The sequence below is a fragment of the Mytilus galloprovincialis genome, chromosome 6, assembly GCF_965363235.1.
Source record: "Mytilus galloprovincialis chromosome 6, xbMytGall1.hap1.1, whole genome shotgun sequence".
NCBI lineage: Eukaryota > Metazoa > Mollusca > Bivalvia > Mytilida > Mytilidae > Mytilus > Mytilus galloprovincialis.
The window spans coordinates 5,917,324-5,989,412 of NC_134843.1; the positions used below are offsets into that span (position 1 = coordinate 5,917,324).

The 72,089-nt window shown below is 31.5% G+C and overlaps 2 protein-coding genes across 2 annotated transcripts; one reads left to right on the forward strand and one right to left on the reverse strand.

Annotated features, from left to right (window-relative positions):
* Window positions 1-1,279: 1,279 nt before the first annotated feature.
* On the reverse strand, window positions 1,280-3,901 carry LOC143077962 (matrilin-3-like). Its single transcript, XM_076253009.1, has 4 exons — window positions 3,782-3,901; window positions 2,495-3,052; window positions 1,970-2,050; window positions 1,280-1,462 (listed from the first exon to the last, which is right to left on the reverse strand). Exons 1-4 carry the CDS (start codon window positions 3,858-3,860, stop codon window positions 1,353-1,355), a joined length of 828 nt encoding a protein of 275 aa, XP_076109124.1. The 5' UTR covers window positions 3,861-3,901; the 3' UTR covers window positions 1,280-1,352.
* A 1,788-nt stretch (window positions 3,902-5,689) lies between these two features.
* Window positions 5,690-17,338, forward strand: LOC143078800 (survival of motor neuron-related-splicing factor 30-like). The gene is made up of 7 exons (XM_076253779.1): window positions 5,690-5,804; window positions 8,561-8,626; window positions 9,837-9,982; window positions 12,454-12,541; window positions 14,691-14,758; window positions 15,852-15,978; window positions 16,802-17,338. The coding sequence occupies exons 1-7, from the start codon at window positions 5,751-5,753 to the stop codon at window positions 16,946-16,948; spliced, it is 696 nt and encodes a 231-aa protein (XP_076109894.1). The 5' UTR covers window positions 5,690-5,750; the 3' UTR covers window positions 16,949-17,338.
* Window positions 17,339-72,089: the final 54,751 nt, after the last annotated feature.

Here is a 72,089-nt window from a genome sequence, read left to right on the forward strand (position 1 = left end):
TATCGACTGATCCTTCCTTGTCGTTGTAACACCTTCCACATATCGACTGATCATTCCTAGTCGTTGTAACACCTTCCACATATCGACTGATCATTCCTAGTCGTTGTAACACCTTCCACATATCGACTGATCCTTCCTTGTCGTTGTAACACCTTCCACATATCGACTGATCATTCCTAGTCGTTGTAACACCTTCCACATATCGACTGATCATTCCTTGTCGTTGTAACACCTTCCACATATCGACTGATCATTCCTAGTCGTTGTAACACCTTCCACATATCGACTGATCATTCCTTGTCGTTGTAACACCTTCCACATATCGACTGATCATTCCTAGTCGTTGTAACACCTTACACATATCGACTGATCATTCATAGTCGTTGTAACACCTTCCACATATCGACTGATCATTCATAGTCGTTGTAACACCTTCCACAAGAGGATACTCAAAACATTCATCAACAAAGAACTGTACGCCAAGAGTGCGGGATACGCCCGTCAGGGAATCAGAAATTTATAAATCAAAAGGGAACTTATGTCAATACATAAACAATTCATCAAAGTTAAAGAAAATTGCTCAAAGCATTTTAGCTATAGTCAGAAAACTGGAAAAATGTCCAATCCACATTTTGTATATGAATAAAATCCCATAACTCGGAAACGTAAAATCTGAATTTAAAAAAAAAACGAAAGGGAACATCTACAATTCACCAATGCTTCATATGACGAACAGACGAACGGAAAGAAGTTCCATTTGAACATCGATTTACACTATGAGCATGATAGGTTAAAACGCGGAGATCCATGGATTAATCTTCACAACTTTGAAATATATTCACAGGTGACGTGATCTTTCAATCGAGAAAAGTAATAGATGCAATCGACCTAGGAGAGAAGGTGTGTGCTGGTGCCTTTGATGGTATTGTTTGTCCTGAAAAGGGTATCCCAGACTGTATAAACTTTGTAGTAAATTTCGCCTTCGCTGGGCCTAGTGGTGCTTGATTGTACATCCCTACGGCTGATATTATTGTTGGTATCTTTGCACTCATCTTCCTAAATAAAAGAAGACCGGGAAATATCAAGGTATATATATATTCCGTCATATTGCACCGCTTAGCTGCGTTAGAGGTAAGGGATATAAAGAATATGTTCAGCCTGTGAAAACTTTTATAAAAAATGTTTTACATTTATATCTTGCCAAAATTATGTTCGTTTAGTTTGTACATTATGTTTGTGAGAGAGAGCGAGAGAAAGAGAAAGAGAGATATGTCAAATCCCTTATAATATATTAATGTGAATTTTTTAACTCCATGACTTATTTTTCAGTAAAAGATATATGGTTATAAGACTTACATGGCCGCTAAAGCTTTTGCTACACCAACACCAATTCCACCAATAATGGCTGCTGTAGCTGCTACCCCAGATACTGCAGCAATGTAAACGGGTGTGTTATCTGAAACTAAAACGAGGGGGATTTTCTTATCTTACTTCTGATATTTTAATAACAAACAATATTTTTTTTTTAGTTTTGCTTTGTTAAAAATGGAAAATTTAATTGAGAATGGAAACGATGAATGTGTCATAGAATCAATAACCCGACCTAAAAGCTGAAACACTGAGCCTAAGGCCACCAACGACAAACAAGACTTACAAAACCAGAGGTTCCTGACCTGGACTGACCCAAAACTTAGTTCAATATCTGTTGTGAGATGTCAACCTCCCCTTAATAATGTGAGCCAGTCTGGAATAAACAAACACACAGAATTACGATCTGCAGGAACAATTTTATGATAGAAATGTGACTTAAACCAAAATAAAAGTTGAAAGTACGACAAATATGAAAGAAGCAAAACATATCCGGTGCATCAAGTTTAAGGACAACTATAACAGTGTTTGTTTTGAATATAAAGAAACTGCATGTTAACCAATATCAACATTGGATTGAGCATACAATATATATATATACCTGTCCCGCTTGTGTCTTCCTCAGTACTGCTGGTATTAAACACCCCACATTTATCTACTGCTGATTCTAGTACGTTACTGTCTACAAATCAAATGAATACGGTATTAAATAAAAAAAATAATTGCAATAGAATGCATGCCGCTTTTTCAATTTGAGACTCGACTCTGTTTCGTTCATACAGCATGGGAACATTTCGCTACGGCGTAGCAAACTTGGTTTTAATATCAATTGTGAATGTCCAAACGCAAGTTTTCAATTTTGGCCAAAGTTACTTACTAAAAAGTTTTGTTTGTTGCCTTAAAATGTTTTGCAAGAGTTGGTATATTTAGAAAAATACTGAAAGACGAGATAAGAAAAGATAACTAACTAACGAAGAAAATGAATCATGATCACAGTACCGACGTCGACGATGTTTAGATTTTATTTGTCCCTGGCAGTTTCATACCAGTATATATAATAGAAAATAAGTGTTGTTACACTATATGTTGAAAATTCCCGTTTTTGACTTATTCTAAAAATAAATACCTAGCTTTACCACCAATTCTGGTACAAGTAAACACAAATTTGAGAATGTTCCAACTGTATTAACATAGTAAGAGTCTGGATCTGAAGCAATAGATTCTAGTTCTGTCATCGATGAAGTAACAACTGAACCAATGCCAATGGCATACACTTCAATCCCAGCATTTTGTAGTATGCTGGCTTGTGTACTCGTTTCTGCCGTCTCGGTTGATATTCCATCTGTTAAAACAACTACAGCTTTTGGCACACCGCTTCGAGAACCATGACCTGACGTAAAGGATGAACTGTAACAAAATTCGAGAGCATCGTGTGTGTATGTTTGTCCTCCTGGTGATCTCGATTTAACTGCTTCAATGGCATCCAGGAGATCAGATTTTGATGTATAGTCATTCAAATCAAATTCTTCTGTAACTGTATTTGAAAATGTGATCACAGAAATTTGAAGTTCGTCAGTGGATGTTCCAATTGTCAACCATTTAGTAACATTGTAAAGAAAGTCAACAGCTTCGTAAAAATCTTCGTAATAGATGCTGCCGGATCTATCTAGGACAAACACAACATCTACAAAAAAAGTAAAATAATAAAAATAATAAACTCCGAGGAAAATTCAAAACGGAAAGTCCCTAATCAAATGGCAAAACCAAGCATTCTAAACAATATTGTTTTAAACTTTAAAGAAAATGGTACACAAACGCTGCTATATAACAAGTTCAAAACAAAGTAAACAAAACAAATACGCTTTATTTATGTGTGTATGTATTTGTTTCTTTTTATTGCTATTATGAATTGAGATGTGGAACATACGCCAATTAAAAGAGACAGAATGACAAACGAACGAATGGATGGAGAAGAGGGAGTATAAAATTAGGAACGTCGTAAGAAATAATGCTTTTAGTCACAGTAAACAAGGCGAATACTGAAATCGAGCCTTCGTAAACATTGTTTCTTGTTGGAGTGCCTCATTCAAATTATAAAAACGGGAAATCTTACAAAGCTCATGTGCCACTAGTATCATCCATTCTTAAAAGACCAAAAAGAAATTCAATTTTGGAAATGCGTTGATAAAGATATAAAAGACACAAATACGCATACAATTAAAACAACAAACGTAAAACACTAAAACATTTAGTCTACATATTTCATGTGTTTTTACCTCAGTTTTTTCCATCAAATTATTACGTGTTTTCGGGTTATATTTTGCCCTGGCTAAGTTAACAAGTTACTAGCATACAATTCTTTTGAAAACGCCTATTGTTTGAAAAAAATAATACACTAATTGATTTAAGTTACCTCTTGTGTCCGCTGTGGTTCTTTTAAAATGATATAATACAAGAAGTATGAAAATTTGACAAATAACATGTAATCTCATAACAGAAAATATAGAATTCACATTCCTCTACATTATAGTTATACCACACGGTACATTTAAAAAAAAAAACACCTGATAATATGCATATAAGCCGTTTTAAAATTTAATCCTTTGCGAATTGGTTAAGCGACTTATAAGGTTAAACAGGGGATGGGTTGTCATTAAACAATGTCACTAGACCAAAACTCAATCAGTCCAAAAGGGACAAGTAAAATTCATTGATCATAATTTCCGTTCGAACACTTTTACATCATTAAATTTCGTTCTTGTATAAACCCAGTCAATTTATTGATAGGAAATAAAAAAAAAAGAAATGTGCCGGATATGGGCGCTGCAGAATTTTAATTTTTTTCATATCAATTTCACTGAAAAGAAATCTGGTAACTTCATGAAGAAAAAAAATAAATACAGAGGCATCATGGTTTTAGAAGACATTTTTGTTTTACTTTGAATATTTTAAGATACCACTAATTACTTGTTCCTTGTATGAACTTGTATGGTATCTTGAAAAATTATTGCAATCAGCTTATAATAGATTAATAGAGGGTAGTAATGGGGGTACCTTCATGACGAATAACGGTAAAAAAAAAATCTCATCAAATGATGTTAACGGTAATTTATGGTGCATGACGATAAAATGTACTCTTTCTTCAAAGAACATTATTTTTTTTGAAAATACAATGCAGTTTTCAAAATTTAAGATTAAATATAAACATTTAAGACTGTTTCATCTCTTTGTATCAAGGATGTATAACAGAATTGTCAATAGAATATTGAATAAATGGATTTTAAACAGCCATTTTATAAAAGAACCATGAGAATTTTAACCTGGGAACTAACATATTTATGTTCCTGTTTTAACTCGCTGGTTTGTAATTAAAATGACAAAGAAACCCCCCAAAAACATGATAGTCACATGTATTGAAGATTTGGTGTCTGAAAGGCGGAAAATATAGCTATACTTCATCACGGTAAACCATCTAATCACATTTGTTCTCAACAACTATCAGTCTATAGTGATACGTATTTTTGACATTAAATAAAAATGGCTGAATAGGTTAATATAATTTATTGAGTTCATATGTCTTTAAAAGCAACTTTTGTCACGTTGTAGTGTTGTTGTTGTTCCAAATATAGAAACCGAAAAACACGCCACAATGCACGCGTGTGCAGTGGAAACCAACGTCGAAATGTGGTTGATACGAAAACATATGACACGACGATACTTATTGTATCTCAGTAAGAAAAAAATGCCTTAACGTTTTAGTATTCTAATATTTTTTGTACAATGATAAAGATTGATTAGTAAAAAATACTCAAATAAATGTAACGTTAGTCATATATCACTATGATTCTTTCATTTTTTTTAATTCTCATATGAAAGCCAGTGTCACTCTCTTTTTTCTTTGTACAATTGTCTGTTTTATTGTCTATTATCATAAAGTCCATTTATGACTGCTTGGCACAGTTGTGCATCATGTCTTAAACATTTATTGTTAATGTGAGCTAATAAATAGTGGGTATTGTCGATGAATAAATCTTTTGGACACTGAGAACTTTCAACTTTGTATATGCACATACATTTCATAGATATGTACATTTCTGTAATTTTATTACGTTTAGGACATCGACAGGCACTTGTCTCAGATTTTTTTTTCTATATACCTTAATTTTGTATCAGAGACATATTATACAATTATATTATTGTATTATATGTCTCTGGTTGTATTAAGGTATGTATAATAAAAAAATATTCTGAGACAAGTGTCTGCGTCACCATGGAAGATCATGGAAGATTAGCTACATAGTTAACTGGGTTTTTTTTTACACGGAATTTATTTTTCCGTACTGGTTCAAAAATTATAATGTTCATTTCCGGCATCTTGAACAATGGCCGACGATTTACAAACAAATTTGTCTACGTACAAACTGCAATTACAACAGGTAATTAGACTTTGAAATGCATAAAAAAACATAGATTTCTTACATATTTTATATGTGAATAAATTAAAACTAAGTGTTACCAATAAATGTACGATGTTGACTGGTAGGCCGAGGTCTCGGATATTTTTTTTCCATGATCACGTTTGAAAATTATTTTGTGTCCGGAATGATATTCTGATTTGGCCGTTCCAAGAGGAATCAGATTTTCATCGCAGATCGTATGCTTATTGATGTTTCTAAATTGCTTGTTGGCTGACAGTCTTGATCCTGTCTTATTTGTGTTTCTTACAGCTTTAAGGTTCATCATAACCTTTTGGCTAAAATGGCCGTATTTACACCCCAAATTTTACTCTGAGTACAGACTAACCTATACACCTGCAACAGTTTTAAGGGATGGCAGGAACTAGATATATAAATTTTAAATGCATTTTATGTTTCAGAAAATTATAAACTTTTCTAGATTTTGCTATCCATTTTTTTTCGTTCCTGCAGAAGGTGCAAAAATTAACTAAGTAGTGAAAACGATTGAGAAGCTCCCCTCATATAATCAATGTTGTGAGTAGTATTGATTTAAATGGACAATAGATGGACAATAGACACCTGTAAACAATGGGTGATTTAACAGGTTTAAACTGTGTAACTGAGTGGACCGTATCAAATGAAACTCGGGTGTTTGTTTATTTTGCTATCTTCTGCAGACTGGAAAAAAATGAACATCAAAATCCAGGTAAGTTTATAATTTTCTGAAACGTAGACTTCATATAACTTTTATATATCTAGTTCCTGCCATGCCTTAAAACTTTCCTGGATGTACCAGTTTGTCTGTACTCATAGTAATTTTGGAGGTGTAAACACGGCCATATTTTTCAATTCCTTATGATGAACCTTAAAAAGGGCAGGGTATTTTTTTTTCTCAGAAGCGCAATTGGCTACATTTTATGCGGTAGGTCTTTTCACCAACGAATACCACCACACACTGCTGAACACTACCAATATATTAAAATACCAACTTACACACCTAAATATATTGTATTCATAGTGATATTAGTGTTTCCTACAGCTTGTGAAACGGGCAGGGTAATTTTTGCTCAGAGGGGGATCCTAGTGCGATTGGCTACATTTTAAAACCTTTTGCGCAGAGGACTATTGACTCTTTTAGAGCCCTATTGTCATAGATATTAAGGCACGTTAATGGATAGGGATTAAATTGAATATACATGAACCTTCTTCTTCAGTCAGAGCTCAGACATAAACATGATAAACAAGTCTATTAGCTCTGTTTTTGACTTAAAGAAGTCAAAACATGTACATGTATTCTTTATAAAAATGTGTTTTCAATTTTAGACTTATCTAAGTCACAAAATGACAGACTTGTTTAGGTCTATTTATGTTGATGAAAAAACTTAACTTGACTTGGTGGCCAAACTACACCACCTTTGACAGTAAAAACCTGTCTGAGAGTTCACAAGGACTTGATCTATCTATATTTAATTATCTAATTGAACATCCTTACTAAACACAGATGTTTTACCTCATTAAGTGTGGATCCAGGTGGTTGCATTGTAAGGTTAATTCACATGATCCCCGATTTTTCAGACTCTCATTCATATTTTTCTTTAGAAGACAAGGCATTGGCTTTCAATGTTGTCATTAATATTTGATTTAGATGCATGACCTTTTTATAAGTATGCGTGGGTCTTGAAGTTGACCAATTTTGGTAACTTATCGACTTGTAGGAGTTGATATTTGCAACTTTTTGATTCTGGTCAATCATTTCTTGCTTAACAATATTTGACTTATTTAAGTCGTATTTTGTCTTGCATTAAAGGGAGACAAATCCTAAAACTTACAAATTTAGACATCTATAAGTCAAAAGCAGATTCAGACTTATTTATGTCTGAGCTCTGACTGTTCTTGTGTCCGTATAAGCATCCTTTATAAGGATCACCACCATAAGTTATGGCGTATAAAGGAAGCATTTGGAGCCTGTATCGGTACAGTTTAATGTGAGCATTTGCCTACCCAATTCCCCAGCCAGGCCGTGACGGGTCTTATTACCAGAAAGTTAACCGTCCCTAAACATAATAAAATATAACAAAATAAAACATACCAACTCACACACTCACCTGATTCGCTCAGTCCTCAAAGTATAAAAAGTGTATTTTTTCTATGTATCAAATATCCTTTTTAATATCTGTGTGTTTTAAATGGGAAAGGGTCACCTCGGATGCCCCACAAATGCCTTGGCAAAATACGTCTAAGGTAATAACGAGGATCTATCAAAACTGACACTACCAAATGCCCTGCTGTATCAAGGTAGAGGAAAGCCGAAAATCCTACTGAAAAGGATCTCGGAAAGAAACTACCGATCCATTAGGAGAACAGCAAGAACTCTCAGACTTCAAATGATAGGTCTTATAGTTTCCAATGGAAACTACTAATGGTCTAGTAATGGATCCCATATGGGCAGAGCACATGTCTCAAACATACCTGAAAATATCTGCAGAGGTTTTCCTCAACAAGAAAATAATGACCGAAATTGAAAGTATATAATGTATGGATGATAAAGTGCATCCAAGAAAGCAATTTAGAAGACTAATTTGGATGATGTTGATGGATTCTCTCTGCAAAAATTTCACGTCCGTTCTCATCGACACCCACCGGCTCACCCTTTCAATTACCATTGTGTCCTACTTATTGGTAAGAAATGATTTGTGTATTACATTGTATTAGGTTCAATCTGTTTTGTTTTCTAGGTTGAAGCATCATTAACTACAGATCCAGATAATGAAGATCTATTGAAGCTCAAGAATGATTTACAGGTGGGTTGTTATACTGACATCTATTGTATAGTAAGAAATGCCCTTTTTCATTGAATTTATACATTAGACATGTTAGATGAAATTAAAAAAAATATAATTTAATATATTTGAATACTTATCACTATTTATGTATTCTTAAATTTCAGCAATTAATTTGTATTAACATGAAAAATATTTTGATTGAAGAAAAACTAAATTCCTGTACATGCTGTATGAACAAAAATAATTGAAAAAATATCATAAAACATAATAGAAATGTAAAAGTTGAAAACGTCCAAGCATTACAACAACTGTCAGTGTTAATGTGTGTATAGATTTATATTTTCTAGACAAGACACAACAGCTCAGCTGTACAAATGTATTGCAAGAATAAGTTTGGATCGTAAGTAACAAAGACACGCACACCAAATAGATATACAGGCTGTTAAAGTGGTAAAAATTGATTCAGGATATCTTTTTTAGTCAGGTTCAGGATTATGAAAGAAAGCTTAATTGATTCTTTGAATTTTTTTTTTATCATCAACTGAAATAAGACAAAAAATTAAAGGGTAAAAAATAAATTTGTAAAATTTTAATTTATTATTACTATTAGCATACAAGCATTTTATAAACTAGATTCTGTGATTGTTATTAAACAGAAACTAATCTGGCACAAATGACTTAAAAAAAGGAAGCATGATAAGGCTATCACACATGTTCACAAATATATAAGCTAAAAAATACCCTCAGAGTGGACAATACCTATATAAAACATATTGGGAATCATTCATCAGAGATGATACATATTTGTATTTGACGACAAGTTTTAGAGATGTAATATCTGATTTGGTACATGCATGAAATGTTCTATGCACAAAAAACATACAGTATTTGTGGACGTATTGGGGACAAAAGTGTTATTTGCATATTAAAACTATGAATTTAGGATTGCTCTATATAGCTAATATTACATGTAATGTTCTATGCACAAAAAACACACAGTATTTGTGGACGTATTGGGAACAAAAGTGTTATTTGCATATTAAAACTATGAATTTATGATGGCTCTATATAGCTAATATTACATGTAATATAAAACTATGTGCAAGTTTTTTTCACAAATTTGTATTCATCCATATGTCCTAATATTGTGTGAAAAAAGCAAGTTATTTATCTTTATGAGTGTTATATTCCTTTTTACTCAAATACGCTGTATTTGTATCTTTAACAGGAAGTTATAGACCTGACTGTGGACTTGATTGGTACCAAACTACCTCCTGAGGCAACAGAAGTACTCAAATCTGACGCACCAGATGTATCGTCCTATAATTGGAAGTCAGGTGATCCATGTATGGCTATCTGGTCAGAAGACGGACAGTAAGTCACTCCATTACACAGTCATTTATAAACTCTGTGACAACAGGGTCTATATGTTCATTTTATATGTTTTAAGTGACCAACACCACACATTTCAGAGCCTCTTTTTCACAGAATCATTTAAGGGGTGTTAAGTTGTAAACATCAAGGCTGGTTGGAATATAAATGCAAGTAAAAAAATCGATCTGAAATGTTTTCAGCATATTGAAAGTAAATGGTGACTGAAAAAGACTGATGATTGCTGGCAATGGACTGAATTAGATAGATTATATGTCAACTCTTGCTTTTTATACGACCGCAAAATTTTTTTTAGTCGTATATTGGTATCATGTTGGCGCCGTCTTCTGCGTCGTCGTCATCCGAATACTTTTAGTTTTCGCACTCTAACTTTAGTAAAAGTGAATAGAAATCTATGAAATTTTTAACTTTTGGTCCCGTTTTCAAATTGGTCTACATTAAGGTCCAAAGGGTCCAAAATTAAACTTAGTTTGATTTTGACAAAAAATGAATCAGTTAGGTTCTTTGATATGCTGAATCTAAAAATGTACTTAGATTCTTGATTATTGGCCCAGTTTTCAAGTTGGTCCAAATCGGGGTCCAAAATTAAACTTTGTTTGATTTCATCAAAAATTGAATAAATGGGGTTCTTTGATATACCAAATCTAACTGTGTATGTAGATTCTTCATTTTTGGTCCTGTTTTCAAATTGGTCTACACTAAAGTCCAAAGGGTCCAAAATTAAACTTAGTCTGATTTTAACAAAAATTGAAATCTTGGGGTTCTTTGATATGCTGAATCCAAAAATGTACTTAGATTTTTTATTATGGGCCCAGTTTTCAAGTTGGTCCAAATCAGGATCTAAAATTATTATATTAAGTATTGTGCAATAGCAAGTCTTTTCAATTGCACAGTATTGCGCAATGGCAAGAAATATCTAATTGCACAATATTGTGAAATAGCAAATTTTTTTTTAATTAGAGTTATCTTTCTTTGTCCAGAATAGTAAGCAAGAAATATCTAATTGCAAAATATTGTGCAATAGCAAGATTTTTTTTAATTGGAGTTATCTTTCTTTGTCCAGAATCAACTTAAATCTTTGTTATATACAATATACAATGTATATTCACTTTTTACTACTAACTGATAAATTAAAATAATCTTTACCATTCAGTGATAACAAGCAGTTTTTTTACATCTTAATATTTTATGATGTATTTGAATGAGTAGTTATTGTTGCAAACTCCATTAGAAATTTTAATTGAGATTAGTTTTGGAATAAGGGAAAGGGGGATGTGATTAAAAAAATTGGGTTCAATTTTTCTCATTTGAAATTTCATAAATAAAAAAGAAAATTTCTTCAAACATTTTTTTGAGAGGATTAATATTCAACAGCATAGTGAATTGCTCTAAGAGAAAACAAAAATTTTAAGTTCATTAGAACACATTCATTCTGTGTCAGAAACCTATGCTGTGTCAGCTATTTAATCACAATCCAAATTTAGAGCTGAATCCAGCTTGAATGTTGTGTCCATACTTGCCCCAACCGTTCAGGGTTCAACCTCTGCGGTCGTATAAAGCTACGCCCTGCGGAGCATCTGGTTGATTATTGGCCCAGTTTTCAAGTTGGTTCAAATCAGGATCCAAAATTATTATAAGTATTGTGCAATAGCAAGAAATTTTCAATTTCACAGTATTCAGCAATAGCAAGAAATCTTCAATTGCACAGTATTGTGCAATAGCAAGAAATTTTCAATTGCACGTTTTGCGCAATAGCAAGAAATCTTCAATTGCACAGTATTGTGCAATAGCAAATATTTTCAATTGCACAGTATTGCGCAAAAGCAAGAAATATCTAATTGCACAATATTGTGCAATAGCAAGAAATTTTCAATTGGAGTTATCTTTCTTTGTACAGAATAGTAGTTGAATCAACATAAATCATTGTTTTATACAATATACAATGTATATTTACTTTTACTACCAACTGATAAATTAAAACAATTTTTACCATTCAGTGATAACAAGCACTTTATTTTACATTTTAATATTTTATGATGTATTTAAATGAGTAGTTATTGTTGCAAACTCCATTAAAAATTTTAATTGAGATCAGTTTTGGAAAAAGGAAAAGGGGGATGTGAAAAAAAGGGGGGGTTAAATTTTTCTCATTTCAGATTTCATAAATAAAAAGAAAATTTCTTCAAACATTTTTTTGAGAGGATTAATATTCAACAGCATAGTGAATTGCTCAAAGGCAAAAAAAGATATTTTAAGTTCATTAGACCACATTTATTCTGTGTCAGAAACCTATGCTGTGTCAACTATTTAATCACAATCCAAATTTAGAGCTGAATCCAGCTTGAATGTTGTGTCCATACTTGCCCCAAATGTTCAGGGTTCAACCTCTGCGGTCGTATAAAGCTGTGCCCTGCAGAGCATATGGTTATATATTCTAACCTTTATTGTTTCAGATACTATGGCAGTAAGATAGATGAGATTCTAGAGGATGGAACTTGCACTGTAACTTTTGATAGCTGGGGCAACACAGAAGTCACCAATGTACGGCAAATTATCTTCTTGCAAAATTCATATACCTTGTGTAAAAGAGGGCATCATTTAAAATTTGTTTGATTCCTCTCTCCTGTGCTTTTTTTCAGACGAGAGTAGGCTGTAAGAAAAAAATATATTTTTATGGTCCACAGAATTTAATTTTACCAGGTGACACAAGTTTGGAATGTTATACAAATCTAACCCTATTACTGGCAAAAGCTTCAGCGATATGTTAAGGGGGTACCCAACACCTTCACTAAAATAATTTGGCTCGTTTAATTTTCATAAAAGTTTGACAAAGTATTTACTTCGACCCTTTGACAAAAATATATAAAAATTTCAAAAAATTTAGACCAACCATTTTATCCAAAAAATTACGCTGGTTATATATAGCAGTTTGACAAACACTAATTTTGATCATTGATAAGCTTAATATTCCCTTCAACACATCATTTTAAAACGTTTAACTGATCTTACAGAGTTATCTCCCTAGGTACCACCTTAACAGACCAAAATTTGATGCTCACAACTGCAAAATTCATTTTATTTCAGTGGCAAATAGAAGAAAAAAACATGCAGTAAACTAAACAAAAAAATGATTAAAATTGTAATCAGGAACACAAATCCTATTGGAACTACCACACTAATAGCTTGTTATAAAGTGTGCATATTTGATTTAAAAAGATACAGACCGTGCAAGGCTGTATGGTAACCTATAGTTGTTAATTTCTGTGTCATTTTTGTCTCTTTTTGAGAGTTGTCTCATTGGCAATCATACCACATCTTCTTTTTTTTTTATATGTATAGCCAGTCAAAGTCATTAAAAACTTCCATCGTTGTAAAAAAGATAGATATACAAGTTTTAAAGTAGTAGGTATACAAAGTCCATAAAGTGAATCAGATTTAGGAAATAATAATTACTTTACACATAAGTAGAATTCATACATTATTACAACATATTATTTAAAGTCATAAGAAACGAGTGACCGGTGAAAAATAATGTTCTTCCAATTCTTTAACCAATGCATACAAACATCATAAACTCAGTCTTCTGTTCAAGAATTTTTCATTTTTTTCGCATAAATTTCGTATAATCGTCAATTTTTTTTCAATCGGTCAGTGTTGTTGCGAAAATATGGCAGGTAATTAAAGTTCGTGTTTTGAAGCCGAAATTTAACGATTGTCACCTGTTTGTCAACAATCACCAAAAAATCAACAAAAAAGCATGGAAATTGAGCATGTGTTTAACATGTAAATTCATATAATAGTTTATTTTAAGGACATCCATGCCTATTGCGATCACCAGATTTTTACAAGATGGGTCACGCTGAGGTCACTTTGCATACGGAAAATATGTCGGGGGGGGGGGGGGGGGGGGGGGGGGAATTGCTTCCTGGAAGGAAACAATTAAAATAAAGTAAACTTCTTCTAAATATGAATAAATTAAAGAATTTTCTTCAGAAAAAAGTTTTATGTACATAAGTTTTAAAATAAAAACTATCCATTGAGTTATAAAAAAACATATGCATTATTTTTTTAATTTGAGGTTTCTTATGACTTTAACACAGAAAACGCAGTGAGCTACAAACCAAGAATTTTATTTTTGGTGATAAATTCTTGTCTTGTTGAAGAATGTATCCAAAATAAAAAATAAACAGACAGTTCATCAATTGGTCAGATGTGCTGTAAAAATTTATGTAATTTATAATTACAGTATATAAATGTGATGTACAGTGTTCTAATAAAAACAATCACACACCTGCAAAAATGTCTTTCTGAATAATAAAAAAAACCACCTATCGAAAGCATAAAAATCAACACATTGTTTGGTATTAATGTGGCTAGGCTGCTGAGAGTCAGAATAATTAGTCTGAAAATGGTGATATCTCTACTTGCAGACTAGCACCTTGTGAGCTTACATGTGCAGAAATCTTTACTTATAAAATATTGGGTATGATGGGACAGGCACATACTTGCAGAATGTGGCAGATTAAACATATAAGTGAGATCCCAACCCTCCCCTAACCTGGGACAGTGTAATAGCTTGTCAGTATGTCAGTATAGTAAGAAGGGTAAATTTATCATTTGTATACCTCATTAACATGTTATAATGCTGGACATTAAGTAGCCATCAATCAATCCTTTATTTTGTTTACAGGTTACAATATTGAAGCCCATTGACCCTAATGCAGTACCAGGTTCATCTGATGACAAACACAAATCAAAGTAAGTTTATTACATTATTATAAATTAGGGAATTAACTTAATTCTGGCGCCACATATTGGCGTGTAGACTGGCGTGCACAATAACATACAGAGAAAATTGGCAAAGTTGGTATAAGTAAGTTGCATGCCAGAGGAACGCTAATCAATCGTTAAACACACATTGCTTAAGTTTGAAGTACATCGAAATACAAAGGTATAAATTTGGTGAGCGCTACAACTTTAGAATTTTCATCCAGCTCAAGCGTGCATCGAGCATATATCTGTACGCTACACGCACGTAATACATACACTTCAAGCGTGTTTAACGCGCTAGAAATAAGTTTGAGACACGTTTAGGGCACGTTTTATTTAACATCGTTTGACTTGAACTAAAACATATGTGGGTATGTTTGTACCAAACACCCCATAATAGAACGTCCAAGATAGGTCTGGGACTCGTCTCAAGTACGTTCAAAAAACTTTTTTCCTTCGTAGCGTGCATTCCATCTACGTTAGACATGCCAGGCATACTCCAACATACGTTTCTTGAACGACAACATACTTTTCTTGAATGACTGATAAACACTTGGGTACGCTTCTTGAATGCCCAATACATGCTTGAAACTCGTTGTTCACACGCTACAGATATGATTGACAGGTTGAATGCATCCAAAATTACTAGCCTATTGGCAGCGTACATAATTCTTCAACACTCCTGGTGTTGTCAGAGCTTTACACTGATGTGTGACGCCAGTATAAAGCAGGGAAAAGTAAGGGAAAAGGGGGGGGGGTGTTAGAAAAAAAGGTAATTTTTAAACGAAAAATATAGTTATGTTACTTGGCGAAAAAAATATTAAAGTGGCGAAAAATATATTGTTTTGGCGAAAGAGGTGGCGAAAAAAATTATTGACCCAGGGGAAACCCTGATAAAGTTAAACACATTTTGGTTGGACTATGTAGATGTTATTGTCTATTCATCAGTTTTGCCACTGGACATCTCAGGACAAATATTAATAGAAAATATATTTGGAATCTGGAAGGAAGATATATGTGCTGCAGTTCCATCCATTAAGTAGAGTAGCTATTGTAAAAGAATGTACAAATTTATTTTCAGACGAGATAAGATAGCAGAACAGAGAGAATACAAGAAAAAGAAAACACAGAAAAAAGCGCAGAGGTTAAAGGCTCAGGAAGAAGAAAGAGAAACAGAGAAAAACAAATGGCTAGATTTTAATGCCAAAGTAAGTCAGTTATTGCAGAAACATAATATGGACAGAAGGTAGTTTAAAGTTCGTCATGGTTGTACTTGAATTAAATGTTTGGATGGAGCAGAAATAACTATTTTAGAATTCTGAATAAAAAAAGGGTCAGCACCATCACTTGCTGATAAGCATTCCTGAATTATTGTAAAAACTATTCAAAATCACAAAATAATGCTGTAAAAATGGTTTCAGAAAAGATATTTCCATTTTGGGACGTTTTTAGCAAAACAGAGAGGAGATGAGGGGTGTTTAAAAATTAGAAGCTACTGTAAACCAACTTATTTTCGCGAGTAATTTATTTTTCGTGAGTTGACAAGTAATGGGAATATAAATTGTCTCGAATATGTTACATGTGGATCTTTCCTGATTAAACTTTATTAAGTTAATTAGAAAATCGCACAATTAAATTGTTGCGAAGATGACTATAAACGGGTTAATGCGAAATAAAGTATCCATGTAAACAAGTTGGTTTCCAGAAGAACCCTTACATTTGTAGATACATCAGGTGTCTGCCATTTTGCTCAAGGTTTCAATAACTAAAGCATGTCATCAAATTGTCCACAGAATTTAGCAGGCTTCCAAGTCCTTGGTGTTAGAATTTAAAGCACACATTTATAAATGATTATTAATATGATACCTATACATTTTGTAATAAATTACTGTAAATTCAAACTTTCTTCAATCCTTTTATTTTTGAGATTGTTGATCAATATACACAAAGAGATATATGCACATATATTTAGCTCATTAAATCCTTGATATTGCAAACATGTTTATAAGTTTTTTTTTGTATTTTTTCCAGACATTTTCCAAGACAAATAAAGGTAAAGTAAAGAAGAGTATATTTGCCACACCAGATCATGTAAATGGTAAAGTTGGTGTTGGTACGTGTGGACAAAGTGGTAAACCCATGACAAAGTATACACACCAGGAAAAATGGAAGAAATGAGCAATCTCAGAATATATATGACTCAATTTTAGCCTCACATTGTTATAATGCAGCGAAAAGATAATATTTTGAAATCATGCTAAGTTGTCAGATTAAAATTCTGATTAAGCCTGTTTTTATGTCAACAGAATAAGTATTGACTGAAAGATCATGTCATGAACACTTCATCATTTTCATCTGATAACATTTTCATTTTATAAGCCAATCATTTTCATTTTAATAGACCTAAGTTTTACAATTGCTAATTGAAATGAAGACAGTTTGATTCATTAGTTGATAATTTTCAGTGAATTTTTATACATTGAAAACAAATATGAACATTTGTTTGAATGGTTTTATTTCTTGTTTCATACAACACATTATTTTGTAAATAAATGTTTAAACATGTAATATTTTTGTTTTTGATGTTTTATAAGATACTTTATTGGTATTGTGTGTTTGTGTAAAACACAATTTTGTTCACTTCCAAAAACATTCAATTATTTTCACATGATTGTTTCTCTTTCTAAGGTACTGTCTCAGTGTTAGTGTGCTAGCTCTAATTTGGAAGGTTGTTACTTAGAACACTAGCCAGGTAAAAAAAAGATGTGAAAACATTTAGAAGTAAGAGCAAAGAGGTTTAAGAAGATGTGATCAAAGTGCCAAAAGAGACCTCCCTCCATCCTAGTCACTATTTGTAAAAAAAGTGAACCATAATAGATCAAAGTATAGCCTTCAACAAGGAGCCTTGGCTCACACCAAATAACAAGCTATAAAGGGCCCCGAAATTACTAGTGATTAACCATTCAAACAGGAAAACCAACAGTCTTATCTACAAAAAAAACAAAAAGCACTTATGAACCATACCAACAAACTACAACCTCTGAACAACAGGTTCCTGACTAAGGACAGGTGCAAACAAATCCAAGGAGTTTAAACATTTTAACAGGCTCAAGAGTCAGAACAGTGTAGGATGGTTGACATTTCTATCAGCACACTGTCTCTTTGTGAATGACATTATAATTCTATTAGAGCATGTTTGTCTAGTTCAAATCAGGGTTGATATTCACATCACATTACATGTTCTTGTTTTTATATGCATGTAATATTTGCCACTGAAAGGTAATTTCCCTACATCATCACAGTTATAATTCACTAGGTATAATTAAGAATGTTGCAAGGCAAGGGTTAATAGGCCTGATATATATCCCATAAGCAAAACTAAAGTGCCAATCATTATCCAAAACCCTAGAGGTATTTGATTGCTAGACCAATAAGCATCCTGGCCTTTTATAGTCATTTGTTATCTGTCAATGTATTCACATTCAATTATCTTCTCCAAATTGGCAAGCTCTGTCTGATTCACATACTGGGAGTTTAACATTTGGGTTGAAAACACTACCAAGCAACAAAGCCACCCTTAAATAAGGACCCAACAAGTAAACTTTTAACTGTCAATAAACATGCAATCCTCTCCCTTAACCTGTTGCAGTGATCCAACAACACAACACAAGAACACACTAAATAGAAAGAGGAATGGGTTATACTTATTAAATAGGTGCTAAACATTGTTAAATTATATTAAATTAAGTATAAGAGGAGAACAACGACACAACATTAAAATGTAACACACACAGGAACAGAGTAAGCATTTAACAAAATGCTATGAGAATAACAAATATAACATCAAAACCAAAACACACACAGAAACGAGCGTTAAAATAACAATGGCCATTTTCCTGACTTGGTACAGGACATTTTTAAAGAAAAAAATGGTGGGTTGAACCTGGTTTTGTGGCATGCCAAACCTCGCACTTTAATGGCAATGTTAAATTTAAACATCAAAATGACAACATAATATTACAGGACTACAATACAAAAAAATAGGAGAACGTTTTAGGCAAAGAAACACATGAATAATAGATAAAAAAAAAAAGGCATCAGGTTTAAAATTCAATACGCCAAAAACGCGCCTCGTCCACACAAGACTTACCAGTGACGCCAAGATATAAAAGTTCGAAAGTCAAAAAAAGTACAAAATTGTACAGCACTGAGGATCAAAAGTTGAAAAAGGTTGAGCCAAACACGGCAAGGGTTTTCTGCTTGTGATAAGAACATCCTTATTATTTAGAACAATTTATGCTATTGCAAACAGTAAATTTTATCAAATGAATATAAAAGATATACATGATAAAACTGAAGTCTTAACTAATTACAGAAAACAAAACCCGAATACATAATACAAAGACCAAAAAATACAGAAAATAGACACATCCGACTTAGTCCAGGCCTCAACGCTAAAAGTCATAAAAATGACGTCACATACGAAGTGGTGAAAAGGCACTAAAGTGACGTCACATTTCAATTTCTGAAAGAGCACAAAAATGACGTCACATTTGAAAAACTATATCTCAAAAATAAGATAGAATTAGAATTGATTTAAGATTATAATAGAACTAAAATATGTGTTACTAAGACTAACTGCCTCTAGGTCGCAAATTGACCTCTTATTAGACAAGACCAGGCAAAGATTGCTAAATAACTTTAATTCTTTAATTTGAACAGCGGTATACTACTGTTGCCCTTCATTAGCCAGCTATATAACCATATTAAATCCACTATTTTGTGCGTAACGTACGGAAATGGTTGTAGCAATTCTGTTTTATGACAGTTGGAGTTCGGTATTTTTGTTATTTTCTTTTTACACAAACCATTACCAGGAAGTATATATAACATTATAAAGAACAAAATTAATAGGTTATCTGTTAAAAGATGTAAGAAACCCTATGTAAAAACATTATTTATCTCCGTTCGTATCCGAAATATCAACACCACGACATATGCCCTTCCATTTTAACAGGATTTCAGTGTATAAGAATACAATGCAATTAAAGTAGCATTGTTAAATGGGCATTTTGTTTGGGTTTATTCCGACAACGTTAATTAAAGTTATTCTTGAAAAATATTGTCAGGAAATTAAATACCAAAAAGATTTAGATGCGGGTTGATTGAGGATATTTTAACTGTTTATTTTTATATGCATGTTTCATTGTGTTTTTACACATTGAATTGTTCAACGTCAAGTTTTATTTCTATTCTCTATGAATCTTATATTTTTTTATATTTGATATGTGAAATTTTTATTTCCATTTAACAGATTAATTTCTATATTTTGCAGTCAAAAGATTTTATTTTGATCATATGTATGATAAATATATAATGTAATAAATGTATTCTATGTCACTCTTTCTGATTCATTTGCCTCTTTTTTTTTTATTTATTGACATTTTTGTTTTTGTCTTGACTGGCACGTTTTGTCCGAGAAAGTTAATCAACAAAAAAACCCAAACTTTGAAAATACAGTCAACGAAAAATGAATTTGAGGGAATTACGTAGTGTAAGAACATTCGTGTTCGGAACTCTGTCACCTTAATATAAATTGGCGTTTGATTGAAAATAAGACTACTTTCTTAAAAGTGACAGCACTTTTGTGCTGACATGAATTATCATTGATATGGTTATATTTTTTAAATTAACTGTAACAATTACAAAATTTTGAATTTTTGAAATACTAAGGCTTTTCTACCTCAGGCATAGATAACCCTAGCTGTATTTGGCAAAACTTTTAGGAATTGTGGTCCTCAATGCTCTTCATCTTCGTACTTTATTTAGCCCTTTTAAACTTTTTTAGATTCGAGTGTCACTGATGAGTCTTTTGTAGACGAAACGTGCATCTGGCGTATATACAAAATTTAGTCCTGGTATCTATGATGAGTTTATTTTCTCCCATTTTTTATGTCTTGTATTCAATAGTATTTGATAAACTTAAGCTTTGACTTAAAAGTCGCTGGATGGTTAGTTTAGAATTATATTCGTACCAAAAACGCAGGATGCTATGTAAATAGTAACTAACATGCGAGGAAAATAATTTAAACATATCCCTTTTTAATGTAACATATAATTCATTGTTATCTTTGAAACTATTTAACCTGTATAAAATAAAAACATGTAACTTCATATAAAAACTTATCCTTGAAAGAAAGATGTTTAAATAATGAAATTCTCCTCTTTGTAATTATGTGCAGCCATCGTTATATATTTAGTATAGCTGATTATTCACTTTACAGCATTTGACACTGCATTCGCAATTTCTAGATGAAATTGTTTACACCGATTACTCAATAATTCCATGTCAATCTACATTTAGTAGTTTTTTTTTTTATTTAATATTTGTACTGTCCTCATTTAATTTTCTTCAAAGGCAATATAAAATGCGGTTTACATGTTGAATGCACTATAATATCATTTATTTTGAGGTTTATGCAACTTACTCATCGTTTGCTTGTTACTTTGAATTTCGAGATTTGGACATCAATTAACTACGGTTGCTTTTATTTACAATAATTTAGAAGATATTTTATTTAACATAATCAATATATTTTTTTTTATCATACAGGGATTTTTAACAAAGGTAACTGACTTTAAATAAATGGTTTATAAACTGGAATATTAACACGATAAACACCATCTTCGCTAGCCAAGGGTTATGATCCACTCATGTCCACCCTTGGCAGATTAAGCCAGCATTTGTAATAACAATGTTGCGCCATCTATCGGTAGATTAAAGTCACGCACATTCCGAATACTTTATTCTTGACCAATGGTAGCACTTGAAGTCGCAAAGCAAGCATTCTTAACATAAATCATGACTTAAAAATAAAAAAAGTATAACAAAATACAGAACTTCAATTTTTATTTTAAAAAGTGAGAGGCATAGAGACTGACTCAATCAAAATTTATCCAACAACGGAATGTGCAGAGAGCATCCATCAATGAAATTCAAAAATAAAAAAGCAATGAATGATGTTAAATTTGATATGGCTTGATGTGCTTCTTTGTTAAATATTAGTTTTGTTTTGATTGTGATTAGAACACAAATAAATCATGCATTGATGATGCATGATTTATTTGTGTTCTATTTACGATCGAATTATATATAATATATTGAATTTAAAGAGAATAAACAACTTCTTTTCAAGCTGATGAGATGGTTTCAATCAAATTTTAAGAAAAAAACCAACTATATCTTTCACAGATTTTAAGATAATTATTTCATAGATTTTAAAATAATTATTTCAATTTAACTGCAATACGTTTTTGTTTGTAAGATGAATAAAATTTCACTTAAAGTGTTAGAAAATGCTTCAACAAAAACATAGATAGTTATAAACGAAAGATTGCTAAGATTTGGTTAAGGATAAATTCCTTCCCGAATATTTATGTTGACATTTATAAAAATATCCCAGCTCATGCACGTGATCAGATGTTTTCCTCTCGATGTTCAATGTCCTAGGAATAATTCTGCTACAGTATTTCTTTATAACTATGATGTGTGCCCTGACAAGCATCTCATTAACAGTGTTGTATGATTAAAAATTCGAACGCAGATTTTAGTTTGCTTCTTGCTTGAACAATATATTGGATAGAAGCTAACATATCGGGAAGAATTTCAGTAACATTCAGGACGTGATGATTTGATCAGTTCATTTTGTTTATATTTTGAAGTTTTTTTAGTTTGCAAATGTTAGATGGTCATTGTGAACCTACTTATTTTAGCATGAATATTGGGTTTTCTTCGTTGCTTTGTAGCAGAACTTCAAAGTCTGTACGACACATAAAATATTCCGGCATTGATACATTAAAGAAATGCCATGTATTACATCATGTTGATTTACATGATAAGATATAAACTTTTTTCCAGATGTTTTGTTGCTGATTGAACGTTTTCTTCATGCTCTTAACTATCGTATACTAAGTTCCTTAATTTAACTTTTTAAATCTCAAATATCACCATATATACCAGGATTAAACTTGTATACAATTTACACCACCTGGCCAATGCCACTAACACCACTGGGTCAATGCCACCTCTGGTGGACGTTTCGAACCCGAGAAGATCACCAGCCCAGTAGTCATCAAGTTGGTGTTGACATGAATATCAATTATATGGTCATTTTTATAAATTTCCTGTTACAAAACGTTGTTTTCTGTTGAACAACTAAGATGTTCTTATCCCTAAAATAGATTACCTTAGTCGTATATGGCACAACTTTTTTGGAATTTTGGGTCCTCAATGCTCTTCAACTTTGTACTTGTTTGGCTTTTTATGTGTACTTAAATGAAATAATTTTGAATAAAGGCATCAGTGGTATATCGTTGTGAAATGGTCATAACTCGATATAGGGAAATAAATCTGGGTTACAAACCAAAACCGAGGGAAGCACATCAACTATACGAAGAAAACAATGCAATACCAGAAACACTGAACTGCTACAAAAAAACGCCATTTTCCTGACTTGTTAAGAAAAACATGAAGGTTTGAACTTTGTTGTATTGGTAGCCAAACTTACCGCTTATATGGCAATGTTAAACCCCCCCCCCCCCCAATTTGATAACATAGCGTAAAGGAATACAGTACAAATAAACGAAAAAACACAGTACAATAGATATTATAATAGTACGTTACAACATGTAAGCCATAGAATAACAACGAACACCTTCTATATACAGTATTCCCCAAAGGTGATAGGTGAAAAATTCTGTCCCTATTGATTGTACCCTTATGTTCCGGTGGCAGTCCAAGTTTCGTCGGCCATCATCCCGAGTGGCCTCTATTGTAGGACCTTCCTATTGTATTTATTGTCAACTTGTTCTCGTCCTGAATATTTACCATTGAACGTTTAGCAACCCACAATCAATCAATCTACATACAGTACACCAAAATAGATTTATATAAAACAGAAAGTCGTTGAGTTAAGATGTGGTAAGTATTATATACTATTGAATCTTGTCTTAATTAATTATTTATGTAAAATACCCACAAGAAGTCATTTTTGGGCTTCTTGGTCAATGTAATTTCAAATTTTAATATGAAAACTTGGAGTTGCAAACCTATGTTATATATTGAAATACGAAATCACCGTTATTTTATAGGGTAATATAGGGTGAATCAGAGAGGAAACCTTAACTATAGAATTTGTTTAAATTCAAAGAGATTATTTTCTAATTTACAAAATATTAATTACAAATGAGAACTACGGGTCTTCTTTTATCCATAAAACACAAATTGTCATATAAAAATTCAGTATAAATCACTGCCCTTAAGATTTTAATAAAAAAAAAAATAAAAAGGCTTAATGACACTAAATGTCTAAATTAATAAATCTTTAAATGTCATTTAATAAAAACAAACTAATTTGATAAAAAATTCTGATGCTCAGAAAAACTCACCTTATTTACCTAAATACATTGTAAAGGAAAAAAGTACATACAGTCAGTTTAAGAGAAATCGAGTTCCTACTTTGAAATATATACACGAACGGGCACGATTAGATGATGCTACATCTTACAAAATCTATCCAACTTATTTAACCCGCTCAAGCCGGTGCTATAAGCCATCTTAAACTTGCAATGAGATGATAGTTTTAAGCTTCGTGTTGAAGGCCTCAGTTTGACTTTAAGGCGAAGAACTGTCAATAAAGCGCTGTTCCTCTGCTTTTTGTGTGGTTTCTGTTTTGAGTGCATGAACTGATGTTTTTGTCATGGAAGTATACCCCATATTATTTGCTTTTTTATGCTTTTCTAATGATTTTATATTGAGCTTTGGTTTGTTTATGTGATAAGATGTTGTACATATATTTTGTGTCTTTTTTTATTATTTTATTAACAAGAAAATCCTTCGAGAGAGAACCCGTATTTCAATTTTACATTTTTTTTCAATTATTTGTTTTTATCATTTCACCAAATTTTTACGAAAAAATTGGTTCCATCTTTGATAATTCAACCTAACGTAAAGACATTGGTTTATTCGTTGAATTGGACGTTGTTTTTAATTGTTGTCTTTACACAAATAATGTTATAGTTTGTTATACGTACAATTCATACTCGAATGTGTTTTCTTCACTTTTTAACTACTGAAAGATATTATTTTTTCCCTTCAATTAAGAAGAAATAATATGTTTATATAGTGCTTGATAATCAATTGAGTAATTTTAATAAATATCGTAACTCTTTGGATAAATTTACCTTTTATTGTTTCGAGAGGTCGTTTAGAGTTTAAAATGAAGCGTGGGCATGAACTGATTTCATGGCTGCATTTTACACGTTGACCTCTAAATGCTTATTGTTATTGGCCATTTATTGTAAAATTAAGCTTGCTTTATCAAAGACTCATACTTCATATCACATTAAAATACAACAGAGAGAACAATAAAGATTACATATTTCATACCCCGTGGTTAAAGTAATTCTCCATGTTTACATGTTATGTAATTTTTTTTGCACGTTTGTTCTAAGAGTCATTTAAACCATTGTATCTTATATTTTGCTATTTTGTTATTTTGGAGGTATTTTCTTCTTTCTTTTGGTAATTGTTAGGGGCATTTTTATGGTTTTATTTTTGCAAAAGTTTTACTTGGAAGAAAAAAATAATAGTACATCGAGAAATCACATTAAAATTCGATTGTTCAATGACGTTCTTTACATCGATTGATACCGGATCAACAAACGTAATTAATTTATTAAAAGGAAGTCTCAATTAGAATATATCTTAATAACACGTCAATTTAAGATCGTTATCAAAGTTTTTATGAAAATTTAAAACGAATTCTAGCAAAAAACATGATGACACATATTTTTCTTAATTTGATTTTACTTAATTTTATGATTTTAAGATCATTGACCGGCAGTCTTTGGAATTTTGATAAAGCAGATAAGTACTTCTAACTTTAATTTGAAAAACACAATAATGAAAGTTTATCATTTCCTAGCTGTGCAAATATATATAAACAACACACTTCACGTAGTGGTTGGCAATCATGAAAGTAAAACCTATGTATCATGGGAAAGAAACAAGTACAAAATAATACACCTAAGCATGCATAACAGCAATGTGTTACTTTTGATGCATATAAAAAAAAGTCATTATGAATCTCGAATAAAAAAAGTTATACTTTATATATAAAAATTGAAAACAAAGCGTTTCATAATTTCTTGCGTCCGACGCGCTTTTCTGGATTTACATTCATCAGGAACGCTTATAACACATTAAAAATTATGCAGAAAGAATAATAAAGATTACAGATTTCATATCCAGTGGATAAATAAACTCATCATAGATACCAGGACTAAATTTTGTATATACGCCAGACACGTGTTTCGTCTACAAAAGACTCACCAGTGACGCTCGAATCCAAAAAAGTTAAAAAAAAAAAAAAAACAAAACAAAAAAAAAACAAAAAAACAAAAAAACAAAAAAAACAAAAAAAAAAACCAAACAAAACAAAAAAAAAACAAACAAACAAACAAAATAAAGTTGCAGAGCATTGAGCATAAAACTATTCTTATGTGTTTTGTTTTTTCTCAAATGGAAATTAAACAACTTTCTCCTGAACATTTTGTTGTTTTGTGAGTTTTTTTATTTTTACTGATTTATTTTGCAAACTGTTCAACAGGGTAATAAAAGCAGTATAAAAACATCTATCTTTAACACAATTTGACGATTTTAAATTCCTATGATATCACATACTAGATTCAATGACAATTACATATTTATAATAAGTATTTTTTTGTTTGTTTCTTTATCTTTATATAAAAGATATGATATAATTATCAATCATAGAAAGCATAATGAAATTTGAAGGTCACCACTCGGCCTCCATACACACAAAACTTGAAAATGTCAGCACAGTTCATAAATGTTTAAATTACAGTGTTGGTTATTATAACAGTACGTTGGTTTTGCATTAGGTCATATATCAGAAACTAATTACCCTGTCAAAGGACTAAACTAACAACAGGTATATAGACTCGTTATGCTGCTCAGTGTACAGTATTCTGCGTTTTGAATTATGAACTGTTGGTTGTCTTTTTATTGTTTGTGTGGATAGTGTTATATGTTCTTTTTCAAGTTATAGTACAAATGTATACGATTGTTTCATTGTTTCATACTATACTATATTGTTTTCATTTAAATGACACATAAATGCAACAGTAGTTTGCCGCTCTTCAAATAATTTAAGAAGTTATTTAAGATTAAGGAATGTATCTCCCTCATGCCAACTCTTAATCCTTGCCCAGCTATACGTTGTTGTCCTTTTTTGTTTATAGCTCTTCATCTTTTTAATACGCTTTGAATCTTCTCATATTTTGGCCTCGAGAATCACTGACGAGACCTTGATTGTCATAATGTGCATCTGGTGCAGCAAATTGGTACCGTTTATGATATTTAAAAGTCATAAATCGATTGAGAGAAAAAAATCCGTGTTACAAATTATAACCGAGGGAAACACATCATTTATAAGATGAAAAACAAAGGAAAAACTGAAACACTGAAGTGAAACAAAGAAACAAAAACGAACGCCAGCATACATAATAGAAACGGCCTATACATTAATAATGCCATATTCCTGGCTTGATACACTCAGAACAATTAAAGACAGAATATAATTTGTCTGTTACTTTATCGTTATTGGTTGCTTGATTGAAATTTTAAAAAATAGGAATTTTTAATTCCATCTTGCAAAGTTGGCCATTAAACGCAGTTGACTAATTTATTCGGGCTTTTTTAGGATTAGAAGTGTTTTCCTTTCCAAATATTTGGGTTTGAATGTTATTGATACAGATGATAACAAAAAAAAAAACATGTTAATAGCGACTGGAAATCATCTAATTCACATGGGTTTCCTTTTTTCAGCTTTTTGTATTTTTTTTTACATTTAGCCAAGCGTACAATTGTGTTACCTAAGAGCATGACATTCTATCAAAAACACAAATTGGCCTTAATATAGTTGTTAGTAGATGTTTTGTTCTTGCAATGACGCAGTTTTGGGTTGTGATGTTTGTTGTTACATAGAACAATATAAGTCGTGGTATCAGAGATTATTTTGTTACGAAAATCACCATTACAAATGTATTTCATATTATCAAAACCGTTGTTTTCACTCCTACAATCATAATATATCAGCTATTCATTCTAACTGTGACAAAGATAATGATGAATTATCTACTCAGTTATCACGCTATTGACTCGTGTCATTTTTATTTAAATATCGTTTTTCTAAGACCGGTAATATACGACTATACCTGCATTTTCTCTTCATTTTCCAATGTCAAAACGGTTATGGGTTTTCATCACAGTAAGACTCTATTGTTCATTGACGGTTGATCTCGAATCTATCTACGTAATTCATTCATAAAACTGAATTGTTAAATCGAACCTATCTTAAATGAACATCAATTGAAGATTGTTATTCAAGTTTTTATGAATAATAAAAAAAAGATGGAGAAAATAACAAGGCTATCAACTTGTTTTTCTTTATTTTTAGTTTGTGATCTCGGATGCTAATATTCAGACCCTTTTGTTATATAGGCTGATGAAGCTTTTATGTTTTGTTTTCTGATTTTTCCATGTTGCACGTAAATGATAATACTGACCGTGCGAGTACTGTTAAGCCAGTCAAGGTCGTTAAACACATTGATAAGACCTAACAAATATGTGTAGGGGTTCAGACATCATCAAATTCAACAGGTCTTGTTAAACTAAATGATATTGTTTGATCAAATATACCAGCCCAAATTACAATTATATTTTCCTTGAATGTGAAATTTTATCAACAAAACAAATTTGCCTTGATATATTTGTAAATGAATGTTTTGTTAGTTCAATGACTTTACATTTTTGAATGTTACGTTTGTGGTCATAGAACAATATAAGTCGGTGTAATTATTTAACTTAATTCTATCTTTTAGAGGTCGTTGTCGACGGTCTTTGGTATAATGATATATCTGTTGACAGTTTATTACGTGATGAAGCAAATTCACATGATTTAAAAAAAAACAACTTTACTTTCGTCATATTGTGCACGATTATTTCGTTTAATTATAACGCAAGTTGAATTTGCGTGGACTTTTGTTCAATTTTCGAAAGACTCCCACAGCTCTATTTTAAGAAGACTTTCTCCTCAATTATTTTCTCCTACATAGCGTATATCATAGTAATAAATCAGAGCAATAAATATTCATTGCATTTTTTATGCCAGATCTGTCTGTTAAAATCATATATTTTTTCTCACATTCAACAAATCATATCCCTGTATGCATGCGTTAATAATCTGATAATTAAATAGCGAATAACGTATCTTTACTTGGTACAGGTCATTAAGATCAGTTGTAATGCGAAGACAAGTAACACCTCTTTGTTCTGAGATAATAAGACAAGATTAATGTTTTCTTAATTTATTTCCTACTAGATTTGTGATAGATCTACTTGAAGATGTTTAAAGAATCACACACGTTGTGAAAAAAAATATTAAAGTAAGTTCTCATAAGTAAATATCAATGTTGCTAAACAAGTATTAAATTTTAAAAATGCAGACATTTTACATCTTCAAATTGTAGCTATCGAAACAGACCATGTTGAATAGTGTGATACATCATCTGTTGATACAATGTTACTAATAATTGTCCAGAGCCTTTGAAACAGAGATTTTTTAAATAGATTTCAAATATTGTCTTTATTAGATATTTGAAGCATTCAATATTCATAATCAATCTTTCTTTTTTCTTGCGTTGTGATTTGATAAGATTGAGATCGATTGTAATAAAGTAATATCACAAGTCATAACAATACCTTAGATGATAAGATTGAGATCGATTGTAATAAAGTAATATCACAAGTCATTAAAATACCTTAGATTGAGATCGATTGTAATAAAGTAATATCACAAGTCATAACAATACCTAAGATGATAATATTGAGATCGATTGTAATAAAGTAATATCACAAGTCATAACAATACCTTAGATGATAAGATTGAGATCGACTGTAATAAAGTAATATCACAAGTCATAACAATACCTTAGATGATAAGATTGAGATCGATTGTAATAAAGTAATATCACAAGTCATAACAATACCTTAGATGATAAAATTGAGATCGATTGTAATAAAGTAATATCACAAGTCATAACAATACCTTAGGTGATAAGATTAAGATCGATTGTAATAATTGTAATATCACAAGTCATAACAATACCTAAGATGATAAGATTGATATATATTGTAATAAAGTAATCTCACAAGTCATAACAATACCTTAGATGATAAGATTGAGATCGATTGTAATAAAGTAATATCACAAGTCATAACAATACCTTAGATGATAATATTGAGATCGATTGTAATAAAGTAATATCACAAGTCATTAAAATACCTTAGATTGAGATCGATTGTAATAAAGTAATATCACAAGTCATAACAATACCTAAGATGATAATATTGAGATCGATTGTAATAAAGTAATATCACAAGTCATAACAATACCTTAGATGATAAGATTGAGATCGACTGTAATAAAGTAATATCAAAAGTCATAACAATACCTTAGATGATAAGATTGAGATCGATTGTAATAAAGTAATATCACAAGTCATAACAATACCTTAGATGATAAGATTGAGATCGATTGAAATAAAGTAATATCACAAGTCATAACAATACCTTAGGTGATAAGATTAAGATCGATTGTAATAATTGTAATATCACAAGTCATAACAATACCTAAGATGATAAGATTGATATATATTGTAATAAAGTAATCTCACAAGTCATAACAATACCTAAGATGATAAGATTGAGATCGATTGTAATAAAGTAATATCACAAGTCATAACAATACCTTAGATGATAAGATTGAGATTGATTGTAATAAAGTAATATCACAAGTCATAACAATACATAAGATGATAAGATTAAGATCGATTGTAATAAAGTAATATCACAAGTCATAACAATACCTTAGATGATAAGATTGAGATCGATTGTAATAAAGTAATATCACAAGTCATAACAATACCTAAGATGATAAGATTGAGATCGATTGTAATAAAGTAATATCACAAGTCATAACAATACCTAAGATGATAAGATTGAGATCGATTGTAATAATTGTAATATCACAAGTCATAACAATACCTAAGATGATAAGATTGAGATCGATTGTAATAAAGTAATATCACAAGTCATAACAATACCTAAGATGATAAGATTGAGATCGATTGTAATAAAGTAATATCACAAGTCATAACAATACCTTAGATGATAAGATTGAGATCGATTTTAATAAAGTAATATCACAAGTCATAACAATACCTAAAATGATAAGATTGAGATCGATTGTAATAAAGTAATATCACAAGTCATAACAATACCTTAGATGATAAGATTGAGATCGATTGTAATAAAGTAATATCACAAGTCATAACAATACCTAAGATGATAAGATTGAGATCGATTGTAATAAAGTAATATCACAAGTAATAACAATACCTAAGATGAAAAAATAATCAGACACTTTTGTTATAATATCAGACTTAAAGAGTAAAGTATCAATGAAATAGTGTTAACACATCGTCTCTTCAGAAATGAACTGTGTTTAAAGTCTATTATTCTACATTTTGTAAAGAGATTAATTTTTTGAATTCTTGATATTCAATATTTCTGCACAAAATCCGCGTATAGAAAAAAATCAAATTAAATATGTTAAATCCATCTGTAGCAAAAAGTATTTCAAATTTAATAATTTAAATTTATGAACAAAAAAGAAGAGAAGCAAAAATGATTGTTGATCATATGTCATGTTCCTTGTGGTGACACTATTTTGTTCCTAAATATAAAACGTTTAATTAAAATCAATTGAGTAGCCTGTTACTCTGTTGTTGTTTGTTGTTGGATTCATTGGTCATACTTAATTTATTTCGTTTATTGTTTTGTTATAAATCAGTCCAGCGTTTTGTTTTGTTTTGGATTTTGTTTTTTTGTTGTGGTTTTTTTCTAAACTGTTTCGCATTTTGTTATATGTGAGACTTAAATAACTGAACATACGGTATGAATTTTGCCTATTGTTGAAGACCTTAAGAAGATTACATCGATCCTCCTCATTTTAATATATGTGGGTACTTGCTTAATAAGCAATCGTACCACAATTCCTTATTTCTATATATGTACTAAGTTGCGATTTTAAAACTTAAATTATTAATGAAAATATTGCAATTCATACTTTATTTCGTATACAAAATACAAAACGACTGCAAAACGTTATTTTACTTTTATTCATAGTCTACTGATAATAATGTTGTTCTTTCGCTCTTTGAAACTCAAATGTAACGGGAAATATTTCAGTGAAATAAAACTAATGTAAGTACATACAAAACTTTATTCAAATTGGTTTTTGCATTTAAAATTCATTATCCATAATTTCCATCGCCAGAATCCTAAAGCGATGAATTAAAAATCGCCTGTGTACACATTATTCCAATTATTTGAACTAACATGTATTAACACGAGCAACACGACATGTGCCACACATGGAGCAGGATCTTCTTACAATACATAGGAATTTGTGACCGTTCCCGGTCTTTGGTGGGGGTTCGTGTTACTTCGTCTTCGGTGTTCTATGTTGTGTTTGGTGTACTGCTGATCGTCTGTTCGTGTTTTCGATGGTTTTTTTTTGTATTCTTTAGCCATGGCTATGTCAATGAATCTTTCGACTAATGCCCTGATATCCCCGCCTCTCTAACTTATGTATAACATAATGCATACAGTACACGAATTTAATAACAATGATACGAAAAGTAAATATAAATATCGTAATAATAGTGTATACCATATACTAACATTGAAATGTAGAATTTTCCTGCACAATTATAGAAACACGAGCTAAACACACTGACCATCAAGAGTACCTTTTCTATCTCTTTCATAAGAAGAGTCACTTTTCTATTGTTCTAATGTCACTGGAAATCCCACTGAATCGAGCAACATCCTGTGCATATACACTTTGACAATTTTTAAACGGATTTTTGTGACAAAAATGTCGGTTATTGATTTGGGAATGTACGGCGGGCGGCCGGTCGGTCGGGCAGTCGGGCAGTCGGGCGGTCGGGCGGTCGGGCGGGCGGCAATCAAATGTTGTCCGTGCATTAACTCATGAATCCTTCAGCCAAAGCTTTTAAAATTTTAATATGTTGTTACTGACAACTATATGAAGGTCAAGTTCAATAATGGCGATTTTGACTTTTACCGTTCAGGAGTTATGGTTCTTGAAAGATTGAAAAATGGAGTTTTCAGTCGTGTCCGTGCATTTACGCAGGAACTGTTCTACCAAAGCTTCCCAAATTTTAATATGTTGTTACTGATGACAAAATGAAGGTCAAGTTAAATAATGACGATTTTGACTTTCACCATTCAGGAGTTATGGTTCTTGAAAGATTGAAAAATGGTGTTTCCCGTCGTGTCCGTGCATTTTCTCATGAACCATTTAACCAAAGCTTTTGAAATTTTAATATGTTGTTACTGATGATAAAATAGAGGTCAAGTTCAATAATGACGATTTTGACTTTCACCATTCAGGAGTTATGGTTCTTGAAAGATTGAAAAATGGTGTTTCCCGTCGTGTCCATGCATTTTCTCATGAACCATTCAACCAAAGCTTTTCAAATTTTAATATGTTGATACTGATGACAAAATGGAGGTCAAATTTGATATTGATGATTTTCAATTTCACCATTCACCAGTAATGGTTCTTGTGATATTGCCAGGACACAAATAAATGTTAATAAATCCAGTTTGCTGTCGTTGTGACAGCCTCTTGTTGATTATTGGCCCAGTTTTCACGTAGGTCCAAATTGGGGTCCAAAATTAAATTTTGTTTGATATCATCAAAAATTGAATAATTGGGGTTCTTTGATATGCCAAATCTAACTGTGTATGTAGATTCTTAATTTTTGGTCCCGTTTTCAAATTGGTCTACATTTAAGTCCAAAGGGTCCAAAATTAAACTAAGTTTAATTTTAACAAAAATTGAAATCTTGGGCTTCTTTGATATGCTGAATCTATGAATAATAAAAAAAGATTGAGAAAATAACAAGGCTATAAACTTCTTTTTTTTATTTTTAGTTTGTGATCTCGGATGCTAATATTCAGACCCTTTTGTTATATAGGCTGATAAAGCTTTTATGTTTTGTTTTCTGATTTTTCCATGTTGCACGTAAATGATAATACTGACCGTGCGAGTACTGTTAAGCCAGTCAAGGTCGTTAAACACATTGATAAGACCTAAGAAATATGTGTAGGGGTTCAGACATCATCAAATTCAACAGGTCTTGTTAAACTAAATGATATTATTTGATCAAATATACCAGCCCAAATTACAATTATATTTTCCTTGAATGTGAAATTTTATCAACAAAACAAATTTGCCTTGATATATTTGTAAATGAATGTTTTGTTAGCTCAATGACTTTACATTTTTGGATGTTACGTTTGTGGTCATAGAACAATATAAGTCGGTGTAATTATTTAACTTAATTCTATCTTTTAGAGGTCGTTGACCGACGGTCTTTGGTATAATGATATATCTGTTGACAGTTTCTTACTTGATGAAGCAAATTCACATGATTTAAAAAAAACCTTTACTTTCGTCATATTGTGCACGATTATTTCGTTTAATTATAACGCAAGTTGAATTTGCGTGGACTTTTTTTCAATTTTCGAAAGACTCCTACAGCTCTATTTTATGAAGACTTTCTCTTCAAATATTTTCTCCTACATATCTAAAATTCAGCGTATATCATAGTAATAAATCAGAGCAATAAATATTCATTGCATTTTTTTATGCCAGATCTGTCTGTTAAAATCATATATTTTTTCTCACATTCAACAAATCATATCCCTGTATGCATGCGTTAATAATCTGATAATTAAATAGCGAATAACGTATCTTTACTTGGTACAGGTCATTAAGATCAGTTGTAATGCGAAGACAAGTAACACCTCTTTGTTCTGAGATAATAAGACAAGATTAATGTTTTCTTAATTTATTTCTACTAGATTTGTGATAGATCTACTTGAAGATGTTTAAAGAATCACACACGTTGTGAAAAAAATATTAAAGTAAGTTCTCATAAGTAAATATCAATGTTGCTAAACAAGTATTAAATTTAAAAAATGCAGACATTTTACATCTTCAAATTGTAGCTATCGAAACAGACCATGTTGAATAGTGTGATACATCATCTGTTGATACAATGTTACTAATAATTGTCCAGAGCCTTTGAAACAGAGATTTTTTAAATAGATTTTAAATATTGTCTTTATTAGATATTTGAAGCATTCAATATTCATAATCAATCTTTCTTTTTTCTTGCGTTGTGATTTGATAAGATTGAGATCGATTGTAATAAAGTAATATCACAAGTCATAACAATACCTTAGATGATAAGATTGAGATCGATTGTAATAAAGTAATATCACAAGTCATAACAATACCTTAGATGAAAAAATAATCAGACACTTTTGTTATAATATCAGACTTAAAGAGTAAAGTATCAATGAAATAGTGTTAACACATCGTCTCTTCAGAAATGAACTGTGTTTAAAGTCTATTATTCTACATTTTGTAAAGAGATTAATTCTTTGAATTCTTGATATTCAATATTTCTGCACAAAATCTGCGTATAGAAAAAAATCAAATTAAATATGTTAAATCCATCTGTAGCAAAAAATATTTCAAATTTAATAATTTAAATTTATGAACAAAAAAGAAGAGAAGCAAAAATGATTGTTGATCATATGTCATGTTCCCTGTGGTGACACTATTTTGTTCCTAAATATAGAACGTTTAATTAATATCAATTGAGTAGCCTGTAACTCTGTTGTTGTTTGTTGTTGGATTCATTGGTCATACTTAATTTATTTCGTTTATTGTTTTGTTATAAATCAGTCCAGCGTTTTGTTTTGGATTTTGTTTTTTGTTGTGGTTTTTTTCTAAACTGTTTCGCATTTTGTTATATGTGAGACTTAAATAACTGAACATACGGTATGAATTTTGCCTATTGTTGAAGACCTTAAGAAGATTACATCGATCCTCCTCATTTTAATATATGTGGGTACTTGCTTAATAAGCAATCGTACCACAATTCCTTATTTCTATATATGTACTAAGTTGCGATTTTAAAACTTGAATTATAAATGAAAATATTGCAATTCATACTTTATTCCGTATACAAAATACAAAACGACTGCAAAACGTTATTTTACTTTTATTCATAGTCTACTGATAATAATGTTGTTCTTTCGCTCTTTGAAACTCAAATGTAACGGGAAATATTTCAGTGAAATAAAACTAATGTAAGTACATACAAAACTTTATTCATATTGGTTTTTGCATTTAAAGTTCATTATCCATAATTTCCATCGGCAGAATCCTAAAGCGATGAATTAAAAATCGCCTGAGTACACATTATTCCAATTATTTGAACTAACATGTATTTACACGAGCAACACGACATGTGCCACACATGGAGCAGGATCTTCTTACATAACATAGGAATTTGTGACCGTTTCCGGTCTTTGGTGGGGGTTCGTGTTACTTCGTCTTCGGTGTTCTATGTTGTGTTTGGTGTACTGCTGTTCGTCTGTTCGTGTTTTCGATGTTTTTTTTTGTATTCTTTAGCCATGGCTATGTCAATGAATCTTTCGACTAATGCCCTGATATCCCCGCCTCTCTAACTTGTGTATAACATAATGCATACAGTACACGAATGTAATAACAGTGATACGAAAAGTAAATATAAATATCGTAATAATAGTGTATACCATATACTAACATTGAAATGTAGAATTTTCCTGCACAATTATAGAAACACGAGCTAAACACACTGACCATCAAGAGTACCTTTTCTATCTCTTTCATAAGAAGAGTCACTTTTCTATTGTTCTAATGTCACTGGAAATCCCACTGAATCGAGCAACATCCTGTGCATATACACTTTGACAATTTTTAACCGGATTTTTGTGACAAAAATGTCGGTTATTGATTTGGGGATGTACGGCGGGCGGCCGGGCGGCCGGGCAGTCAGGCAGTCGGGCGGTCGGGCGGTCGGGCGGTCGGGCGGCCGGGCGTGCGGCAATCAAATGTTGTCCGTGCATTAACTCATGAACCGTTCAGCCAAAGCTTTTAAAATTTTAATATGTTGTTACTGACAACTAAATGAAGGTCAAGTTCAATAATGGCGATTTTGACTTTTACCGTTCAGGAGTTATGGTTCTTGAAAGATTGAAAAATGGAGTTTTCAGTCGTGTCCGTGCATTTACGCAGGAACTGTTCTACCAAAGCTTCCCAAATTTTCAAGTAGGTCCAAATTGGGGTCCAAAATTAAATTTTCTTTGATATGCCAAATCTAACTGTGTATGTAGATTCTTAATTTTTGGTCCCGTTTTCAAATTGGTCTACATTTAAGTCCAAAGAGTCCAAAATTAAACTAAGTTTGAATTTAACAAAAATTGAATTCTTGGGCTTCTTTGATATGCTGAATCTAACATGTACTTAGATTTTTGATTATGGGCCCAGTTTTCAAGATGGTCCAAATCAGGATCCAAAATTATTATATTAAGTATTGTGCAATAGCAAGAAATTTTCAATTGCGAATTGCACAGTATTCAGAAATAGCAAGAAATATTCAATTGCACAGTATTGCGCAATAGCAAGAAATCTTCAATTGCACAGTATTGTGCAATAGCAAGTATTTTCAATTGCACAGTATTGCCCATTAGCAAGAAATATCTAATTGCACGATATTGTGCAATAGCAAGAAATTTTCAATTGGAGTTATCTTTCTTTGTCCAGAATAGTAGTTGAATCAACTTAAATCATTGTTTTACACAATATACAATGTATATTCACTTTTACTACCAACTGATAAATTAAAACAATCTTTACCATTCAGTGATAACAGGCACCTTTTTTTTTACATCTTAATATTTTATGATGTATTTAAATGAGAAGTTATTGTTGCAAATCCATTAGAAATTTGAATTGAGATCAGTTTTGGAATAAGGGAAAGAGAGATGTGAAAATAAATTGTGTGTGTGTGTGTGTGGGGGGGGGGGGGGGGGTAGGGGGAGGTGTTTCAATTTTTCTCATTTCAGATTTCATAAATAAAAATATAAAAATAAAATTTCTTCAAACATTTTTTTGAGAAGATTAATATTCAACAGCATATAGTGAATTGCTAAAAGGCAAAAAAAAATTTAAGTTCATTAGACCACATTCATTCTGTGTCAGAAACCTATGCTGTGTCAACTATTTAATCACAATTCAAATTTAGAGCTGAATCCAGCTTGAATGTTGTGTCCATACTTGCCCCAACCGTTCAGGGTTCAACCTCTGCGGTCGTATAAAGCTGCGCCCTGCGGAGGATCTGGTTATTCTTTACTAACTTTGAGCATTACGGCTCATCAGTATAAACAAGTACATATACAGTATATACATATTGCATACCATCACAAACAATGTGCATAGTATACAAAAGGTGACGTTAGAAGATTCATCAATACAAAATATCTTTAATACAATAAACTGTTTCTTAATTTAAAGAGAAACGTATATAAGTTACAAAGCTGTTTGTGTTTTTACCTGACCATAATTCTATTAATTATTAATTAGATCAAGTATTTAAAATTTTCAAACAATGACAATCAACCACTTTTAACTTTATTGAAATTGTTATTTAAGACAGTAAAATTTTAATACCCAAGCTCAACTTTTGTTTGTTAAAGACAATGAAAGTAGTGATTACTACCTGTAAAAACAATAATGGATGTGTCAATTATGTCCCAACAGACAATAAAACTATACTTAATCATGTTTTCCTTATTTGTTCAGGTTTTTGTTAATTAGGCGGTTGGTTTAAATTTGTAGAAAAAAAAGTTTTATCTTTTACATAGAGAGAGGACACTTGTCTATAATAGCTATTTTATCAAATTACAAATGTTACACTGTACCTGTCTATAAATTCTTTTGATAAGATGAATAAATTAAGAATTTAAAAAAAATCACCAAAATTAACATTTTTGTGAGGATAAAAAAAAATTTGATATTGCAATATTCAATGTAATCATAAGTAATCTAAAGTTATCATGATTACTTTAAAGAAAAGTAATCGAATGTAATCGATTACATATGAAATAGGGTGTAATTGTAATGTAATCGATTACATTTTATTAGCAAAGTAATTGTAATTTAATCGATTACATTTGAAAGTAATCGATCCCATCCCTGATCATGACTTGTTTGACCGTTACATCATATTAGATACCACAGATATGTTACACTTATAGTAGCCACAATGATGTATTAGCCTTTCCCTCATGATACACATCACCAAATTTCACTCGCTATTAGTGGAACTGCTAAATTCCAAAGCACCTACGCTTTATAACCCTAGGCTTTTGTTGGGTTCGTTTAGCTTAAAGTCTTAAGTAATTACCTTACACATTTGTGTTGTCTGATTTTACCCGACTAGCATTTAAAGATTGTTCCTCGGTGCGTGGACCTATTTTTTTTAGCTCAAGGGGCCAAAGGGTCGCATGTGAGCTTATTTCATCACTTGGCATATCCTTCTTCATCCGCTGTCTGTCGTCTGTCGTAAACTTTTTCAAAAATCTTCTCTTCAGGCTCTGAAACTACTGGAAATACCCTCAAACTATAACTAAATGTTCCTTAGGGTATCTTGTTTATAAATTGTATAAGAAGTTTTGATCCACAGATAAACATGGCCGACATGGCTAAAAATATAACATAGGTATCAAATGCAGTTTTTTGCTTTAATCTCAGAAACTAAAGCATTTAGAGCTAATTTGACATCGGTTAAAATGTTCAAAAGGTCAAGATCTAAGACAAACTGAACAACCCATTTTTGGGTTGCTGCCACTTAATTAGTAGTTTTTAAGTAATTTGGCAGTTTTTGGTTATTTTCTTGAATATTATTGAAGCTAAAGATAAACTGTAAACAGCAACAATTTTCAGCAAAGAATGATCCACAAAAAAGTTTGATGACCAAAATTTTCAATTGACCCTTAAATGAGTTATTGCCCTTTATGGGGAATTTTGCACAAGTTGTTTATGTTTTTTAACATTAAAAATCTTCTCAAACGAATCTGGTATGCATTTTGTATTTTATTTCATTGTATGTCAAGAAACATAGACACTATCACTAAAATGGAACATATGGGTAAAATGCATTAATTTGCTTTTGAAGAAAATATGACAGATACAATGAACATTTAAATTGAATTTAAAGCCACTAATTGATATATATTGACAAGCAAACATAATCATTGATGAAAGATTTAAGCAAACAAATGCCAGGTGAGCGATTCAGACTATTGTGAGCCTCTTATAGCTTGTTTTAACTTCCTAATTTTATCTAAGAAAATTAAATTACATATCAATGACCAGGTCTTGAAATGATTTTGATTTTAGTGTAAATTACTCGAAAAACAAGAAAACGGAGTATCAAATATTTATTTTCTTTAAAACGGTTCATTCAAGAGCCAGATGTTCTATATTTCATAATAAGATTCCATTTGGCATTATTTTCCTAACATTTCTATTTTCTCGCATATCCCAGAAAAGTCGGTCTATAAAAGCATGACTGCGATGAAATATGTATTCTTTCTTATAGCTGTTTGCTTTTTACTGTGATATTAACATGTACTTTGCTTCTTCATCTCGCTGCATTGAGAGTACATGGTAAGGTTAATCACACAGTTAAGTCAAGGTGTTTTTTTCAAATGAATAGTATAAATACAAAACAGGGCACGAGGAGTTTGTCAAACAGACAACAACTCAACAAACAAAAAATAAAAGTACACATAGCTTTCTTAAACAAATTGTAAATAGAATTTCGACAATGATAAGACAAGAAATAAAATATGAACCGGTATTTTTTGTTACTATCAAAGTACCAACTTGGGACACCGGATTAATTACATCTCATCAAGATAATTAGGTAATTATATTCAACTGAGAATCCAATTTTTGATCAACACCGTTTAATGAATTACAGTTTCATTTGTTTCCTCATTATACTTTATTATACAGTTTAATTGCACTGTACATAATCGTTTTATTTAAGAATTAGTTCGATTCTAATGTGAAAAGACATCTTTCCAATCGATTTATAACGGTTTAATGTTGTAAATATACATCTAGATTTAAGCTTAGTTTTGAGAGATTGAGAGAGCAAAACCCTTACAAATCCAACTTTGATCTCAAACGTTGTTAAAAATTCAAAGTTGTGACAGCACACACATGTATCACATGTATCAATAACACAACGTTGACTTCTGTACTCGTATTTTAAACATTTATGCCTATTATGTCTGTTTGTTTTGTTCACACATCGTTGTCAATATAATGGAATTTTATGCGACTGTCATACAAGTACTATCTATAAAACCAGGTTTAATCCACCATTTTCCACATAAAAAAGGGCTGTTCCAAATAAAAAAGCAACAGTGGAATACGCAAAATTCATAAATCGATTGAGGACAAAACGAATCCGGGTTCCACACTTAAACTGAGGAAACACATCAAATGTAAGAGGAGAACAACGACACAACAGAAAAACAAAACTAAAATGAACACACCTAGAAACGAACTATAATATAACTATCGCCATTTTCCAGAATTAGTACAGGAAAAAAATGGTGGGTTGAACCTGGTTTTGTGGCTAGCCAAAACTCCCGATTGTATGGCAATATCAAATATGATATTAAAATGACAACATTGCAGGACAGGACTACAATACAAATAATTCAGAGAACATACTGGATAGAGAAACACACAAACAATAGCTATCAAAAAATATGACAGTTGCTGACCATTCGTTTGCTTTGTGTTTGAGCTTTTGATTTTGCCATCTGATCAGGGACTTTCCTTTTGAATTTTCCTCGGAGAATTTTTGTTATTTTAGTTGTTGCTATGTTTGAGTACACCATTCTAATCAAGACTGCAGCGCCAAGTTCGTATAATATATCATTTACACCTTCTTGAAGTAACACAAGAAGGTCGTGGTTTTGAATAATTAAAAAAAAAAAATTATAGTCCATCTCATTTTATACCACGTACTAGTAACTTTTCCATCTGTTCTAAACCATGACACTGGATGATTGAGTACATGTGACTTTATTAATGGCTGTCGATCATAAAGTAATCAGCAATCAATGTTCGAGTTCGGGATTTAGAATTATCAAGTAAATCTATAAAATAAAATTGACTACTAGCAGTTAACTGACATGCCAGCTCCAGACTTCAATTAAACTGATTGAAACTTATGTCTTCATCATATGAATATCAGACACAATCCTCTCCGTGAGGGGTTTAGTATCATACCATCATATATGAGAAGATCATAACCCGTGTCATGCCAACAACTGGTTTTTCAATAAATGAGTTTAGTTCCAATGCAAAGACCCTATAAGTGAATCAATATTAACGCCAATATATGCAGTCTTTAATGACCTGACAACAATATCGTAACTATATCCCTTCTTAATAAGTCTATTTAAAGGTTTTGTTAGCTTCTGAGGTGAATACTGACATTTTTGTGCTTTATAAAGAATATTTATATAAAATATTGGAATCCGATGTGAAATACCTGAACGTATAAGTCTGCATGTTGAGCTATATTTACGAATGATGTCCTTATACCGATGATAAAATTTAGTAAATGTTTTGACTAGTTTGTGATATAGAAATTTCTCTCGTAAAAATCTAAAACATTTTTACATACACGAGCGAATCGTACAAGTTGGGATATATAAACACCGTAAGATGGTGACAAGGGAACGTCACCATCTAAAAATGGATAATCAACGATAGGAAATGAAAAATCATCTCTTTTATCATAAATTTTAGTATTAAACATTCCGTTAATGATATAGATATCAAGATCGAGGAAAGGGTCATTGTTAGTATTAGCTTTATTTAAAGTAAGTTCAACAGGATAAATTTCTTTAGTATACATACTGAAGTCGTCATTATTGAGAGCCAAAATATCATCCAAATATCTAAAAGTATTATTAAATTTGTGTATCAGATGTTGTTTCGATGGGTCTTTGCTATGTATACCTAATGATGAAATTACTCATCATAATTACAGGAACTAAAATGTTGTACACTAGACCAGTGTTTATAGAAAAAGATTCATTAATGACGCTCGAATAAAAATGAAGTTAAAACGGCTAAATAATATTCGATGTTGAAGAACATTATAGGATTCTAAATTCCGAAAGATTTGATAATCTATTCCTGCGGTAGAAAATCCTTAGTATTTCGGATTGTTCATAGCAATGTAAATTTTAATTAACGTATGAGTTCGGATGTATTTTGTAAATTACTTTCACCCTGATTTCTTTTTGAATCCCACCAAAAAAATATTTCAACACAACAGTCGTCCTGGTATGTCATAAGAGGCCAATTGGCACCCAAAAGGTTATAAAGCTGGCTAAACCCCTCACTCGTATGACAGTTCCATAGAATTACATAATGCATCAAACGTAGCAAAATATATGTTACTAAGACCAACTGCCTCTAGGTCGCCAATTGACCTCTTATTAAACGAGACCAGGAAAAGATTGTAACTTTAATTCTTTAATTTGAACAGCGGTATACTACTGTTGCCTTTTATTAGCCAGCTATATAACCATATTAAATCCACTATTTTGTACGTAACGTACGGAAATGCTTGTAGCAAGTCTGTTTTATGACAGTTGGAGTTCGGTATTTTAGTTATTTCCTTTTTACACAAACCATTACCAGGAAGTATATATAAAGAACAAAATTAATAGGTTATCTGTTAAAAGGTGTCAGAAACCCTATGTAGAAAAAATATTTATCTCCGCTCGTATCCAAAATATCAACACCACGACATATGCCCTTCCATTTTAACAGGATGTCAGTGTATAAGAATACAATGCCATTTAAAGTAGCATTGTTAAATGGGCATTTTGTTTGGGTTTATTCCGATAACGTTAATTAAAGTTATTCTTGAAAAATATTGAAAGGAAGTTAGATACCAAAAAGATTTAGATGCAAGTTGATTGAGGACATTTGAACTGATTTTTTATATTGCATGTTTCATTGTGTTTTTACACATTGATTTGTTCAACGTCAAGTTTTATTTCTATTTTTATGAATCTTATTTTTTTATATTTGATATGTGAAATTTTTATTTCGATATAACAGATTAATTTCTATATTTCGCAGTCAAAGGATTTTATTTTGATCATATGTATGATAAATATATAATGTAATAAATGTATGCGATGTCACTCTTTCTGATTCATTTGTCTCTTTATGTATCTGTTTTTTATTTATTGACATTTTTGTTTTTGTCTTGACTGTCACGTTTTGTATGAGAAAAATGAGTTAATCAACCAAAAAAAACCAACTTTGAAAATACAGTCAACGAAAACTGAATGTGACTGAGGGAATTATGTAGTGTTCGAACATTCGTGTTCGGAACTCTGTCACCTTAATATAAATTGGCGTTTGAATAAAAAGTAAGACTACTTTCTCCCATTTTTTATGTCTTGTATTCAATAGTATTTGGTAAACTTAAGCTTTGACTTAAAAGCCGCCGGATGGTTAGTTAAGAACTATAATCGTACCAAAAACGCCGGATGTTACGTAAATAGTAACAAACATGCGAGGAAAATAACTTAAACATATCCTATTTTAATGTAACAGATAATTCACTGTTATCTTTGAAACTATTTAAACTGTATAAAATAAAAACATGTAACTTCATATAAAAACTTATCATTGAAGGAAAGATTTTTAAATAATGAAATTCTCCTCTTTGTAATCATGTGCAGCCATCGTTATATATTTAGTATAGCTGATTGTTCACTTCACAGCATTTGACACTGCATTCGCAATTTCTAGATGAAATAGTTTACACCGATAACTCAATAATTCCAAGTCAATCTACATATAGTAGGTTTTTTTATTTAATATTTTTACTGTCCTCATTTTTATTTTCTTCAAGGGCAAATCTAAAATGCGGTTTACATGTTGAATGCACTATAATATCATTTATTTTGAGGTTAATGCAATTTACTCAGAGTTTGTTTGTTACTTTGAATTTCGAGATTTGAACATCAATTAACTACTGTTGCCTTGATTTGTAATAATTTGGAAGGTATTTTATTTAACATAATCAATATATATATTTTTATTATAATACAGGGATTTTTACCCAAGGGAATTGACTTTAAATGAATGGTTTATAAACCGGAATATTTACACGATAAACACCATCTTCGCTAGCCAAGGGTTAGGATCCACTTCCCTCCTGTCCACCCTTGTCAGATTAAGCCAACATTTGTAATAACAATGTTGTGCCATCTATCGGTAGATTAAAGTCACGTCCATTTCGAATACTTTATTCTTGACCAATGGTAGCACTTTAACTCTTCAATTTGGAGGTAAAAAACGGTAGCGTCTAGATTCTACACACCTGGTAAAACAGGAAACGAAAATATACGTTAACATTCATGCATTTGTGTAAGAAATATACACAGGAACTTCTATTAGTTAATTAAAAACATGCAAATTGTCACTAAATATAGTCGTATGTAAAGACATGTTGCACAATAAGCACGTGGCGGCAATTGTTTACATACCATACACTTTCTATATTTACACGTGATCATTTTATATACGCCTTTTGATTGAATGCAGCGAGTTTCGACTGCAACCAAAGATAATCATTACCTAGTGTCTCCGAAATTCTATCTCAGTCCGCCAAGGGTGGAGAGGAGGGAATAAACACGCAGCACTTATTCTCTATGCTTGATATCTCTTTTGGTCAGCGATTATATTTTGGATTCTTTCTTCCAGTGTGTTTATTTCAGAGCCAGTCTTTATACCAGAAAAATATCTTTAGTGTTCCCTGAAATACAAAAGAGAACACTGTACCATATGCCATTCGATTGAAGTTTTGACCATCTATATTTCGTGTTTCCTGCTTCGTCGTCATCAAAATCTGAAAGTATGCGTTACACATATCGAAAAATAAGCAGTACACATATCGGAATGTAAGCAGTACATTTGATTGAATCGCAAAGCAAGCATTCACAATATAAATCGTGACTAAAAATTAAAAAAAAGAACTTCAATTTGTCTCTTTATGTATTTTTTTATTTATTTATTGACATTTGTTTTTTTTTGTCTTGATGTTTACGTTTTGTCTGAGAAAAATTAGTTAATCAACAAACAAAAAAACAACTTTGAAAATACAGTCAACGAAAACCGAATTTGAGGGAATTGTGCAGTGTTCGAAGATTCGTGTTCGGAACTCTGTCATCTTAATATAAATTGGCGTTTGAATAAAAAGTAAGACTACTTTCTCCCATTTTTTATGTCTTGTATTCAATAGTATTTGGTAAACTTAAGCTTTGACTTAAAAGCCGCCGGATGGTTAGTTAAGAACTATAATCGTACCAAAAACGCCGGATGTTACGTAAATAGTAACAAACATGCGAGGAAAATAACTTAAACATATCCTATTTTAATGTAACAGATAATTCACTGTTATCTTTGAAATTATTTAACCTGTATAAAATAAAAACATGTAACTTCATATAAAAACTTATCATTGAAGGAAAGATTTTTAAATAATGAAATTCTCCTCTTTGTAATCATGTGCAGCCATCGTTATATATTTAGTATAGCTGATTGTTCACTTCACAGCATTTGACACTGCATTCGCAATTTCTAGATGAAATAGTTTACACCGATAACTCAATAATTCCAAGTCAATCTACATATAGTAGGTTTTTTTATTTAATATTTTTACTGTCCTCATTTTTATTTTCTTCAAGGGCAAATCTAAAATGCGGTTTACATGTTGAATGCACTATAATATCATTTATTTTGAGGTTAATGCAATTTACTCAGAGTTTGTTTGTTACTTTGAATTTCGAGATTTGAACATCAATTAACTACTGTTGCCTTGATTTGTAATAATTTGGAAGGTATTTTATTTAACATAATCAATATATATATTTTTATTATAATACAGGGATTTTTACCCAAGGGAATTGACTTTAAATGAATGGTTTATAAACCGGAATATTTACACGATAAACACCATCTTCGCTAGCCAAGGGTTAGGATCCACTTCCCTCCTGTCCACCCTTGTCAGATTAAGCCAACATTTGTAATAACAATGTTGTGCCATCTATCGGTAGATTAAAGTCACGTCCATTTCGAATACTTTATTCTTGACCAATGGTAGCACTTTAACTCTTCAATTTGGAGGTAAAAAACGGTAGCGTCTAGATTCTACACACCTGGTAAAACAGGAAACGAAAATATACGTTAACATTCATGCATTTGTGTAAGAAATATACACAGGAACTTCTATTAGTTAATTAAAAACATGCAAATTGTCACTAAATATAGTCGTATGTAAAGACATGTTGCACAATAAGCACGTGGCGGCAATTGTTTACATACCATACACTTTCTATATTTACACGTGATCATTTTATATACGCCTTTTGATTGGATGCAGCGAGTTTCGACTGCAACCAAAGATAATCATTACCTAGTGTCTCCGAAATTCTATCTCAGTCCGCCAAGGGTGGAGAGGAGGGAATAAACACGCAGCACTTATTCTCTATGCTTGATATCTCTTTTGGTCAGCGATTATATTTTGGATTCTTTCTTCCAGTGTGTTTATTTCAGAGCCAGTCTTTATACCAGAAAAATATCTTTAGTGTTCCCTGAAATACAAAAGAGAACACTGTACCATATGCCATTCGATTGAAGTTTTGACCATCTATATTTCGTGTTTCCTGCTTCGTCGTCATCAAAATCTGAAAGTATGCGTTACACATATCGAAAAATAAGCAGTACACATATCGGAATGTAAGCAGTACATTTGATTGAATCGCAAAGCAAGCATTCACAATATAAATCGTGACTAAAAATTAAAAAAAAGAACTTCAATTTGTCTCTTTATGTATTTTTTTATTTATTTATTGACATTTGTTTTTTTTTGTCTTGATGTTTACGTTTTGTCTGAGAAAAATTAGTTAATCAACAAACAAAAAAACAACTTTGAAAATACAGTCAACGAAAACCGAATTTGAGGGAATTGTGCAGTGTTCGAAGATTCGTGTTCGGAACTCTGTCATCTTAATATAAATTGGCGTTTGAATAAAAAGTAAGACTACTTTCTCCCATTTTTTATGTCTTGTATTCAATAGTATTTGGTAAACTTAAGCTTTGACTTAAAAGCCGCCGGATGGTTAGTTAAGAACTATAATCGTACCAAAAACGCCGGATGTTACGTAAATAGTAACAAACATGCGAGGAAAATAACTTAAACATATCCTATTTTAATGTAACAGATAATTCACTGTTATCTTTGAAATTATTTAACCTGTATAAAATAAAAACATGTAACTTCATATAAAAACTTATCATTGAAGGAAAAATTTTTAAATAATGAAATTCTCCTCTTTGTAATCATGTGCAGCCATCGTTATATATTTAGTATAGCTGATTGTTCACTTCACAGCATTTGACACTGCATTCGCAATTTCTAGATGAAATAGTTTACACCGATAACTCAATAATTCCAAGTCAATCTACATATAGTAGGTTTTTTTATTTAATATTTTTACTGTCCTCATTTTTATTTTCTTCAAGGGCAAATCTAAAATGCGGTTTACATGTTGAATGCACTATAATATCATTTATTTTGAGGTTAATGCAATTTACTCAGAGTTTGTTTGTTACTTTGAATTTCGAGATTTGAACATCAATTAACTACTGTTGCCTTGATTTGTAATAATTTGGAAGGTATTTTATTTAACATAATCAATATATATATTTTTATTATAATACAGGGATTTTTACCCAAGGGAATTGACTTTAAATGAATGGTTTATAAACCGGAATATTTACACGATAAACACCATCTTCGCTAGCCAAGGGTTAGGATCCACTTCCCTCCTGTCCACCCTTGTCAGATTAAGCCAACATTTGTAATAACAATGTTGTGCCATCTATCGGTAGATTAAAGTCACGTCCATTTCGAATACTTTATTCTTGACCAATGGTAGCACTTTAACTCTTCAATTTGGAGGTAAAAAACGGTAGCGTCTAGATTCTACACACCTGGTAAAACAGGAAACGAAAATATACGTTAACATTCATGCATTTGTGTAAGAAATATACACAGGAACTTCTATTAGTTAATTAAAAACATGCAAATTGTCACTAAATATAGTCGTATGTAAAGACATGTTGCACAATAAGCACGTGGCGGCAATTGTTTACATACCATACACTTTCTATATTTACACGTGATCATTTTATATACGCCTTTTGATTGGATGCAGCGAGTTTCGACTGCAACCAAAGATAATCATTACCTAGTGTCTCCGAAATTCTATCTCAGTCCGCCAAGGGTGGAGAGGAGGGAATAAACACGCAGCACTTATTCTCTATGCTTGATATCTCTTTTGGTCAGCGATTATATTTTGGATTCTTTCTTCCAGTGTGTTTATTTCAGAGCCAGTCTTTATACCAGAAAAATATCTTTAGTGTTCCCTGAAATACAAAAGAGAACACTGTACCATATGCCATTCGATTGAAGTTTTGACCATCTATATTTCGTGTTTCCTGCTTCGTCGTCATCAAAATCTGAAAGTATGCGTTACACATATCGAAAAATAAGCAGTACACATATCGGAATGTAAGCAGTACATTTGATTGAATCGCAAAGCAAGCATTCACAATATAAATCGTGACTAAAAATTAAAAAAAAGAACTTCAATTTGTCTCTTTATGTATTTTTTTATTTATTTATTGACATTTGTTTTTTTTTGTCTTGATGTTTACGTTTTGTCTGAGAAAAATTAGTTAATCAACAAACAAAAAAACAACTTTGAAAATACACTCAACGAAAACCGAATTTGAGGGAATTGTGCAGTGTTCGAAGATTCGTGTTCGGAACTCTGTCATCTTAATATAAATTGGCGTTTGAATAAAAAGTAAGACTACTTTCTCCCATTTTTTATGTCTTGTATTCAATAGTATTTGGTAAACTTAAGCTTTGACTTAAAAGCCGCCGGATGGTTAGTTAAGAACTATAATCGTACCAAAAACGCCGGATGTTACGTAAATAGTAACAAACATGCGAGGAAAATAACTTAAACATATCCTATTTTAATGTAACAGATAATTCACTGTTATCTTTGAAATTATTTAACCTGTATAAAATAAAAACATGTAACTTCATATAAAAACTTATCATTGAAGGAAAGATTTTTAAATAATGAAATTCTCCTCTTTGTAATCATGTGCAGCCATCGTTATATATTTAGTATAGCTGATTGTTCACTTCACAGCATTTGACACTGCATTCGCAATTTCTAGATGAAATAGTTTACACCGATAACTCAATAATTCCAAGTCAATCTACATATAGTAGGTTTTTTTATTTAATATTTTTACTGTCCTCATTTTTATTTTCTTCAAGGGCAAATCTAAAATGCGGTTTACATGTTGAATGCACTATAATATCATTTATTTTGAGGTTAATGCAATTTACTCAGAGTTTGTTTGTTACTTTGAATTTCGAGATTTGAACATCAATTAACTACTGTTGCCTTGATTTGTAATAATTTGGAAGGTATTTTATTTAACATAATCAATATATATATTTTTATTATAATACAGGGATTTTTACCCAAGGGAATTGACTTTAAATGAATGGTTTATAAACCGGAATATTTACACGATAAACACCATCTTCGCTAGCCAAGGGTTAGGATCCACTTCCCTCCTGTCCACCCTTGTCAGATTAAGCCAACATTTGTAATAACAATGTTGTGCCATCTATCGGTAGATTAAAGTCACGTCCATTTCGAATACTTTATTCTTGACCAATGGTAGCACTTTAACTCTTCAATTTGGAGGTAAAAAACGGTAGCGTCTAGATTCTACACACCTGGTAAAACAGGAAACGAAAATATACGTTAACATTCATGCATTTGTGTAAGAAATATACACAGGAACTTCTATTAGTTAATTAAAAACATGCAAATTGTCACTAAATATAGTCGTATGTAAAGACATGTTGCACAATAAGCACGTGGCGGCAATTGTTTACATACCATACACTTTCTATATTTACACGTGATCATTTTATATACGCCTTTTGATTGGATGCAGCGAGTTTCGACTGCAACCAAAGATAATCATTACCTAGTGTCTCCGAAATTCTATCTCAGTCCGCCAAGGGTGGAGAGGAGGGAATAAACACGCAGCACTTATTCTCTATGCTTGATATCTCTTTTGGTCAGCGATTATATTTTGGATTCTTTCTTCCAGTGTGTTTATTTCAGAGCCAGTCTTTATACCAGAAAAATATCTTTAGTGTTCCCTGAAATACAAAAGAGAACACTGTACCATATGCCATTCGATTGAAGTTTTGACCATCTATATTTCGTGTTTCCTGCTTCGTCGTCATCAAAATCTGAAAGTATGCGTTACACATATCGAAAAATAAGCAGTACACATATCGGAATGTAAGCAGTACATTTGATTGAATCGCAAAGCAAGCATTCACAATATAAATCGTGACTAAAAATTAAAAAAAAGAACTTCAATTTGTCTCTTTATGTATTTTTTTATTTATTTATTGACATTTGTTTTTTTTTGTCTTGATGTTTACGTTTTGTCTGAGAAAAATTAGTTAATCAACAAACAAAAAAACAACTTTGAAAATACACTCAACGAAAACCGAATTTGAGGGAATTGTGCAGTGTTCGAAGATTCGTGTTCGGAACTCTGTCATCTTAATATAAATTGGCGTTTGAATAAAAAGTAAGACTACTTTCTCCCATTTTTTATGTCTTGTATTCAATAGTATTTGGTAAACTTAAGCTTTGACTTAAAAGCCGCCGGATGGTTAGTTAAGAACTATAATCGTACCAAAAACGCCGGATGTTACGTAAATAGTAACAAACATGCGAGGAAAATAACTTAAACATATCCTATTTTAATGTAACAGATAATTCACTGTTATCTTTGAAATTATTTAACCTGTATAAAATAAAAACATGTAACTTCATATAAAAACTTATCATTGAAGGAAAGATTTTTAAATAATGAAATTCTCCTCTTTGTAATCATGTGCAGCCATCGTTATATATTTAGTATAGCTGATTGTTCACTTCACAGCATTTGACACTGCATTCGCAATTTCTAGATGAAATAGTTTACACCGATAACTCAATAATTCCAAGTCAATCTACATATAGTAGGTTTTTTTATTTAATATTTTTACTGTCCTCATTTTTATTTTCTTCAAGGGCAAATCTAAAATGCGGTTTACATGTTGAATGCACTATAATATCATTTATTTTGAGGTTAATGCAATTTACTCAGAGTTTGTTTGTTACTTTGAATTTCGAGATTTGAACATCAATTAACTACTGTTGCCTTGATTTGTAATAATTTGGAAGGTATTTTATTTAACATAATCAATATATATATTTTTATTATAATACAGGGATTTTTACCCAAGGGAATTGACTTTAAATGAATGGTTTATAAACCGGAATATTTACACGATAAACACCATCTTCGCTAGCCAAGGGTTAGGATCCACTTCCCTCCTGTCCACCCTTGTCAGATTAAGCCAACATTTGTAATAACAATGTTGTGCCATCTATCGGTAGATTAAAGTCACGTCCATTTCGAATACTTTATTCTTGACCAATGGTAGCACTTTAACTCTTCAATTTGGAGGTAAAAAACGGTAGCGTCTAGATTCTACACACCTGGTAAAACAGGAAACGAAAATATACGTTAACATTCATGCATTTGTGTAAGAAATATACACAGGAACTTCTATTAGTTAATTAAAAACATGCAAATTGTCACTAAATATAGTCGTATGTAAAGACATGTTGCACAATAAGCACGTGGCGGCAATTGTTTACATACCATACACTTTCTATATTTACACGTGATCATTTTATATACGCCTTTTGATTGGATGCAGCGAGTTTCGACTGCAACCAAAGATAATCATTACCTAGTGTCTCCGAAATTCTATCTCAGTCCGCCAAGGGTGGAGAGGAGGGAATAAACACGCAGCACTTATTCTCTATGCTTGATATCTCTTTTGGTCAGCGATTATATTTTGGATTCTTTCTTCCAGTGTGTTTATTTCAGAGCCAGTCTTTATACCAGAAAAATATCTTTAGTGTTCCCTGAAATACAAAAGAGAACACTGTACCATATGCCATTCGATTGAAGTTTTGACCATCTATATTTCGTGTTTCCTGCTTCGTCGTCATCAAAATCTGAAAGTATGCGTTACACATATCGAAAAATAAGCAGTACACATATCGGAATGTAAGCAGTACATTTGATTGAATCGCAAAGCAAGCATTCACAATATAAATCGTGACTAAAAATTAAAAAAAAGAACTTCAATTTGTCTCTTTATGTATTTTTTTATTTATTTATTGACATTTGTTTTTTTTTGTCTTGATGTTTACGTTTTGTCTGAGAAAAATTAGTTAATCAACAAACAAAAAAACAACTTTGAAAATACACTCAACGAAAACCGAATTTGAGGGAATTGTGCAGTGTTCGAAGATTCGTGTTCGGAACTCTGTCATCTTAATATAAATTGGCGTTTGAATAAAAAGTAAGACTACTTTCTCCCATTTTTTATGTCTTGTATTCAATAGTATTTGGTAAACTTAAGCTTTGACTTAAAAGCCGCCGGATGGTTAGTTAAGAACTATAATCGTACCAAAAACGCCGGATGTTACGTAAATAGTAACAAACATGCGAGGAAAATAACTTAAACATATCCTATTTTAATGTAACAGATAATTCACTGTTATCTTTGAAATTATTTAACCTGTATAAAATAAAAACATGTAACTTCATATAAAAACTTATCATTGAAGGAAAGATTTTTAAATAATGAAATTCTCCTCTTTGTAATCATGTGCAGCCATCGTTATATATTTAGTATAGCTGATTGTTCACTTCACAGCATTTGACACTGCATTCGCAATTTCTAGATGAAATAGTTTACACCGATAACTCAATAATTCCAAGTCAATCTACATATAGTAGGTTTTTTTATTTAATATTTTTACTGTCCTCATTTTTATTTTCTTCAAGGGCAAATCTAAAATGCGGTTTACATGTTGAATGCACTATAATATCATTTATTTTGAGGTTAATGCAATTTACTCAGAGTTTGTTTGTTACTTTGAATTTCGAGATTTGAACATCAATTAACTACTGTTGCCTTGATTTGTAATAATTTGGAAGGTATTTTATTTAACATAATCAATATATATATTTTTATTATAATACAGGGATTTTTACCCAAGGGAATTGACTTTAAATGAATGGTTTATAAACCGGAATATTTACACGATAAACACCATCTTCGCTAGCCAAGGGTTAGGATCCACTTCCCTCCTGTCCACCCTTGTCAGATTAAGCCAACATTTGTAATAACAATGTTGTGCCATCTATCGGTAGATTAAAGTCACGTCCATTTCGAATACTTTATTCTTGACCAATGGTAGCACTTTAACTCTTCAATTTGGAGGTAAAAAACGGTAGCGTCTAGATTCTACACACCTGGTAAAACAGGAAACGAAAATATACGTTAACATTCATGCATTTGTGTAAGAAATATACACAGGAACTTCTATTAGTTAATTAAAAACATGCAAATTGTCACTAAATATAGTCGTATGTAAAGACATGTTGCACAATAAGCACGTGGCGGCAATTGTTTACATACCATACACTTTCTATATTTACACGTGATCATTTTATATACGCCTTTTGATTGGATGCAGCGAGTTTCGACTGCAACCAAAGATAATCATTACCTAGTGTCTCCGAAATTCTATCTCAGTCCGCCAAGGGTGGAGAGGAGGGAATAAACACGCAGCACTTATTCTCTATGCTTGATATCTCTTTTGGTCAGCGATTATATTTTGGATTCTTTCTTCCAGTGTGTTTATTTCAGAGCCAGTCTTTATACCAGAAAAATATCTTTAGTGTTCCCTGAAATACAAAAGAGAACACTGTACCATATGCCATTCGATTGAAGTTTTGACCATCTATATTTCGTGTTTCCTGCTTCGTCGTCATCAAAATCTGAAAGTATGCGTTACACATATCGAAAAATAAGCAGTACACATATCGGAATGTAAGCAGTACATTTGATTGAATCGCAAAGCAAGCATTCACAATATAAATCGTGACTAAAAATTAAAAAAAAGAACTTCAATTTGTCTCTTTATGTATTTTTTTATTTATTTATTGACATTTGTTTTTTTTTGTCTTGATGTTTACGTTTTGTCTGAGAAAAATTAGTTAATCAACAAACAAAAAAACAACTTTGAAAATACACTCAACGAAAACCGAATTTGAGGGAATTGTGCAGTGTTCGAAGATTCGTGTTCGGAACTCTGTCATCTTAATATAAATTGGCGTTTGAATAAAAAGTAAGACTACTTTCTCCCATTTTTTATGTCTTGTATTCAATAGTATTTGGTAAACTTAAGCTTTGACTTAAAAGCCGCCGGATGGTTAGTTAAGAACTATAATCGTACCAAAAACGCCGGATGTTACGTAAATAGTAACAAACATGCGAGGAAAATAACTTAAACATATCCTATTTTAATGTAACAGATAATTCACTGTTATCTTTGAAATTATTTAACCTGTATAAAATAAAAACATGTAACTTCATATAAAAACTTATCATTGAAGGAAAGATTTTTAAATAATGAAATTCTCCTCTTTGTAATCATGTGCAGCCATCGTTATATATTTAGTATAGCTGATTGTTCACTTCACAGCATTTGACACTGCATTCGCAATTTCTAGATGAAATAGTTTACACCGATAACTCAATAATTCCAAGTCAATCTACATATAGTAGGTTTTTTTATTTAATATTTTTACTGTCCTCATTTTTATTTTCTTCAAGGGCAAATCTAAAATGCGGTTTACATGTTGAATGCACTATAATATCATTTATTTTGAGGTTAATGCAATTTACTCAGAGTTTGTTTGTTACTTTGAATTTCGAGATTTGAACATCAATTAACTACTGTTGCCTTGATTTGTAATAATTTGGAAGGTATTTTATTTAACATAATCAATATATATATTTTTATTATAATACAGGGATTTTTACCCAAGGGAATTGACTTTAAATGAATGGTTTATAAACCGGAATATTTACACGATAAACACCATCTTCGCTAGCCAAGGGTTAGGATCCACTTCCCTCCTGTCCACCCTTGTCAGATTAAGCCAACATTTGTAATAACAATGTTGTGCCATCTATCGGTAGATTAAAGTCACGTCCATTTCGAATACTTTATTCTTGACCAATGGTAGCACTTTAACTCTTCAATTTGGAGGTAAAAAACGGTAGCGTCTAGATTCTACACACCTGGTAAAACAGGAAACGAAAATATACGTTAACATTCATGCATTTGTGTAAGAAATGTACACAGGAACTTCTATTAGTTAATTAAAAACATGCAAATTGTCACTAAATATAGTCGTATGTAAAGACATGTTGCACAATAAGCACGTGGCGGCAATTGTTTACATACCATACACTTTCTATATTTACACGTGATCATTTTATATACGCCTTTTGATTGGATGCAGCGAGTTTCGACTGCAACCAAAGATAATCATTACCTAGTGTCTCCGAAATTCTATCTCAGTCCGCCAAGGGTGGAGAGGAGGGAATAAACACGCAGCACTTATTCTCTATGCTTGATATCTCTTTTGGTCAGCGATTATATTTTGGATTCTTTCTTCCAGTGTGTTTATTTCAGAGCCAGTCTTTATACCAGAAAAATATCTTTAGTGTTCCCTGAAATACAAAAGAGAACACTGTACCATATGCCATTCGATTGAAGTTTTGACCATCTATATTTCGTGTTTCCTGCTTCGTCGTCATCAAAATCTGAAAGTATGCGTTACACATATCGAAAAATAAGCAGTACACATATCGGAATGTAAGCAGTACATTTGATTGAATCGCAAAGCAAGCATTCACAATATAAATCGTGACTAAAAATTAAAAAAAAGAACTTCAATTTGTCTCTTTATGTATTTTTTTATTTATTTATTGACATTTGTTTTTTTTTGTCTTGATGTTTACGTTTTGTCTGAGAAAAATTAGTTAATCAACAAACAAAAAAACAACTTTGAAAATACAGTCAACGAAAACCGAATTTGAGGGAATTGTGCAGTGTTCGAAGATTCGTGTTCGGAACTCTGTCATCTTAATATAAATTGGCGTTTGAATAAAAAGTAAGACTACTTTCTCCCATTTTTTATGTCTTGTATTCAATAGTATTTGGTAAACTTAAGCTTTGACTTAAAAGCCGCCGGATGGTTAGTTAAGAACTATAATCGTACCAAAAACGCCGGATGTTACGTAAATAGTAACAAACATGCGAGGAAAATAACTTAAACATATCCTATTTTAATGTAACAGATAATTCACTGTTATCTTTGAAATTATTTAACCTGTATAAAATAAAAACATGTAACTTCATATAAAAACTTATCATTGAAGGAAAGATTTTTAAATAATGAAATTCTCCTCTTTGTAATCATGTGCAGCCATCGTTATATATTTAGTATAGCTGATTGTTCACTTCACAGCATTTGACACTGCATTCGCAATTTCTAGATGAAATAGTTTACACCGATAACTCAATAATTCCAAGTCAATCTACATATAGTAGGTTTTTTTATTTAATATTTTTACTGTCCTCATTTTTATTTTCTTCAAGGGCACATCTAAAATGCGGTTTACATGTTGAATGCACTATAATATCATTTATTTTGAGGTTAATGCAATTTACTCAGAGTTTGTTTGTTACTTTGAATTTCGAGATTTGAACATCAATTAACTACTGTTGCCTTGATTTGTAATAATTTGGAAGGTATTTTATTTAACATAATCAATATATATATTTTTATTATAATACAGGGATTTTTACCCAAGGGAATTGACTTTAAATGAATGGTTTTTAAACCGGAATATTTACACGATAAACACCATCTTCGCTAGCCAAGGGTTAGGATCCACTTCCCTCCTGTCCACCCTTGTCAGATTAAGCCAACATTTGTAATAACAATGTTGTGCCATCTATCGGTAGATTAAAGTCACGTCCATTTCGAATACTTTATTCTTGACCAATGGTAGCACTTTAAGTCTTCAATTTGGAGGTAAAAAACGGTAGCGTCTAGATTCTACACACCTGGTAAAACAGGAAACGAAAATATACGTTAACATTCATGCATTTGTGTAAGAAATATACACAGGAACTTCTATTAGTTAATTAAAAACATGCAAATTGTCACTAAATATAGTCGTATGTAAAGACATGTTGCACAATAAGCACGTGGCGGCAATTGTTTACATACCATACACTTTCTATATTTACACGTGATCATTTTATATACGCCTTTTGATTGGATGCAGCGAGTTTCGACTGCAACCAAAGATAATCATTACCTAGTGTCTCCGAAATTCTATCTCAGTCCGCCAAGGGTGGAGAGGAGGGAATAAACACGCAGCACTTATTCTCTATGCTTGATATCTCTTTTGGTCAGCGATTATATTTTGGATTCTTTCTTCCAGTGTGTTTATTTCAGAGCCAGTCTTTATACCAGAAAAATATCTTTAGTGTTCCCTGAAATACAAAAGAGAACACTGTACCATATGCCATTCGATTGAAGTTTTGACCATCTATATTTCGTGTTTCCTGCTTCGTCGTCATCAAAATCTGAAAGTATGCGTTACACATATCGAAAAATAAGCAGTACACATATCGGAATGTAAGCAGTACATTTGATTGAATCGCAAAGCAAGCATTCACAATATAAATCGTGACTAAAAATTAAAAAAAAGAACTTCAATTTGTCTCTTTATGTATTTTTTTATTTATTTATTGACATTTGTTTTTTTTTTGTCTTGATGTTTACGTTTTGTCTGAGAAAAATTAGTTAATCAACAAACAAAAAAACAACTTTGAAAATACAGTCAACGAAAACCGAATTTGAGGGAATTGTGCAGTGTTCGAAGATTCGTGTTCGGAACTCTGTCATCTTAATATAAATTGGCGTTTGAATAAAAAGTAAGACTACTTTCTCCCATTTTTTATGTCTTGTATTCAATAGTATTTGGTAAACTTAAGCTTTGACTTAAAAGCCGCCGGATGGTTAGTTAAGAACTATAATCGTACCAAAAACGCCGGATGTTACGTAAATAGTAACAAACATGCGAGGAAAATAACTTAAACATATCCTATTTTAATGTAACAGATAATTCACTGTTATCTTTGAAATTATTTAACCTGTATAAAATAAAAACATGTAACTTCATATAAAAACTTATCATTGAAGGAAAGATTTTTAAATAATGAAATTCTCCTCTTTGTAATCATGTGCAGCCATCGTTATATATTTAGTATAGCTGATTGTTCACTTCACAGCATTTGACACTGCATTCGCAATTTCTAGATGAAATAGTTTACACCGATAACTCAATAATTCCAAGTCAATCTACATATAGAAGGTTTTTTTATTTAATATTTTTACTGTCCTCATTTTTATTTTCTTCAAGGGCAAATCTAAAATGCGGTTTACATGTTGAATGCACTATAATATCATTTATTTTGAGGTTAATGCAATTTACTCAGAGTTTGTTTGTTACTTTGAATTTCGAGATTTGAACATCAATTAACTACTGTTGCCTTGATTTGTAATAATTTGGAAGGTATTTTATTTAACATAATCAATATATATATTTTTATTATAATACAGGGATTTTTACCCAAGGGAATTGACTTTAAATGAATGGTTTATAAACCGGAATATTTACACGATAAACACCATCTTCGCTAGCCAAGGGTTAGGATCCACTTCCCTCCTGTCCACCCTTGTCAGATTAAGCCAACATTTGTAATAACAATGTTGTGCCATCTATCGGTAGATTAAAGTCACGTCCATTTCGAATACTTTATTCTTGACCAATGGTAGCACTTTAACTCTTCAATTTGGAGGTAAAAAACGGTAGCGTCTAGATTCTACACACCTGGTAAAACAGGAAACGAAAATATACGTTAACATTCATGCATTTGTGTAAGAAATATACACAGGAACTTCTATTAGTTAATTAAAAACATGCAAATTGTCACTAAATATAGTCGTATGTAAAGACATGTTGCACAATAAGCACGTGGCGGCAATTGTTTACATACCATACACTTTCTATATTTACACGTGATCATTTTATATACGCCTTTTGATTGGATGCAGCGAGTTTCGACTGCAACCAAAGATAATCATTACCTAGTGTCTCCGAAATTCTATCTCAGTCCGCCAAGGGTGGAGAGGAGGGAATAAACACGCAGCACTTATTCTCTATGCTTGATATCTCTTTTGGTCAGCGATTATATTTTGGATTCTTTCTTCCAGTGTGTTTATTTCAGAGCCAGTCTTTATACCAGAAAAATATCTTTAGTGTTCCCTGAAATACAAAAGAGAACACTGTACCATATGCCATTCGATTGAAGTTTTGACCATCTATATTTCGTGTTTCCTGCTTCGTCGTCATCAAAATCTGAAAGTATGCGTTACACATATCGAAAAATAAGCAGTACACATATCGGAATGTAAGCAGTACATTTGATTGAATCGCAAAGCAAGCATTCACAATATAAATCGTGACTAAAAATTAAAAAAAAGAACTTCAATTTGTCTCTTTATGTATTTTTTTATTTATTTATTGACATTTGTTTTTTTTTGTCTTGATGTTTACGTTTTGTCTGAGAAAAATTAGTTAATCAACAAACAAAAAAACAACTTTGAAAATACACTCAACGAAAACCGAATTTGAGGGAATTGTGCAGTGTTCGAAGATTCGTGTTCGGAACTCTGTCATCTTAATATAAATTGGCGTTTGAATAAAAAGTAAGACTACTTTCTCCCATTTTTTATGTCTTGTATTCAATAGTATTTGGTAAACTTAAGCTTTGACTTAAAAGCCGCCGGATGGTTAGTTAAGAACTATAATCGTACCAAAAACGCCGGATGTTACGTAAATAGTAACAAACATGCGAGGAAAATAACTTAAACATATCCTATTTTAATGTAACAGATAATTCACTGTTATCTTTGAAATTATTTAACCTGTATAAAATAAAAACATGTAACTTCATATAAAAACTTATCATTGAAGGAAAGATTTTTAAATAATGAAATTCTCCTCTTTGTAATCATGTGCAGCCATCGTTATATATTTAGTATAGCTGATTGTTCACTTCACAGCATTTGACACTGCATTCGCAATTTCTAGATGAAATAGTTTACACCGATAACTCAATAATTCCAAGTCAATCTACATATAGTAGGTTTTTTTATTTAATATTTTTACTGTCCTCATTTTTATTTTCTTCAAGGGCAAATCTAAAATGCGGTTTACATGTTGAATGCACTATAATATCATTTATTTTGAGGTTAATGCAATTTACTCAGAGTTTGTTTGTTACTTTGAATTTCGAGATTTGAACATCAATTAACTACTGTTGCCTTGATTTGTAATAATTTGGAAGGTATTTTATTTAACATAATCAATATATATATTTTTATTATAATACAGGGATTTTTACCCAAGGGAATTGACTTTAAATGAATGGTTTTTAAACCGGAATATTTACACGATAAACACCATCTTCGCTAGCCAAGGGTTAGGATCCACTTCCCTCCTGTCCACCCTTGTCAGATTAAGCCAACATTTGTAATAACAATGTTGTGCCATCTATCGGTAGATTAAAGTCACGTCCATTTCGAATACTTTATTCTTGACCAATGGTAGCACTTTAACTCTTCAATTTGGAGGTAAAAAACGGTAGCGTCTAGATTCTACACACCTGGTAAAACAGGAAACGAAAATATACGTTAACATTCATGCATTTGTGTAAGAAATATACACAGGAACTTCTATTAGTTAATTAAAAACATGCAAATTGTCACTAAATATAGTCGTATGTAAAGACATGTTGCACAATAAGCACGTGGCGGCAATTGTTTACATACCATACACTTTCTATATTTACACGTGATCATTTTATATACGCCTTTTGATTGGATGCAGCGAGTTTCGACTGCAACCAAAGATAATCATTACCTAGTGTCTCCGAAATTCTATCTCAGTCCGCCAAGGGTGGAGAGGAGGGAATAAACACGCAGCACTTATTCTCTATGCTTGATATCTCTTTTGGTCAGCGATTATATTTTGGATTCTTTCTTCCAGTGTGTTTATTTCAGAGCCAGTCTTTATACCAGAAAAATATCTTTAGTGTTCCCTGAAATACAAAAGAGAACACTGTACCATATGCCATTCGATTGAAGTTTTGACCATCTATATTTCGTGTTTCCTGCTTCGTCGTCATCAAAATCTGAAAGTATGCGTTACACATATCGAAAAATAAGCAGTACACATATCGGAATGTAAGCAGTACATTTGATTGAATCGCAAAGCAAGCATTCACAATATAAATCGTGACTAAAAATTAAAAAAAAGAACTTCAATTTGTCTCTTTATGTATTTTTTTATTTATTTATTGACATTTGTTTTTTTTTGTCTTGATGTTTACGTTTTGTCTGAGAAAAATTAGTTAATCAACAAACAAAAAAACAACTTTGAAAATACAGTCAACGAAAACCGAATTTGAGGGAATTGTGCAGTGTTCGAAGATTCGTGTTCGGAACTCTGTCATCTTAATATAAATTGGCGTTTGAATAAAAAGTAAGACTACTTTCTCCCATTTTTTATGTCTTGTATTCAATAGTATTTGGTAAACTTAAGCTTTGACTTAAAAGCCGCCGGATGGTTAGTTAAGAACTATAATCGTACCAAAAACGCCGGATGTTACGTAAATAGTAACAAACATGCGAGGAAAATAACTTAAACATATCCTATTTTAATGTAACAGATAATTCACTGTTATCTTTGAAATTATTTAACCTGTATAAAATAAAAACATGTAACTTCATATAAAAACTTATCATTGAAGGAAAGATTTTTAAATAATGAAATTCTCCTCTTTGTAATCATGTGCAGCCATCGTTATATATTTAGTATAGCTGATTGTTCACTTCACAGCATTTGACACTGCATTCGCAATTTCTAGATGAAATAGTTTACACCGATAACTCAATAATTCCAAGTCAATCTACATATAGAAGGTTTTTTTATTTAATATTTTTACTGTCCTCATTTTTATTTTCTTCAAGGGCAAATCTAAAATGCGGTTTACATGTTGAATGCACTATAATATCATTTATTTTGAGGTTAATGCAATTTACTCAGAGTTTGTTTGTTACTTTGAATTTCGAGATTTGAACATCAATTAACTACTGTTGCCTTGATTTGTAATAATTTGGAAGGTATTTTATTTAACATAATCAATATATATATTTTTATTATAATACAGGGATTTTTACCCAAGGGAATTGACTTTAAATGAATGGTTTATAAACCGGAATATTTACACGATAAACACCATCTTCGCTAGCCAAGGGTTAGGATCCACTTCCCTCCTGTCCACCCTTGTCAGATTAAGCCAACATTTGTAATAACAATGTTGTGCCATCTATCGGTAGATTAAAGTCACGTCCATTTCGAATACTTTATTCTTGACCAATGGTAGCACTTTAACTCTTCAATTTGGAGGTAAAAAACGGTAGCGTCTAGATTCTACACACCTGGTAAAACAGGAAACGAAAATATACGTTAACATTCATGCATTTGTGTAAGAAATATACACAGGAACTTCTATTAGTTAATTAAAAACATGCAAATTGTCACTAAATATAGTCGTATGTAAAGACATGTTGCACAATAAGCACGTGGCGGCAATTGTTTACATACCATACACTTTCTATATTTACACGTGATCATTTTATATACGCTTTTTGATTGGATGCAGCGAGTTTCGACTGCAACCAAAGATAATCATTACCTAGTGTCTCCGAAATTCTATCTCAGTCCGCCAAGGGTGGAGAGGAGGGAATAAACACGCAGCACTTATTCTCTATGCTTGATATCTCTTTTGGTCAGCGATTATATTTTGGATTCTTTCTTCCAGTGTGTTTATTTCAGAGCCAGTCTTTATACCAGAAAAATATCTTTAGTGTTCCCTGAAATACAAAAGAGAACACTGTACCATATGCCATTCGATTGAAGTTTTGACCATCTATATTTCGTGTTTCCTGCTTCGTCGTCATCAAAATCTGAAAGTATGCGTTACACATATCGAAAAATAAGCAGTACACATATCGGAATGTAAGCAGTACATTTGATTGAATCGCAAAGCAAGCATTCACAATATAAATCGTGACTAAAAATTAAAAAAAAGAACTTCAATTTGTCTCTTTATGTATTTTTTTATTTATTTATTGACATTTGTTTTTTTTTGTCTTGATGTTTACGTTTTGTCTGAGAAAAATTAGTTAATCAACAAACAAAAAAACAACTTTGAAAATACAGTCAACGAAAACCGAATTTGAGGGAATTGTGCAGTGTTCGAAGATTCGTGTTCGGAACTCTGTCATCTTAATATAAATTGGCGTTTGAATAAAAAGTAAGACTACTTTCTCCCATTTTTTATGTCTTGTATTCAATAGTATTTGGTAAACTTAAGCTTTGACTTAAAAGCCGCCGGATGGTTAGTTAAGAACTATAATCGTACCAAAAACGCCGGATGTTACGTAAATAGTAACAAACATGCGAGGAAAATAACTTAAACATATCCTATTTTAATGTAACAGATAATTCACTGTTATCTTTGAAATTATTTAACCTGTATAAAATAAAAACATGTAACTTCATATAAAAACTTATCATTGAAGGAAAGATTTTTAAATAATGAAATTCTCCTCTTTGTAATCATGTGCAGCCATCGTTATATATTTAGTATAGCTGATTGTTCACTTCACAGCATTTGACACTGCATTCGCAATTTCTAGATGAAATAGTTTACACCGATAACTCAATAATTCCAAGTCAATCTACATATAGTAGGTTTTTTTATTTAATATTTTTACTGTCCTCATTTTTATTTTCTTCAAGGGCACATCTAAAATGCGGTTTACATGTTGAATGCACTATAATATCATTTATTTTGAGGTTAATGCAATTTACTCAGAGTTTGTTTGTTACTTTGAATTTCGAGATTTGAACATCAATTAACTACTGTTGCCTTGATTTGTAATAATTTGGAAGGTATTTTATTTAACATAATCAATATATATATTTTTATTATAATACAGGGATTTTTACCCAAGGGAATTGACTTTAAATGAATGGTTTTTAAACCGGAATATTTACACGATAAACACCATCTTCGCTAGCCAAGGGTTAGGATCCACTTCCCTCCTGTCCACCCTTGTCAGATTAAGCCAACATTTGTAATAACAATGTTGTGCCATCTATCGGTAGATTAAAGTCACGTCCATTTCGAATACTTTATTCTTGACCAATGGTAGCACTTTAACTCTTCAATTTGGAGGTAAAAAACGGTAGCGTCTAGATTCTACACACCTGGTAAAACAGGAAACGAAAATATACGTTAACATTCATGCATTTGTGTAAGAAATATACACAGGAACTTCTATTAGTTAATTAAAAACATGCAAATTGTCACTAAATATAGTCGTATGTAAAGACATGTTGCACAATAAGCACGTGGCGGCAATTGTTTACATACCATACACTTTCTATATTTACACGTGATCATTTTATATACGCCTTTTGATTGGATGCAGCGAGTTTCGACTGCAACCAAAGATAATCATTACCTAGTGTCTCCGAAATTCTATCTCAGTCCGCCAAGGGTGGAGAGGAGGGAAGAAACACGCAGCACTTATTCTCTATGCTTGATATCTCTTTTGGTCAGCGATTATATTTTGGATTCTTTCTTCCAGTGTGTTTATTTCAGAGCCAGTCTTTATACCAGAAAAATATCTTTAGTGTTCCCTGAAATACAAAAGAGAACACTGTACCATATGCCATTCGATTGAAGTTTTGACCATCTATATTTCGTGTTTCCTGCTTCGTCGTCATCAAAATCTGAAAGTATGCGTTACACATATCGAAAAATATTCAGTACACATATCGGAATGTAAGCAGTACATTTGATTGAACCACAAAGCAAGCATTCACAATATAAATCGTGACTAAAAATAAAAAAAAAGAACTTCAATTTGTCTCTTTATGTATTTTTTTTAATTTATTGACATTTGTTTTTTTTTGTCTTGACTTTTACGTTTTGTCTGAGAAAAATGAGTTAATCAACAACAAAAAAAAAAAAACTTTGAAAATACAGTCAACGAAAACCGAATTTGAGGGAATTGTGCAGTGTTCGAAGATTCGTGTTCGGAACTCTGTCATCTTAATATAAATTGGCGTTTGATTGAAAACGAGACTACTTTCTTCTATTTCTTATGTCTCGTATTCAAAAGTATTTGGTAAACTTAAGCATTGACTTAAAAGCCGCCGGATGGTTAGTTTAGAATTATATTCGTACCAAATAAAGGCAACAGTAGTATACCGCTGTTCAAAACTCATAAATCCAGGGACAAAAATAAAAATCGGGGTAACAAACTAAAACCGAGGGAAACGCATTAAATATAAGAGGAGAACAACGACATAACACCGAAACGTAACACACACAGAAACGGACCAAGCATCAGACAAAACACCACGAGAATAACAAATATAACAAGAAAACCAAATACACAGGATGTTATGTAAATAGTAACAAACATGCGAGGAAAATAACTTACACATATCCCTTTTAATGTAACACATATTTCACTGTTATCTTTGAAATTATTTAACCTGTATAAAATAAAAAAAAACAACATGTAACTTTATATAAAAACTTATCCTTGAAAGATAGATTTTTAAATAATGAAATTCTCCTCTTTGCAAATATGTGCAGCCATCGTTATATATTTAGTATAGCTGATTGTTCACTTCACAGCATTTGACACTGCATTCGCAATTTCTAGATGAAATTGTTTACACCGATTACTAAATAATTCCATGTCAATCTACATTTAGTAGGTTTTTTTTTCTTTAATATTTTTACTGTTCTGATTTGATTTTCTTCAAGGGGAAATATAAAATGCGGTTTACATGTTGAATGCACTATAATATCATTTATTTTGAGGTTTATGCAATTTACTCAGCGTTTGCTTGTTACTTTGAATTTCGAAATTTGAACATCAAGTAACTACGGTTGCTTTTATTTACAATAATTTGGAAGATATTTTATTTAACATAATCAATATATATATATATATTTTTTTATTATACAGGGATTTTTACCCAAGGGAACTGACTTTAAATAAATGGTTTATAAACTGGAATATTAACACGATAATCACCATCTTCGCTAGCCAAGGGTTAGGATCCACTACCCTCCTGTCCACCCGTGGCAGATTAAGCCAACATTTGTGATAACAATGTTGCGCCATTTATCGGTAGATTAAAGTCACGCCCATTTCGAATACTTTATTCTTGACCAATCGTAGCACTTGAACTCGCAAAGCAAGCATTCATAATATAAATCGTGACTTAAAAAATAAAAAAAAAGTATTACAAAATAAATAACTTCAATTTTATTTTAAAAAGTGAGAGTCATAAAGACTGATTCAATCAAAAGTTATCCAACAACGGAACGTGCAGAGAGCATCCATCAATGAAATTCAAAAATAAAAAAGCAATGAATGATGTTGTTAAATTTGATATATGCCTTTATGTGCTTCTTTGTTAAATATTAGTTTTGTTTTGATTGTGATTAAGATTATAACACAATGCTGACTACTGTATCCCCACTTTTCGTATTTTTACCTTTTTTCGTGTTCACGCATCGTTGTCAATATATTGGAATTTGATGCGACTGTCATACAAGCGATGAGAAGTTTAGCTAGCTATAAAACCAGATTCAATCCACCATATATGGCAGTTTTTATCCATTCGTTTGCTGTGTTTGAGCTTTTGATTTTGCCATTTGATTAGGGACTCCCCGATTTCAATTTTCCTCGTTTCTCAGTACTTTTGTGCATTTAATCTTCATATTCTTTACAAAATATCTGGCAAAGTTTTTCTCATTTTGTAAAAAAATAGAAAAATATAGGGTTTGCCTTCATTTACCACACATACAATTTGGACTTTGAAATATATGTTTTTTTGACGAATTATAGAATTCACTATACAATAATTATATACGAGAAGATATATATCTTTTACTGTTTGTGTCTTTGAGATTGTAATGAAATTGCTTTAAACTAATTAGAGTTTTTGTCTGTTGACCAATAATAATCAACTTGACATAATTTTGATGTATAGTACAGTCATCAAAATACTTGATTGAAATTTATTGATGTCAAAAAAAAGTAAACTAGATTTAATTGAGAATATCAGATAATCAGATCATCAATGCATGATTTATTTGGGTTCTATTTACGATCGAATTATATATAATATATTGAATTTAAACAAAATAAACAACTTCTTTTTAAGCTGATGATATGGTTTCAATCAAATTTAAAGAAGAACAAAAACTATATCTTTCATAGATTTTAAGATAGTTATTTCAATTTGACTGTAATAAGTTTTTGTTTGTCAGACGAATAAAAATCTTATCGATGACGTTAGTTGTGTTAGAGGACCGGACCCATAATAAGAGTTTTGAAGTATAATGGTAATCTTTTTGCAAAATGTGGCATTGATGGAGAATTGTCTCATTGGCGGTTATACCACATCTTCTTATATCTATTAGATGCGACTAATGACAAAAACATTGTCGACTAACAGTCTGTAAAGACAACAACATCAAATTGACAAAGATGACTCTTCACTGATCATCTCATTTGTCTCAACATACCTATTGTATCCAGGATTTTCAACCACAAGGGGTATAAATAAAGGCAAAAGTATATCGCTGTTCAAAAGTCATAAGTCGATTAAGAAAAAACATGTCCAGGTTACAAACTAAAACTGAGGGAAATACATCAAATATATAAAAGGAAAACAACGAAACAACAGAAATACTAAAGTGCAACAAAAAACCAAACGACAACACAACACACACAGAAACGAACTATAAGATAACCATTGCCGTTTAGAGACTTTTACTTCAAGAACTTTAAAATCAAAGTTTGGAATGAATAATTACAAAACTTGAAATTCGAAACTGGAAACTGGAAAGCCGATCATTTGATAATCAAACTTGAAATGTTTCAACAATAATATATTTTCTATCGATAAAAATACAAATTAGCGATAGTTCTTCACTCAGTAAAACATGTTTGCTGGTCAAAGAAATAAAAATTGTCCGAAAAATTAACGTTGATCGACATTGCAATTTCTTGAAACCTTTCTAATTCTTATCTTGAAAATATTGACATAACTGTTGACCTCTTCTTTGTTATAAAATAACAGTGTTTTGAAAATGTTTTAATTTTTTTATTTCGCCATCAAATTTGGATATTGCTATGTTTTTTTTCCTTTAATGTTTTTAAATTGGTTAATGTAAATTGCATCAACTATCTTGAATAACATGAGGAGAAAGATTTATTTACCTTTAATTCTAATATGACGTCCTTATTACGCTTTGTAAACAAAGCCGTGTTCTAATGAGCACAGATATATTTGACACATGCGCACGAACTTACAGTTTATATTAACGTTATTTCAATCGTTATCCTTTGAAATATATATATTTAAGCATCTAACATAAACTTTTATTATATTTTTTATGAAACAACATATATTTACCCTGCTCGTAGTTTTTAAACTTATCAAATATGAATGCAATGCACAGACTCCTCGAGGAGGAAACGGGAACAGCCAAACATTTTTACGGTAATTTTGTACGCTTCGACCTATAAAAATACTGTATTCGTCCTATTAGAATCGAAATAATTCTTCATGTCATGCTCTTTGCTCATTTTAACATGGGTAGGCATTATATTTGACCACATTTTACACCTCGCTAACGCTCAGTGTAAAATATCGACAAATATAATGCCTACCCATGTTAAAATGAGCATAGAGCATGACACGAAGGAATTATTTCTTAATTTTTCCTACCATTATCTAGTCGTTTGGAGTTTATAGTTAACTGATTGGTTTATTAAAAAAACATTGAAGATACCTTGCTGTCATATAAGAATAGATTTACAAATTATGAAAATAGGTATACTACTGGTGCATGTTATTTACCAAGTAATTTAAACTATTCCTCACCATTATCCTAATGATCACGCATAATATCAGGACTTTGACATCAATAACAAAGTACATCTCATGAAAAATGCAAATTGCTATTTATTAAATCACATAGATTTACATACGGACTTGCTTATAATTTCAAAACAATTAAGGCTTAAAAAACAGTTAAATACGATTGAATACTTTACATAACTAGTAGATCGAAAATATAACGATCATAATCGAGATATCAAATTAAAGCACACGAAACAATTATACTGATAAACATACACAGCTTATGTTTCTTAAGGATGTACATTTCTAAAAAAAAATATCACAATAGAAGATGTACGCAAACAATTCTGATTTTACATCATGTTACACAGTGCTACTCGACCCATTCATTAACTTAAAAAGGGGCGAAAGATACCAGTGGGACATTAAAATTCATAAATCGAAAATAAACTGACAGCGACATGGCTTTAAAAGAAAATGACCCCCCCCCCAAAAAAAAAACCCCAGTTATACACAAAAAAAACTAAAGACCGTGCAACACGAACCCCACCAAAAACTGATAACTGGAAAGGTTATATAGATACTGATATAAATGTCTAAACTACAATTCTAAATTGTAGTTCGTGTTGGAAACGCTTTGTTGCCAGAAAAAGGCATATTTTGCGAAGCGGGCTCAGTTACTGATCATTCCTCTCAAACTGTTAACTTACTACTCTTTGATAGAAATAATGCCATACTAATCAACAATTAAATCACTTTTCTTTTTGATTGAAATCTCACAGGACTTTACAAAATCGAATACACCGCAGATCTCCGCTTTAAATTGTTGAGTTAGCAAACGTATAGAAGCAATCCTGATAATTTTAATTTATCTCTTCACTTTTTCACCTTTTTGCGTTATTTTTATAATACTGTAAAAATTATTATGTTTTATGTCGACGAAGTTCTATAATGATTAAAACAGTGAAAACAAAACTGTTCCTATTTGATGCATGTTTATGAGTGGGAGGACAAGTTTGTTTTTATCACGTACATGTTTTTATACTGCACTGTTTAATTTTGACTCCCATAATCGATATGATTTTTAATTATATATCAATATAACATTAACATGATTAATTTGGATATCATTTTTGTTCTATTTTGAACTGAAAAAATAAATCCTGTGATAAATATATTATTCCACATGAATTTACTGAGCGACTCTTGGATCTCTTTTGACTCATTTAATATCATTAATCCGGATTAATCTGACTACAAAAAGGTCCAACATTCATTTATTAAAATCGACACATCTTTAGGTGCAAGAAAATTGGTACCGTTAATTTTATTACTTAGTACGAAATTATTTTTTTCCGTTCCAAATTTAACCTAATAACAACACTTTAAAAAGCATAAAAAGAAAATTACCAGGCAGTAAGTATATCTCAAGGGTGGGGAACAGTTGAAACTAATAAGCTTAAAGTCAAGAATAATTGTATCAGTCTCAATTACAGATGAAAAATGATGCGTAGGTATAGACAAAAAAAAGTGACTATACGGAAACGAAATTGTAAATCTTGTTCTTGAAGGACAACACTATCTACAATACTACAACTCTTGTAAGCTGATTTGTTGAATAACAATATAAAGCCCATTTTTAAAAGTCTTAGATGCATGATTTTTTTTAATTACATTTGTAGTTGTTATTGGCTATGAACTTGGTGTAAGTAGCTGCGAGTTCTCTCAGATCTGAACTTGGTGTGTTTTTCTGATATGTATTTTATTTGTGTACATCTGATTAGTCAAAGCTATTTTCAACTGATTTTTATAGTTTGTTCTTAAAAGAAGGACG

Coding starts and splice junctions, on each gene's coding strand:
- LOC143078800 (XM_076253779.1), top strand. CDS start 5,751: ATGGCCGACGATTTACAAACAAATTTGTCTACGTACAAACTGCAATTA. Junction 9,983..12,453: donor ATCTGGTCAGAAGACGGACA/GTAAGTCACTCC, acceptor TTATTGTTTCAG/ATACTATGGCAGTAAGATAG. Junction 12,542..14,690: donor GCAACACAGAAGTCACCAAT/GTACGGCAAATT, acceptor TTTTGTTTACAG/GTTACAATATTGAAGCCCAT.
- LOC143077962 (XM_076253009.1), bottom strand. CDS start 3,860: ATGAGATTACATGTTATTTGTCAAATTTTCATACTTCTTGTATTATAT. Junction 2,051..2,494: donor AGAATTGGTGGTAAAGCTAG/GTATTTATTTTT, acceptor TTTGATTTGTAG/ACAGTAACGTACTAGAATCA. Junction 1,463..1,969: donor GGAAGACACAAGCGGGACAG/GTATATATATAT, acceptor CCCTCGTTTTAG/TTTCAGATAACACACCCGTT.